This window comes from Ursus americanus, chromosome 4 (assembly GCF_024610735.1).
Source record: "Ursus americanus isolate L20-20 chromosome 4, mUrsAme1.1.p, whole genome shotgun sequence".
In the NCBI taxonomy this organism is placed as follows: Eukaryota; Metazoa; Chordata; class Mammalia; order Carnivora; family Ursidae; genus Ursus; species Ursus americanus.
Genome location: NC_142130.1, coordinates 56,144,441 through 56,216,529, shown reverse-complemented (window position 1 = coordinate 56,216,529; position 72,089 = coordinate 56,144,441). Strand labels below are relative to the sequence as shown.

General features: G+C 37.4%; 3 protein-coding genes and 2 pseudogenes across 4 annotated transcripts; all 5 read left to right on the top strand.

The window, feature by feature from the left end:
* The first annotated feature begins 5,992 nt into the window (after positions 1-5,992).
* LOC123784324 (olfactory receptor 5H2-like) lies at positions 5,993-6,921 on the top strand (annotated as a pseudogene).
* Positions 6,922-19,393: 12,472 nt separating this feature from the next.
* Positions 19,394-20,332, top strand: LOC123784270 (olfactory receptor 5H2-like; annotated as a pseudogene).
* Positions 20,333-27,962: 7,630 nt separating this feature from the next.
* LOC123784269 (olfactory receptor 5H2-like) lies at positions 27,963-28,976 on the top strand. Its single transcript, XM_045785616.2, has one exon. It carries the CDS (start codon positions 27,971-27,973, stop codon positions 28,907-28,909), a length of 939 nt encoding a protein of 312 aa, XP_045641572.2. The 5' UTR covers positions 27,963-27,970; the 3' UTR covers positions 28,910-28,976.
* Positions 28,977-43,561: 14,585 nt separating this feature from the next.
* Positions 43,562-46,911, top strand: LOC123784323 (olfactory receptor 5H2-like). 2 transcript variants are annotated; one of them, XM_087861301.1, is made up of 2 exons: positions 43,565-44,475; positions 46,893-46,911. In XM_087861301.1, exons 1-2 carry the CDS (start codon positions 43,565-43,567, stop codon positions 46,909-46,911), a joined length of 930 nt encoding a protein of 309 aa, XP_087717427.1. The 2 variants fall into 2 exon arrangements, with proteins under 2 accessions (XP_045641610.2, XP_087717427.1); XM_045785654.2 differs by lacking the exon at positions 46,893-46,911 and having other exon boundaries at positions 43,562-44,494.
* Positions 46,912-59,854: 12,943 nt separating this feature from the next.
* On the top strand, positions 59,855-60,802 carry LOC123784268 (olfactory receptor 5H2-like). The gene has a single exon (XM_045785615.2). The coding sequence runs from the start codon at positions 59,855-59,857 to the stop codon at positions 60,800-60,802; it is 948 nt and encodes a 315-aa protein (XP_045641571.2).
* Positions 60,803-72,089: the final 11,287 nt, after the last annotated feature.

Here is a 72,089-nt window from a genome sequence, read left to right as displayed (position 1 = left end):
TAAAGTGGTATCTCAGTGTGGTTTTGATTTGAATTTCCCTGATGGCTAATGATTTTGAACATTTTTTCATGTATCTGTCAGCCATTTGTATGTCTTCATTGGAAAAGTGTCTGTTCATATATTCTGCCCATTTTTGATTTGATTATTTGTTTCCCGTGTATTGAGTTTGAGAAGTTCTTTGTAGATTTTGGATACCAGTCTTTTATCTGTAGTGTCATTTGCAAATAACTTCTCCCATTCCGTGGGCTGCCTCTTAGTTTTTTGGACTGTTTCCTTGGCTGTGCAGAAGATTTTTATCTTGATGAAGTTCCACAAGTTCATTTTATCATTTGTTTCTCTTGTCTTTGGAGATGTGTCATGAAAAATGTTGTTGTAGCCGATGTCAAGGAGGTTGCTGCCTATGTTCTCCTCTAGGATTTTGATGGATTCCTTTCTCACATCGAGGTCTTTCATCCATTTGGAGTTTATCTTGTGTATGGTGTGAAAGAGTGGTCAAGTTTCATTCCTTTGCATGTAGGTGTCCAATTTTCCCAGCACCATTTATTGAAGAGACTGTCTTTTTTCCACTGGATGTTTTTTCCTGCTTTGTCAAAGATTAGTTGCCCAAAGAGCCGAGGGTCCATTTCTGGGTTCTCTATTCTGTTCCATTGGTGTATGTGTATGTTTTTGTGCCAGTACCATGCTGTCTTTGTGATCACAGCTTTGTAGTATAGCTTGAAATCCGGCAATGTGATGCCCCCAGCTTTGTTTTTCCTTTTCAACAATTCCTTGGCGATTCGGGGCCTTTTCTGGTTCCACACAAATTTAAGGGATGTTTGTTCCAGTTCTTTGAAAAATGTCATTGGTATTTTGATCGGGATAGCATTGAAAGTGAAGATTGCTTTGGGTAGCATGCACATTTTAAGTATGTTAATTCTTCCGAACCATGAGCATGGGATATTTTTCCATCTTTTTGTGTCTTCTTCAATGTCTTTCAAGAGTGATTTGTAGTTTCTAGAATATAGATCCTTTACGTCTCTGATTAAGTTAATTCCAAGATAACGTATGATTTTTGGTGCTGTTGTAAATGGAATGGATTCCCTAATTTGTCTTTCTTCGGTCTCATTGTTCGTGTAGAGAAATGCAACTGATTTCTGAGCATTGATTTTGTATCCCTCCACATTACTGAATTGCTCTATAACTTCTAGTAGTTTGGGGGTGGATTCTTTTGGGTTTTTCATATAGAGTATCATGTCATCTGTGAAGAGACTTTGGCTTCTTCTTTTCCGATTTGGATACCTTTTATCCTTTTTTGTTTTCTGATTTCTGTTTCAAGGACTTCTAGTACTATGTTGAATAATAGTGGCGAGAGTGGGCATCCTTGTCGTGTTCCTGATTTTAAGGGAAAGGCTTCCAGCTTTTCCCCATTGAGAATGATATTTGCTGTAGGCTATTCATAGATGGTTTGTATGAGATTGAGGAATGTACCCTCTATACCTACACTCTGAAGTGTTTTAATCAGGAAAGAGTGCTGTATTTTGCATCTAGGATTTTGAAAAAAATGCTTTTTCTGCATCAGTTGAGAGGCTCATATGGTTCTTGACTCTTTTCTTGTTGATATGATCTATCACACTGATAGATTTGCGAATGTTGAACCACCCTTGCATCACAGAGATGAATCCCACTTGGTTATGATGGATAATCCTTTTAATGTACTGTGGGATCCTATTAGCTAGGATCTTGTTGAGAATTTTTGTGTGCATATTCATCAGGGAAATCAGTCTGTAATTCTCCTTTTTATGGGGTCTTTAACTGGTTTGGGGATCAAGGTAATAGTGGCCTCATAGAATGAGTTTTGTAGTTTTCCTTCTGTTTCAATTTTTTGAAAGAGCTTCAGGAGAATAGGTATTATTTCTTCTTTGAATGTTTGGTAGAATTCCCTGGGGAATCTGTCAGGTCCTGGACTCTTGTTTTTTAAATAGACTAATTATGAAGAGATTGAAGCACTGTTCAAAAACTTCCCAAAAAACAGGATCTGCATTTTAACAAGATCTCTCTCTAGGATATTCAAAGGCATTAACATGTGAGAAGCACTGAGCTTGGCCACTCTCCCTGTGGTGCTTAGTCTTTGTTTCCCTTTGCACCTTTCCTGACCTTTGCCTACTAAGATTTTGAATCAGATTTCAGCTTCAAGTGTGGACTCACGTCTACGTGTGCAAAAGAAGCTGCAGTTTGCATGAGGGAGGAGAACAGCTTTTCTTGGGGTTGGTTCCTGAAAGGAATCTAGAACTCTGGCCTCAATAAAATCATGTATGATTAGCTCAGACAAGAACATATTTATCAAAGCTCTCAGAGCAACACCTATTTCATAGATAAACTGATTCGCATAAAATGCCAGAATTGTCATTTGTGATGGAAAACAGCAACATATGGTGCAATTGCAAGTGTTGCAAGTAGAACCGTATACACGACATGATGTTTATGATCTCGCAGGCTGTAATGCCCGATGGGACTCCTGGACTTCTCACACAGATTCAAAGCTGCAATGCCCAGAAGAACATCTTTTTTTGTTCTGAAGGGAACCCTTGGGTGCTGTTAGGGGAATTTTAGCTCTTCCTTCCTTCCTCTTCTGGCAAAAGCACACAGATGTACAGTTGGTTGGCTCTTGCATTCACAGCAGATTTATACAAACAATGTTTTGCTGAGTTTGGTAAATGAAGCCTCCAAAATGAATCAGTGTGCAAGGAGCTGCTGCCTGTGCTACTGTCATGCTGGTGCAACTCTATTTTTTTCCACTTGAGAAAGCCTAACCCTGAAAATATCTCCACAGTGTCTAACAGATATTGGTAAGAGATTGATTTATGTAATGCTCATTATTTTTTATAGGAAGGTAAAAATACTGTTACGTTCATAAATAATTTCAAATTGGTTTATAAGATGACCAAAAGGCAGGTTGAAAGTGGAAAACGACTAGCATTATTCTCTATGTTAACCAACTAGAATTTAAATAAACAGTTGAAATGAACAAGAAAAGAAAACACATAGTGAATAATCTAATACTGTTTTGATATTGTGAGTAAAATTTGGGTAAGCAAAATGGCTCTAAGACTAAGTTGCACCCTTTAATCATATTTAATTATCTGGCTGGCAAAATTATAATGACTCGATAGGATAACTTTGTGAACTTTAAAAATGGGTTTAAGGATTTAGGTCATAATGTTTCCTATGTAAGAAATCTTTCTGAGGATTCTGTTAAAAATGTTTATCCCATTTCATTAACCACATTCTCTGATTAAGCTTTTAAGTTAAATCACTAAACTCTTCACCTGTATATCCTTTCACCCACTTCTGATAATAATGTCATTGAGTATTTTATACATATACACAGGAGGGGAAATGTAGAAAATGTCCTGCCAGTTCTTTAAATTTTCTGACTTAATAAATACCCACTGATGGAACTTGAATTTTCAATTATTTCAAAGTTTGGGATCAGAAAGAAACCCATTCCAAATAAATATACATTTACAAATTGCAATTATTAGCAAAGGTTATTTATATTGCCTGGACTAGATTCTAATCTTTGGCTCAATGTTATTCTGCTAAAACTTGGTGGGGAGGAAAGGGCTCTCAAGTAAAATGGGAATAGCCAGAGAAACTCAGTTCTAACTACTGTAAAAACAAAGAAAAAGCAACTCTTAAATACCAAAAGAACTTTCAGCAGTGCTAGTATATTTGTGAACAACACAGAGTTTCTAGCCTAAAACTAAAATGACAGTCTCTATTTCATACACATTTTCCATAGAAAAATAAGGTTGGAATTTGGAATGAAAGTAAAAGAAATGATACCCAGTTTTGACAACTTTTAATGAACACCAGAATGAAGACAAACATTTACCTCCAATCTCTGAGCTTTTCCTCCTGTTTCATCTTCAGACTTTCTCTGATACATCCTCTCTCTCTCTTCAGGTCCTGGACTTTCCTATCCCTATGCATCTATGAATACACTATGGATACTCAGAGGGCAGCAGATGATCGCTGTCTGACCCCACATTCCTCAGAGCACCCTATTTCAATCTCTTCCCTGTAGTGCCCCTTATGTCCCATTCACCTCTTATTACTCTCTTACCTCAACTCTATCAGAAAATGGAAACTGCTCTCATGAAAGCTACTATGAATCTCTTCATTCTCACACTTAACCATCGCTGATCACTCCTTATTCCACCAGAGCACTTAATTCACTTTTGGCACTGTATTTCACTTTGTCCTTCTTGAGTGTTTTTCTCTAATTTTGCTACACTAAGCATTCTAATACCTCCATGCTCTCTGATCACTCTGCTCAGTGTCCTTCTGGTCTTTCCTTTTCAGCTTTTGTGTAAGCCAGAGATCTTGGTTGCAAGAGGAGATGGGTTAATTGAATGGAAATTTTCTTTAATGTAGAAATGCTAGGCGAGTTGGAGAAACCCAGTGGAGAAATGGGCAGGAGCACAAGGCAAGAAAGCCAGCATGTCAAACAGCCAAAATCATATCCTTAGTCTATCTAGCTGGATAAGAGCTGCTGTCCTTGCTACTAGATGCAGAATGCAACAGCTCACGCTGATAATGCCTGCACCATTTGGGTGTAGGATACATTTCCTAGGCTCTTGATGTTCCTCCCTTGATTGATTTTGCAACCAAAATTCTGTTTTTTTCCCTGACCCTTTTCTCCTTCTCCCCATATTCCAAATCCAATGTACGTGAGTTTGACTGGCAAACCTAATCAAGTCCCTTCTTCTAGGTGCAAGGGGATAGGAAACTCAGTTTCTAGAACTTTTGGCTTCTAGACTGGATGACAGCTTTTGTCTGCCACCAAGACGCATGTGGTAGAACAGAGGATCAGATATTATCCAAAGAATACATGATGTATATCAATTTTGTAATCTCTTTACTATAACTTCTTCGAGTTTCTTTCTTTGTCCTACTTTTTACCTTATGAACACTCTTCAATGATGAATCCTATATAACTATGCTTTTAGTCACCCTAATGGCTCCCAAGTCATCATTTGTATTAAGCTCTTATAGAATCATACTGCTGAATACATTTCACCCAGATGTTCCTAGAATGCTCCTTGCAAAAACTGGCCACCACACCTGTGCCTTCAATCTCAACTTTTCATGACCATCTATCCAGGAACCAAGTGTCCTCTTTTTCCTTCACTGACTACCTCCCTTCATATCTAATATGTCACAGAGTCCTAGTCACGGTACATTCTGGTTTACTTTGAGCTACCTCTATGTCCCCCTCATTACTCCCAATGTCATATTACACACAGGCTAAGAACTTCACATGCTGTTTAATCAATGCATTTATTAAATGCATATCATTACAACCAATTCATGACCTACCAAATCAATTTCTATAGTAATATCACAAAATCTGTATTTTGTACAACTCTCCTTGACAATCTTGGTGTATAATTTGGTTTGGGAATCATTGGACAACAATAACAGCTTCCTGATTGGTGTCCTTTCCTCTAGTTTCTCTGCCCCCCTTCAGCCTATTTGCTACAACCAAACATTTAATTTAAGAAATATGTGAGGATGCCACTCCCTTTCTTAAAGCTTTCCATCCCAGCCTATTGTTTGAAGGATAAAATTGAAGATTTCACTTGGCATTGTCTCACTTTATAATTCAGGCTCTTCTGCCATCTTACTCTTGATGCTGCATCAATGTCCTGCACACAGAATTTGTCTACCTCATACAGTAGTTACCCCAAAGATTTGCTCATGTTCAGAATGTTTTTCTTGTCTTCTTAATCTGTTTATTCTGCACATATTTTGAACTTAAGTAGTTGTATTTTTCCAATATAACAATTCCCCCAAATAGTTGCCATTTAGAGTAAATAAATTTAAAGTTCCTTCCCGCTAGTGTATGAATTTATTTCAGTTACTGTCACCGAATTGTCTTCTATAAATGTTTAATGAATGTTCTTTTTACATTAACCACATTTAATTTCAGAGTTCATCTATTAAGAATATGGAAACTAAAAATACAACAGAGCTGGAAGCCTTTGTTCTCTCGGGACTCACATATCAACCAGAGTGGCAAATTCCCTTGTTCCTGGTGTTCTTGGTTATGTATCTCATCACCATGGTGGGGAACCTTGGTCTCATTGCTCTCATCTGCAATGACCCTCACCTCCACATCCCCATGTACTTATTCCTTGGGAGTCTGGCATTTGTGGATGCTTGGTTATCATCCACGGTATCCCCCAAGATGTTGGTCAACTTCTTTGCCAAGAGCAAGATGATCTCTTTCTCTGAATGCATGATACAATTTTTTTCCTTTGCAATCTGTGCGACCACAGAATGTTTTCTGTTGGCAACAATGGCATATGATCGGATGTAGCCATATGCAAACCATTACTTTATCCAGTCATTATGTCCAAAACACTGTGCATCCGTCTGTTAGTTTTGTCATTTTTAGGTGGCCTTCTTCATGCCATAATTCATGGTTCTTTATTATTCAGATTAACCTTCTGCAATTCCGTCATAGTACATCACTTTTACTGTGACATGATACCACTGTTTAGGATTTCTTGTACTGACCCTTCTATTAACATTCTGATACTATTTATTTTCTCTGGGTCAATACAAGTATTTACCATTTTGACTGTTCTTGTCTCTTACACACTAGTTCTCTTTACAATCTTAAAAAAGAAGTCTCTACAAGGCATAAGGAAAGCCTTCTCCACCTGTGGAGCCCATCTCTTATCTGTCTCTCTGTACTATGGTTCCCTTCTCTTCATGTATGTGCGCCCTGGCTCTGCACAGGCAGATGATCAAGATACGATGGACTCTCTATTTTACACTGTCATAATTCCTTTCTTAAATCCAATGATCTACAGCCTGAGAAATGAGAAAGTTATAGATTCACTGAGAAAAATGTTAAAGAGAAATGTTTAGATTTCATACTAGTATCTATTCCCCATTCACTAAAATGACAAAATTGTGCAGAATAATGTTGCTATGTTTTGAGTAGTAATCAAAAATTTTTTGCAGTTATAATTGCCCTAGTCTTTCAATGACTAAGATGGAGAACCCAATAATCTTAAAATAATTGTTATTATTAATCAAATCACACAAGAAATTTTAGTATTTTAAAAAAGTTTTTATTTATTTACTTTAGAGAGAGATACAGCAGAGAGGGAACACAAGCAGGGGGAGTGGGAGAGGGAGAATCAGGTTTCCCACCAAGCAGGGAGTCTGATGTGGGGCTCAATCCCAGGACCCTGGGATCAGGACCTGAGCTGAAGGCAGACGCTTAGTGAGTGAGCCACCCAGGCGCTCACACACAATTTTAATCGTTTTCATATCAAACTTCAATAATTAAAGCAGAAAAAAAATGAAAACAGTTTAGAGGCTTGTCTGTTCTCTGGTGTGAGTTTATAAATGCATTAAGTACTAAAACAGCATAGTGCCTCTGAACAGAATTTGATTATGATGACTGATATATATACAGCTGTATAGCCCAGACCCATGTTACATTGAAGTGGATAGTGGAGGCAGATTCGTGTTTGAGTGAACAGAGGCAAATTCCAGATATTCTGTTAGCCATTTAAAGGTTTTTCTTTCTACTTTATTTGGGTCATGGTGAATTTTACCTCTTGTGGGGATTCAACTCTGATATCACAGAGGGAAATAAACAGAAATGGGAGCAATGAGGGAAGAAAGACAATGTCATTTAAGACAGTGAAGAAAGGGTCAAGCTGAACGAGATGCTCTTAGACTAGTGTGCTTCTTGGAGAAAGGCAGAGGCAAGTTGCTTCTAACTATGATGACTTCTATAGCACTTTTTAAGGTGTGTTTGTGTGTTGTTCGGCAATCTGGAAAACTTCACTGATAAAGAAAGCAAACGGATTCAACTGAGGACTTAAGTTGGGGTGGACATGGACAAAAGTGACTGAATAGGAAGGAAATGGTCTCAGTAGTCCTAGAATTAAGAAAAATTAAGCTAGAAAGATTAAGAAATCAATAATACGTAGTTTATTGGAATGTGCTCTTGACAAGGAGGGCTTTTAAATGCATGTTACCAAAGTCTAGTAATGCTAAGATGATATAATGTCATAGTGGGTACCTCACAGAGATATGAAAACCAACAAGAATTAGGACGCTTTGTGCCTCAAAGCCCATGAATGTTAGTTTTTATCCCATTCTATTTGCAAATTATAATGAGTGATCCGTCTTCGGTCCACCCCTACCCTTTCTCTCTACCACTGATTCCATGCACAGTCCTAGCGACAACACCGAGGTTGTCATTCTGCTAACTAGCCACTTCTGGGATTTGCAAAACACTCATTACTTATCTGCTCCTTCTTACTGATTCTCTCTTACCTCTGCAACTTTGCAAACATAACTCAGATTCATATCCCTTTTCAATAACATTTAATAGATTATCTTTGCTACTAGGTTATGTAGGATCGTATATGGTATATATATCTAGGTCTGTATACACACAGATACGTATATTTGTCTGCTCGTGTCTAAGTCCAGATTATATATGTATAGACCCACTTATAACTACACTCATTTCTATGTCCATATATCTATCAGTGTGTTCTTCACCTGCATTTGTTCACCCTGCTGTTACTTGAGGTTTTATTCTTAAATAAACCTTGGTTTAAAGCTGAAGTCCTATCCCTCCAATTCTCCCAACAGACCATGTTTTATAGCCATATAGAGTCCTGGGATCAAGTCCAGCATTAGGCTCCCTGCTCAGCGGAGAGCCTGTTTCTCCCTCTGCCTCTCCCCCTCACCCCCTGCTGGTGCACACTCTCTCTCCCTCTCAAATAAATCAATGAAATATTTCAAAAAGTAAATAAAAATTTAAAAAAGACAAATATCGTTATTATGTATTTCTGAAGGTGTAGATCACAAGATGAGACCAGGTCATCTGTTCTCTCTTTGTTTTCCTCACAGATACCCCCAAGTCCCAGCATAGAACTGAATGGCTCACAGTCCAGCTGCTTTTACTCTTTAAACCCAGGGTATTCATGTTATTGCATATGTCTGTAGTTGATTGATTCTTTGCTGTGTAATATTCCTATCATTCTGATTTTTTCCTCTTAGGTATCTGGATTTTTCTTGTTCATTGATTGTAATGACCCCAAAACAAAAATACTAATGTAAACTACTATCGTGTATTTCCTCATTCTGAGAAAGGCTGTTTTCCTCATCAGCTTCTTCTTTGAATGAGAAGTTTGATATCCACCTGCGAGTCTGAGCATAATGCATTACCTGTCAAGTGTTACTTTAGGCTGGGTGAGTATGGGGCAGACAGCTGGGTGTCTCTCAGAAGCTCAAATTTCCTCTGCAGCCTCCTCTTGTGTATTTGAGGTCTATAGATTCCTTTGCTCTGGTTTGAACTTCGGTAAAATACTAACTGCTTTATTCCTTACAGAAAGTCACCCAAATCCCTTCTGCACTGATGTAATCCCATTCTCATTTCTGTTTCAAGTCTATTCATTTTGTACATTATATTTGTCTTCTAAGTAGCGTGTTGGGAAAGAGGCAAAATACAGATCTGTGCAAAGCCCATATTTTAGAGAAGATACTCTACTGATTCCTTTAAAAAGAAACTATGAAATGACATATGTATTATTTAATAGATCCTTAGATGTGAAGGGTGATATCACACTGCTAAGTTTGTGTATTTGTCTGGAAGAACTGCTGCTGATGTGGGATTAAGGCATCCCTTGGACATACAAATAACGTACTTTGAATACTTTTTATTATGAAGGTGTGTTCATTTTCTTAACCCGAAGATTTAAAAGAAACCATAGTTCCTATGAAACTCTTCTGCCCGGCAAAGGAAACTAGCAACAAACAAAAAGTCACCCTACTGAAAGGGAGAAGATATTCCCAAATGATGTATCTGATAAGCAGTTAATAGTCAAAACATATAGAGAATTTATACAACTAACATCAAGGAAACTGAAATAATCTGATAAAAATGGGCAGAGGAACTAAATAGACTTTTCTCCGAAGAAGGTATAGATGACCAGTAGACGCATGAACGGGTGGATGATCACATCACTAATCATCAGGAAAATGCAAATGAAAACAATGATATCACCTTACGTCTGTCACAATACTTAAAATCAAACCATAAAAAATAGCAATTGTTGGTGAACATGTGTAGGGAAAGGAGCCTTCATGCACTTGGTGAGAACACAAATTGGAGTAACCACTGTAAAAAACAGTATGGAGGTTCCTAAAACTCTAAAAAATAGAATTACTATATGATACAGTAATTCACCTACTGAGTATTTACCCAAATAAAATGAAAACCTAATTAAAGAAGATAATGCAACCCAATTTTTTTGCAATGTTATTTTTACAGTAACCAAGTTGTGGGAACAGCCCAAGTGTACACTGGTTGATGAATAAAGTAGAAGTTGGGTGTGTGTGTTTGTATGTGTGTGTGTGTTTGTATATATATAATGGAATATTATTCAGCCATGAAAAGAATGACATCCTGCCATTTGCAACAACATGGAGGGACCTAGAGAGTACAATGCTAAGTGAAATAAGTCAGTCAGAGAAAAACAAATACCATATGATTTCACTCATATGCGGATCTTAAGAAACAAAACAAATAAACAAAACAAAAAAGAGACAAACAAACATAAAAAGCAGACTTAAATACAAAGAACAATCTGTCAGATGGGAGGTGAGTGGGGGATGGGTGAAGTAGATAAAGGAGATTATGAGTACACTTATCCTGATGAACATTGAGAAACGTAGAGCATTGTAGAATCACTATATTGTCCACCTGAAACTACTATAATACTGTACATTAATTTTCTTCAGTAAAATTTTTAAAATAAAATAATTCATAGTTCTTATCTCTTTAAATGTAAATAAATGTAGTATATATACACTTTGCTCATCACTTTATATTACTTTCTACTCTTCAGAAGATTGCCAACAAAATTATCTTAGATGGTATTCAAAGAAACAAGAGAATCAGGTTAAGACAAGCACCAATCAACACTAGAACAGTATTCCTCAATGTCTGCATTGGAGACCAGCTATGGCAAAATATTATCGAGTATGTGTTTTCAGTATATGTCAAAATCTCTCTGGTATAGCCAGTCATGGTGCTCTTTTACAAGGGTGGTTCCTAAACTGTAGTGGGCATGAAGATCATGTGGAGAACTTGTGAAAACATATTGATAGGCTTCAGCATTAGTATTTCTATTTAGCAAAGTTAATGCTGTTGGTTTGAAACCATACTAAGGAGCCACTGTTTTAAATTAAATAGTGAAGCAAAGTTTTTATAATAACAAAATATTTAGTGACCAGTCAAAATGGAGTTTCTACACATCCTCTATCTCCCACTTAACCACAATATGCAAATGTTCTAAAGGTTGCTACCCTCTGGTTTGTACTTTCCTCTCTGCTTTGGGAGGGTTAGTCCAGATTTCAATGGGGCTTTTGTTATTAAGGGTGAAGAATTGTGGACCATTTAATAGCTTTGATTTGGAAACCATGATTGAAAGTGATGATAGCCTATCAAAACTTCATTGCCTCATTTAAATAATGTTAACGGATGGGAACTTACATCATGAAAAAAATTGCAATTTTAAGTAGAATCAACTTTTGGATCACCGTTCTCAATGCAATTTCATATACAATATGTTCTAGGGGCATCTGGGTGGCTCAGTCTCATAAGCGTCTGCCTTTGGTTCAGGTCGTGATCTCAGGGTCCTGGGTTCCAGCCCTTTATCAGGCTTCCTGCTCCGTGGGGAGTCTGCTTCTCCCTCTCCCTTTCCCAAACCCTTGGGCTTGCTCTGGCGCTAGCTCTCTCTCTCTCTCTCTCACTCTCAGAAATACAATAAAATCTTAAAAAAATGTTCCACATGCTGCAATAAAGTGACGTTTACTTCTCCTGAGAAGATACCTTCCAAATGAGACTTATCTGTGGGCAACAGCTAACAGGAACATCATGACATTTTCCTTTATTTTCATCATAAAACGAGAACTTCACTAAATTAAAGGAGTTGTTATATTAGTATGGAATTTTTCAGTGTAACAGAACCAATATCATTAGATAGATATAGATGTTCAATGGGAAAAGTTTAATTATAACTATTATATTAAGATTTTTATTATATGATTTTGGCACATGCAATTATGGAGTATGAAAATCTGCTGTTTGCAAGCAGGAGACACAGGAGAGCCTGTGTTGTAATTTAAAGGCCAGAGACAGGAGAACCATGGTAGACATTCTGTCCAAGTACGAATCCTCAAACTAGGTTCCCCAAGGGCAGGAGAAGATCAATGTCAACCAGTCAAGCAGAGATACATTCAACCATCCTTAGCCTTTTTTTTTATTAAAGATTTTATTTATTTATTTGACAGAGATAGAGACAGCCAGCAAGAGAGGGAACACAAGCAAGGGGAGTGGGAGAGGAAGAAGCAGGCTTCCATCAGAGGAGCCTGATGTGGGGCTCGATCCCAGAATGCCGGGATCACGCCCTTAGCTGAAGGCAGACGCTTAACGACTGAGCCACCCAGGCACCCCATCCTTAGCCTTTTTAAAAAAGTTCAGTTGAGGCCCTCAAGACAATGGGGAGAGCCAACTGCTTTAGTTAGTCCATCAATTTAATACTAATACCTTCTGGAAACACCCTATGGACACAACCAGAAAGAATGTTTAATAAGAAATCTGGACATCCTGCAGCCTAGTCAAGTTGACACATAAAACGATCCATCACAAGTCCACCCATTGTCACTTGGCACACATTCACAATTCCTTCAACCATATTTAATTTCTATATAAAGAGAACAGGAAGGTCATAATTCGGCCTCACATGATACAACTATGCTGTGCACACTGAAAATGAGCTAAACCCTTCCCTAGAGGACGAGGGGAATTCCTTGAGTAATATTTACTCTTTTTCTTGAAATCTGGTAACTTAAAAAATATGATGTTAAATTAACAATGCTTAATTACTGTGAGATAGAGTCAATGCATCTTATGTTACATGGATAATGGAACAATAGTGGAAAGACAACAAAGATATTTGTTACACAAACACACACACACAAATGTACTTATATAAAACTAAGGAGGAAACAATCATGGCAATTGCTGTCCTCGTTTCTGTAACTAATCATGTGTTTATAGCCAACATTTATAAGCACAGTCTTCCACTACCCATTCCATATTCCCTCTGCCTTCAGCAAAGACCTCAGCTAGTCACTGTTCTCTAACTGATGGGGTAACTCAAATTTTTACTCCTAAAGGGTCTAGGCCATTAGAAGTCCTGCCTGGATTAGTTTGTTAAAGTTTTCCATTGATCATAATCACAGGGAATGGTATACTAAGAGACACCCTAAGTGATCTGTAGTCCAGACACATTTATTCTTTCTTCCATTGTGGACTATTTCCTATTTCCCCGAGGTAGTCAACATCAATCACCCTAGCCAGCACAGCAACTCCCTTTTTTGTCTGATCACTCAAAGGAATGTATATCCCAGAGAAACTATGGCAGTCTTAATCTCCAATAAAATGATCACTGTTGTGTGTCCTGATGACAGCATTCCTCCTTCTGGCTCCAAGAACTCTAGGCCACCAGAACATAAGATCAACACAACGTGACGTAAAAATTATGCTGGTGGGACCAAAAAAGCATGCTAGTGGGTTCCTAGGGGTAAGAGTGAGAGGTACCACTGAACCAGTCCCATACAGTGAATGCCGACTCAGAAAATATACAGCCTTTTGGAGATATTCTAATGCTGTCAGGTATCACCATCTAGTTATGCTATAAATGAGTCTCCAGAGTGGCTATTTCACCATTCTATCAAACAAGTTCCTTCAGAATGGTAGTGAATAGGAAAAGACCAGTGAATTTTATGATCATGGGCCCATTGTGGTACTTATTTGGCAGTGCAGTAAATGCCTTGGTCAGAAGCAATGTTGTGCGAAATACTATGATCTTGGACAATGGATAAGGAATTCTGTTAATTTCAAGATGATGGTTTTGGTAGAATCAATGAATGCAAGTAAGGTAAATCTATATACAGAATGGGTGGCTATTCCAGTAGGAGAAAAAAACCACTTCACTTTTTACAATGGAAACATTCCAATGTAGTCAACCTGCCACCAGGTAGCAAGCTGATCATTCCAATAAATGATGATATGTAAGAGACTCAATGTTATCTCAGTTCCTGGCTGACTGAGCACTTAGCAATGGCTGTATCCAAGGTGGCCTTAGTAAATGAAGTCCATGATGTGAACACATGCATGACTTCCTTCCCGGACACTCCATCATTTTGTTCATGAACCCACTGGATAATGACAGAAATGTCTGAAGAAAGAAGCTGACGATTGTCCAAAAATAGCTCATTCCATCAACTTGATTTTTTCAATCCTTCTCTGCTGAGGTCACCCTTTGATGACAGTTCTTATGAGACACAAATATCTTCATGATTTTTGCCCATTTGGAGAGATGTTTACATACCTCTTCCACAAATTTCCTTGTCTTCAATTTCCTAGTAATATGCCTTCAATGTCCCTGATCACCCAGCAAACCATAAGTCATAGCTCCCGCACTAGAATATAATCACACATCTGGCCATTTCTCCTTCCAAAGTGAACAACCAGGTGCACTGCTCCAAGTTCTGCCACTTGGAAGATTTCCAGTCACCTCTGAGGTACAGGAATATCACAGAGAGTGGTTGTGGTGCTGCAGCTGTCCACGTTTGGATGATGTTTGCATTTTGTGCAGAACCATCTATACACCAGGACCTCATTTTTATTCCCCTCTGTCAACTGCTCATAAAGAATTCCCCATGAGACTATAGGTGCAGGCTGGGAGAGAGAGGCCAGTGTAGCAGGAATAGGGACCATGACCATTTAGGCCACTTCCTCATGCAAATGCTTGTGCCTTCAGAGCCTGCTCTGGCTCCTACATTCATAGAGCAGTTTCATTTCATTTCACGGTGGAGTGCTCCCGTGAATGCCCAACTTAATGTCTTGGTGGATCAAACAACGTCCAGCTTGTAAGGGCAGCTTTGGTTGCATGCTCAGTTAGTGGCCCAAGGTTAAGCAGTCAGTCTGAACTAAGAGCCTGTAGGAGGCCAATGGCTGTTTCTTAAAACTAGAGTAGTTATCCACTGAGGATGGCAGGGCGGTGCTCCAGAATTCCAACGGCCTGCACTATGGCTCCCGTATAGAGACCTGCCAAAGGCTCCAAAGCCTCCCTACTGGATCTGCTGCTCAAGCGCCATTGGCTCTGCTGAATCACGTGCAATTGGCGGAACACCACGCACAGCAATTTATACTTGTTTGACAGCCTTTTCCTGTCCTGAGCCCACTCAAAACTAGCGGTTTATCTTGTCACTTGGCAAATGGGCCTGTGTAATACACCCAAATGAGAATGATTCTGTGTCTAGAATCTACCGGAACTCACTAGGTGTTGTGGCTCTTTTTTGTTTGCAGGAGGGGCCAGAAGCAACAATGTATCCTCACCTCACAAGGGAAATGTAGACATGCCCTATATCACTGAGCTATGGCCCCTCTCCCTGTGGAGCTTTATCTTTGTTTCCCTTTGCACCTCCCCTGACCTTTGCCTACTAAGATTTTGCATCAGATTTCAGCTTCAAGTGTGGCCTCACGTCTACGTGTGGAATGGGAGCTGCAGTTTGCATGAGGGAGGAGAACAACTTTTCTTGGGGTTGGTTCCTGAAAGGAATCTAGAACTCTGGCCTCAATAAAATCGTATGATTAGCTGAGACAAGAACTTATTAATCAAAGCTCTCAGAGCAACACCTATTTTATAGATAAACGGATTTGCAGAAACATGCCAGAAGTGTCACTGTGGTCAAAGCAGTGACATAAAGCGCAACCTAAGAGTTGCACCTAGAACCGTATACACGACATGATGTTTATGATCTCGCAGGTGTAATGCCCGATGGGACTCCTGGACTTCTCACACAGGTTCAAAGCCGCAATGCCCAGAAGAACAGCTTAGTTTTGTCCTAAAGGGAATCTTTTGGTTCTGTTAGGGAAATTTTAGCTCTTCACACCTTCTTCTTCTGGCAAAAGCACACAGTTTTACAATTGGTTGAATCGTGTTCACAGCAGATTTATACAAACAATATTTTGCTGAGTTTGGTAAATGAAGCCTCCAAAATGAATCAGTGTGCAAGGAGCTGCTGCCTGTGCTACTGTCATGCTGGTGCAACTCTATTTTTTTCCACTTGAGAAAGCCTAACCCTGAAAATATCTCCACAGTGTCTAACAGATATTGGTAAGAGATTGATTTATGTAATGCTCATTATTTTTTATAGGAAGGTAAAAATACTGTTACGTTCATAAATAATTTCGATTTGGTTTATGAGATGACCAAATAGCAGGTTGAAAGTGGAAAATGACTAGTATTATTCTCTATGTTAACTAACTAGAATTTAAATAAACAGTTGAAACGAACAAGGAAAGAAAACACATAGTGAATAATCTAATACTGTTTTGCTATTGTGAGTAAAGTTGGGTAAGCAAAATGGCTCTAAGACTAAGTTGCACCCTTTTATCATATGTAAGTATTTGGCTGGCAAAATGATAACGACTCGATAGGATAAGTTTGGTGAACTAGAACATTAGGCAATTTAAAAATGGGGTTAAAGGTTTATGTTGTAATGTATCCTATATAAGAAATCTTTCTGATGATTCTGTTAAAACTGTTTATCCCATTTAATTAACCACATTCTCTGTTTAAGCTATAAATATACATAGGAGGGAAAATGCAGAAAATGTCCCTCTAGTTTTCTTTATGGTTTCTGACTTAAATGCCCACAGACTGAACTTGAGCATTTTCAATGATTTAGCAGTTTGTGATTGCGTGGAAGGAAACCCATTCCAAATAAATATACATTTATAATTGTAATTAATGGCAAAGTTTATTTATATTGTCTGGATTAGGTTCCAGTCTTTGACTTAATGTTATTCTGCTAAAAACCTGGTGGGGAGGAAAGGGCTCTCAAGTAAAATGGGAATAGCTAGAGAAACTCAGTTCTAATTACTGCAAAAACAAGATAAAGCGACTTTTAATATGGAAAAAATTTTCAGCACTGCTAGTATATTTGTGAACAATACAAAGTTTCTAGCCTAAAACTAAAAGAACAGTCTCTATTTCATACACATTTTCCATAGAAAAATAAAGTTGGAATTTGGAGTGAAAATAAAAGAAATGACACCCAGTACTGACAACTTTTAGTGAACACCAGAATGAAGACAAACATTTACCCCCAATCTCTGAGCTTTCCCTCCTGTTTCATCTTCAGCCTTTCTCTGGTACGTCCTCTCTCTCTCATCACGGCCAGGCCTTCCCTATCCGTATGCATCTATGAATACACTATGGATCCTCAGAGGGCAGCAGATGATCACCGTCTGACCCCACACTCCTCAGAGCACCCTATTTCATCTCTTCACTGTAGTGCCCCTTGTGTCCCATTCACCTCTCCTTACTCTCTGACCTCAACTCTATCAGAACATGGAAACTGCTCTCATGAAAGCCACTGTGAATCTCTTCATTCCCACACTTACCATCGCTGATCACTCCTTATTCCACCAGAGCTCTTAGTTCATTTTGACACTGTACTTCTCTTCGTCCTTCTGGAGTGTTGTTTCTTTTTTCCTCTCTCTTTAATTCCGCAACACTAAGCTTTCCAACTCCTTCATGCTTCTCTGATCACTCTGCTCAGTGTTCTTATTGGTTTTTCCTTCTCAGCTTTTGTGTAAGCCAGAGCTCTTGGTTGCAAGAGAAGATGGGTCAATTGAATGGAAATTGGCTTTAACATAGAAATGCTAGGGGAGTTGGAAAAACCCACTGGAGAAATCGGCAGGAACACAACGTAGGAAAGCCAGTGTGTCAAACAGCCAAAATCATGTCCCTAGTCTATCTAGCTGGAGAAGAGCTGCTGTCTTTGCTGCTGGATGCAGAATGTAAGAGCTCACACTGATAATGCCATTATTTTGGGTATAAGATACATTTTCTATTGTCTGTTTTCAACCAAAATTCTCTTTTTTCCCCCTGACACTTTGTCTCCTTCTCTTCATATTTCAAACCCAGTGTAGGTAAGGTTGACTGGCAAACCTAAATCAAGTCCCCTCATTCTAGGTGCAAGGGGATGGGAAAGTCACTTTCTAGAACTTTTGGCTTCTGAATGGATGACAACTTCTTTCTGCCACAAAGACTGATGTGGTAGAATAGAGGATCAGATTTATCCAACAAATATATGGTGTATATGCATTTTCTAAAGTCTCTAAAATAGCTTCCTTAATTTTCTTTCCATGTCCTCCTTCTTTTTATCTTATGCACACTCTTCAATAGATGGATTATAGAAAACTAAACCTTTAGTAACCACAATAACTCCCAAGTCATCATTTGTATTAAGCTCTTATAGAACTATACTGCTGAGCACATTTCCCCTGGATGTTCTCAGAATGCTGCTTGTAAAAACTGGCCACCACACCTGTGTCCTCAATCTCAGTTTTTGATGACCATCTACTGAGGAACCAAGTGTCTTCTTTTTCCTTAACTGACCACCCCTGTCACATTAAATATGTCACCGAGTCCTAGTCACTGTACATTCTGGGTTACCTTGAGCTACCTCGTTGTCTTCCTCATTACTCCCAATGTCATATCACTCACAGACTAAGAACATCGCATGCTGTTTTATCAACTAGAGAGCATTTATAAAATACCTGTTATTACAACCAATTCATGACCTACCAAATCAACTTCTATTGTAATATCTCCAAATCTGTATTTTGTACAAAAACTCTCCTAGATAATTTTAATATATAATTTGGTTGAGGAATCACTGGACTTCAATAACAGCTTCTTGACTGGTGTACTTTCCTCTAGTTTCCCCACCCCCTTCAGGCTATTTTCTACAACCAAACATTTAATTTAATAAATATCTGAGTTTGCCACTCCCTTCTTAAAAGCTTTCCATCCCAGCCTATTGTTTGAAGGAAAAAATTGAAGATGTTTCACTTGGCATTGTCTCACTTTACAATTCCGGCCCTTCTACCATCTTTACTTTTGATGCCGCATCAATGTCTTTCACACAGAATTTGTCTACCTCATTCAGTAGTTACCCCCGAAACATGCTCATGTTCAGAATGTTTTTCTTGTCTTCTAAATCTCTTTATTCTGCACATATTTTGAATGTAAGAAGTTGTATTTTTCCAATAGAACAATTCCCCAAAATGGTTGCCATGTTAGAGTAAATAAAATTAAAGTTCCTTCAGACTAGTGTATGGTTTTATTTCAGTTACCTTCATCGAATTGTCTTTTATATATTTAATGAATGTTCTTTTTACATTTGCCATATTTAATTTCAGAGGCCTTCTATTAAGAATATGAAAACTAAAAATATAACAGAGCTGTAAGCCTTTGTTCTCTCGGGACTCACATACCAACCGGAGTGGCAAATTCCCTTGTTCCTGGTGTTCTTGGTTATGTATCTCATCACCGTGGTGGGGAACCTTGGTCTGATTGCTCTCATCTGCAATGACCCTCACCTCCACATCCCCATGTACTTATTTCTTGGGAGTCTGGCATTTGTGGATGCTTGGTTATCATCCACAGTATCCCCCAAGATGTTGGTCAACTTCTTTGCCAAGAGCAAGATGATCTCTGTCTCTGAATGCATGATACAGTTTTTTTCTTTTGCAGTCAGTGCGACCACAGAATGTTTTCTGTTGGCAACAATGGCATATGATCGGTATGTGGCCATATGCAAACCATTACTTTACCCAGTCATTATGTCCAATACACTGTGCATCCGGCTGATACTTTTGTCATTTTTAGGTGGCTTTCTTCATGCCGTAATTCATAGTTCTTTTTTATTCAGATTAGCCTTCTGCAATTCCATCATAGTACATCACTTTTACTGTGACATTATACCACTGTTAAAGATTTCTTGTACTGACCCTTCTATTAACATTCTGATGCTATTTATTTTCTCAGGGTCAATACAAGTATTTACCATTTTGACTGTTCTTGTCTCTTATACACTAGTTCTCTTTACAATCTTAAAAAAGAAGTCTCTACAAGGCATAAGGAAAGCCTTCTCCACCTGTGGAGCCCATCTCTTATCGGTGTCTTTATACTATGGCCCCCTTCTCTTCATGTATGTGCGCCCTGGCTCTGCACAGGCAGATGATCAAGATATGATGGACTCTCTATTTTACACTGTCATAATTCCTTTCTTAAATCCAATGATCTACAGCCTGAGAAATAAGAAAGTCATAGATGCACTGAGAAAAATAGTAAAGAGAAATGCTTCGATCTCGTAGTAGTAGCTATTCTCCATTCATTAAAATGACAAAATCGTGCAGATTAGAAATTGCTGTCTGTTGACTAATATTGAGAATGCTTTTGCAGATATAATTGCCCTAATCTTTTAATGACTTAAGGGAGGAGAACCCAGTAATCTTCTTAAAATATTTGTGTATATTATTAAAAAAATGCAACAAGAATTTAATCAAGTGTTCATATCATACTTAAATAATTAAAACAGAAACAAAAATAAAAATAAAAACATTTCTCAAGCTTGTCTCCTTTTTTGTGTGACTTAATACTTGCTTTAAGTACTCAAATAGCATAGTGCCTCTGAACAGAACTTGGTTGTGTTATCTTTGATACTTGTACAGGTTTAGAGGCAAGACCATATTACATTTAACTGGATAGTGGAGGCAGATTTGTGCTTGAGAGACTAGAGGAAAATCCAGATATTCTGCTAGCCATCAAAAGGTTTTTCCTTCTACTTTATTTGGGGCATGGCAAATTCTACCTCTTGGGGATTCAACTCTGCTATCACAGAGAGAGATAAAAAGAAATGGGAGCAATGAGGGAAGAAAACAAAAATGTTTTAAGACGATGAAGACAGGGCCAAACTGTAAGAGATGCTCTTAGCTTGGTGTGCTTCTAGGAGGAAGGCAGAGGCAAGTTGCCTCTCACTGTCTATGATGCCTTGTATAGGCCTTTTCTAGCATGTTTGTGTGTTGCTGGGCAATCTGGAAAACTTCACTATTAAAGAAAGCTAACAGATTCAACTGAGGACATTAGTTGGGGTGGACATAGACAGTGTGACTGCAAAGGAAGGAAGTAGTCTTCCTTCCTTCCACAATATTGTTAGAAGTAAAAACAACTAAGCCTAAAAGATTAAGAAATCAATAATATGTAGCTTATTGAAATGTGCTGTTGACATGCGGGAGTCTAAATTCATGTTACCAAAGTCCAGTGATGTCCGGATGATATAATGTCATAGCAAGTGCTATGACAGAGACATGAAAATCAACAAGAGTTAGGATGTTTTGTGCCTCAAAGTCATAAATGTTAGCTTTAATCACAGTCTAGTAGCAAATATAATGAGTGATCCACCTCCAATGCACCCCTACCCTTTCTCTCTACCACTGATTGCATACACAGTGCCATGATACCACTGAGGTTGTCATCCCCGTAACTACCCACTTCTGGGATTTGCAACCTCTAATTACTTATCCCCACCTTCTTGCTGAGTTTCTCTTACTTCTGAAACTGTAAATTTAGCTCTGATTAAATCATATCCCTTTTCAATAACATTTAATAGATTGTCAGTAGATTGCTAGTAGCTTATGCAGTATCATATATGGTATATATATCTAGTTCTGTGTACATACAAATGCATATATCTGTCTGCTTGTGCGTAAGTCCAGATTATCTGATATAGAACTACTTATAGCTACACTTATATCTATATCCACATATCTATCAGTATCTTCTTTACCCTGCATTTGTTCGCCCTGATGTTAGTTGAATTTTTTTAAATAAACTTTGATTTAACACCGACGTCCTTTCCCCCTACTTCTCCTAGTGGACCTTGTGTTGAACCCATACACATAGTTACTGAAAGCGTTCTAGACACACTCACTCTCTCAGTTCAGTCTTTTCCGATATGGGTCTCTCCAAAGAGAATAAAATCCTCCATCCTACGCCACAACTGCCCATCTTTATTTGTAATTGAAATGAAGTCTTTTCTTCAAGGTGTAGCAGCTTAAATGTTACAGCTACCTTGATGCATTTCCAGATTACTTCAAAGATGATAGGAAGGCATACTCATTTGAAGCATTTTAGTTTATTTATTCTTCTTAGATCACATTTAGCCTTGTATAGTATTTATTTTTAGTTAACCCACTCTTTTAGATTTTAACTTAGAAAGTTGGAACAGCCACTTTGGAAAACAGTGTGGAGGTCCCTCAAAAAGTTAGAAATAGAGCTACCCTATGACCCAGCAATTGCACTACTGGGTATTTACCCCAAAGATACAGCTGTAGTGAAGAGAATGATCATATGCACCCCAATGTTCATAACAGCATTGTCCACAATAGCTAAATTGTTTAAGGAGCCGAGATGCCCTTCAACAGACGAATGGATAAGGATTTGGTCCTTATATACAATGGAATATTACTCAGCCATCAGAAAGAACGATTATACAACATTTGCAGCAACATGGACAGAACTGGAGGAGATTATGCTAAGTGAAATAAGCCAAGCAGAGAAAGACAATTATCATATGGTTTCACTCATTTATGGAACATAAGAAATAGGAAGATCTGTAGGACAAGGAAGGGAAGAATGAAGGGGGGTAAACAGAAGGGGGAATGAACCATGAGAGACTGTGGACTCTGAGAAACAAACTGAGGGCTTCAGAGGGGAGGGGGTGGGGGATTGGGCTAGGCCGGTGATGGGTATTAAGCAGGGCACGTATTACATGGTGCACTGGGTGTTAAATGCAACTAATGAATCATCTAACTTTACATCAGAAACCAGGGATGTACTATATGGTGACATAATAGAATAAAAAAATTAAAATAAAAAAAAGAAAAAAAAAGAAAAAAAACTCTATTGCCTAATTTGGGAAAGGTTAATAGATGGGACTTAAGTTTGTTAAAAAAAAAATTAATCTTTTTTTAATGTGTCAAATTTCTTTATTTTTTCAAGTTATATTCAGTTAAAAAATATTTTTTAAGTAGAATCAAATTTTGGATCATCATTCTTAATGAAATTCCATATACAAGATGTTCTAGGGACACCAGTGTGGCTCAGTATGTTAAGCATCTGCCTTTGGCCTAGGTCACGATCTCAGGGTCCTGGGATTCAGACCTGTAACAGGTTGCCTGCTCAGCGGGGTATTTGCTTCTCCCTCCAGCTGAATGGATCACTGTTGATTGTCCTGATGACAGCATGCCTCCCTCTGGCTCCAAGACCTCTAAGCCACCAGAGCATAAGATCAAGAGAACATGAGCAAAAAATATGCAAGTGGTCAAAAAAAAAAAAAAAAAAAAAAAAAAAGAAGGAAAGAAAGAAAGAAAAAGAAAAAAGCAAAAAAGAAAAGGATTCCTAGAGGTAACAGTGAGTGGTATCACTGAACCAGCTCCATACATTGAACGCTGACTCAGAAAATATAGAACATTTTGAAGATACTCTACAGCTGTCAGGTAGCATCATCAGTTAGCTATAAATGAGTCTCCAAAAAGGCTATTTCACCATTCTATCAAACAAGTTGCTTCAGATGGTGGCGAATAGGCTAAGACTCGTGAATTTTATGATCATGGGCCCATTGCTGCACTTCTGTGGCAGTGAATTAAATGCCTTGGTCAGAAGCACCGTTGTGTGTAATACTATGATCTTGGAGAACAGATAAGGAATTCCGTTAAGTCCAAGATGATGATTTTGGTAGAATCAATGAATGCAGGTACGGTAAATCTATATACAGAACGGGTGGCTTTATTTCAGTAGGAGAAAAAACCACTTCCCTTTTACAATGGAAACATTCCAATGTAGTCAACCTGCCACCAGGTAGCAAGCTGATCATTCTAATAAATGGTGATACGTAAGAGGCTCAATGTTATCTCAGTTCCTGGACAACTGAGCACTCAGCAATGGCTGTAGGCAAGTTGACCTTAGTAAATGAAGTCCATGACATGAACACTAGGTGTTGTGGTTCTTTTTTGTTTGCAGGAGGGGCCAGAAGCAACAATGTATCCTTCATCTCAGAAGGGAAATGTAGACATGCCCTATATCACTGAGCTATGGCCCCTCTCACTGTGGAGCTTTATCTTTGTTTCTCTTTGCATCTCCCCTGACCTTTGCCTACTAAGATTTTGCATCAGATTTCAGCTTCAAGTGTGGACTCACGTCTATGTGTGGAATGGGAGCTGCAGTTTGCATGAGGGAGGAGAACAACTTTTCTTGGGGTTGGTTCCTGAAAGGAATCTAGAACTCTGGCCTCAATAAAATCGTATGATTAGCTGAGACAAGAACTTATTAATCAAAGCTCTCAGAGCAACACCTATTTTATAGATAAATGGATTTGCAGAAACATGCCAGAAGTGTCACTGTGGTCAAAGCAGTGACATAAAGCGCAACCTAAGAGTTGCACCTAGAACCGTATACACGACATGATGTTTATGATCTCGCAGGTGTAATGCCCGATGGGACTCCTGGACTTCTCACACAGGTTCAAAGCTGCAATGCCCAGAAGAACAGCTTAGTTTTGTCCTAAAGGGAATCTTTCGGTTCTGTTAGGGAAATTTTAGCTCTTCACACCTTCTTCTTCTGGCAAAAGCACACAGTTTTACAATTGGTTGACTCTTGTGTTCACAGCAGATTTATACAAACAACATTTTGCTGAGTTTGGTAAATGAAGCCTCCAAAATGAATCAGTGTGCAAGGAGCTGCTGCCTGTGCTACTGTCATGCTGGTGCAACTCTATTTTTTTTCCACTTGAGAAAACCTAACCATGAAAGGATCTCCACAGTGTCTTAACAGATATTGGTAAGAGATTGATTTATGTAATGCTCATTATTTTTTATAGGAAGGTAAAAATACTGTTACGTTCATAAATAATTTCGATTTGGTTTGTAAGATGACCAAATAGCAGGTTGAAAGTGGAAAACGACTAGCATTATTCTCTATGTTAACTAACTAGAATTTAAATAAACAGTTGAAACGAACAAGGAAAGAAAACACATAGTGAATAATCTAATACTGTTTTGCTATTGTGAGTAAAGTTGGGTAAGCAAAATGGCTCTAAGACTAAGTTGCACCCTTTTATCATATGTAAGTATCCGGAATGCAAAATGATAACGACTCGATAGGATAAGTTTGGTGAACTAGAACATTAGACAATGTAAAAATGGGGTTAAGGATTTACGTCGTAATGTATCCTACATAAGAAATCTTTCTGATGATTCTTTTAAAAATATTTATCCCATTTAATTAACCACATTCTCTGTTTAAGCTATAAATATACATAGGAGGGAAAATGCAGAAAATGTCCCTCTAGTTTTCTTTATGGTTTCTGACTTAAATGCCCACAGACTGAACTTGAGCATTTTCAATGATTTAGCAGTTTGTGATTGCGTGGAAGGAAACCCATTCCAAATAAATATACATTTATATTGTAATTAATGGCAAAGTTTATTTATATTGTCTGGATTAGGTTCCAGTCTTTGGCTCAATGTTATTCTGCTAAAAACCTGGTGGGGAGGAAAGCGCTCTCAAGTAAAACGGGAATAGCTAGAGAAACTCAGTTCTAATTACTGCAAAAACAAAGATAAAGCAACTTTTAATATGGAAAGAATTTTCAGCACTGCTAGTATATTTGTGAACAATACAAAGTTTCTAGCCTAAAACTAAAAGAACAGTCTCTATTTCATACATATTTTCCATAGAAAAATAAGGTTGGAATTTGGAGTGAAAGTAAAAGAAATGACACCCAGTTTTGACAACTTTTAGTGAACACCAGAATGAAGACAAACATTTACCCCCAATCTCTGAGCTTTCCCCCCTGTTTCATCTTCAGCCTTTCTCTGGTATGCCCTCTCTCTCTCTTCACGGCCAGGCCTTCCCTATCCCTATGCATCTATGAATACACTATGGATCCTCAGAGGGCAGCAGATGATCACCGTCTGACCCCACACTCCTCAGAGCACCCTATTTCATCTCTTCACTGTAGTGCCCCTTGTGTCCCATCCACCTCTCCTTACTCTCTGACCTCAACTCTATGGGAACATGGAAACTGCTCTCATGAAAGCCACTGTGAATCTCTTCATTCCCACACTTACCATCGCTGATCACTCCTTATTCCACCAGAGCTCTTAGTTCATTTTGACACTGTACTTCTCTTCGTCCTTCTGGAGTGTTGTTTCTTTTTTTCTCTCTCTTTAATTCCGCAACACTAAGCTTTCCAACTCCTTCATGCTTCTCTGATCACTCTGCTCAGTGTTCTTATTGGTTTTTCCTTCTCAGCTTTTGTGTAAGCCAGAGCTCTTGGTTGCAAGAGAAGATGGGTCAATTGAATGGAAATTGGCTTTAACATAGAAATGCTAGGGGAGTTGGAGAAACCCACTGGAGAAATCGGCAGGAACACAACGCAGGAAAGCCCGTGTGTCAGACAGCCAAAATCTTGTCCCTAGTCTATCTAGCTGGAGAAGAGCTGCTGTCTTTGCTGCTGGATGCAGAATGTAAGAGCTCACACTGATAATGCCATTATTTTGGGTATAAGATACATTTTCTATTGTCTGTTTTCAACCAAAATTCTCTTTTTTCCCCCGACACTTTGTCTTCTTCTCTTTATATTTCAAACCCAGTGTAGGTAAGGTTGACTGGCAAACCTAAATCGAGTCCCCTCATTCTAGGTGCAAGGGGATGGGAAAGTCACTTTCTAGAACTTTTGGCTTCTGAATGGATGACAACTTCTTTCTGCCACAAAGACTGATGTGGTAGAATAGAGGATCAGATTTATCCAACAAATATATGGTGTATATGCATTTTGTAATGTCTCTAAAATAGCTTCCTTAATTTTCTTTCCATGTCCTCCTTCTTTTTATCTTATGCACACTCTTCAATAGATGGATTATAGAAAACTAAACCTTTAGTAACCACAATAACTCCCAAGTCATCATTTGTATTAAGCTCTTATAGAACTATACTGCTGAGCACATTTCCCCTGGATGTTCTCAGAATGCTGCTTGTAAAAACTGGCCACCACACCCGTGTCCTCAATCTCAGTTTTTGATGACCATCTACCGAGGAACCAAGTGTCTTCTTTTTCCTTAACTGACCACCCCTGTCACATTAAATATGTCACCGAGTCCTAGTCACTGTACATTCTGGGTTACCTTGAGCTACCTTGTTGTCCTCCTCATTACTCCCAATGTCATATCACTCACAGACTAAGAACATCGCATGCTGTTTTATCAACTAGGGAGCATTTATAAAATGCCTGTTTTTACAACCAATTCATGACCTACTGAATCAACTTCTATTGTAATATCTCCAAATCTGTATTTTGTACAAAAACTCTCCTAGATAAATTTAATGTATAATTTGGTTGGGGAATCACTGGACTTCAATAATAGCTTCCTGATTGGTGTCCTTTCCTCTAGTTTCCCCACCCCATTCAGGCTATTTTCTACAAACAAACATTTAATTTAATAAATATCTGAGGTTGACACTACCTTTCTTAAAAATTTTCCATCCCAGCCTATTGATTGAAGGATAAAATTGAAGATGTTTCACTTGGCATTGTCTCACTTTATAATTCAGTCCCTCCTACCATCTTTACTTTTGATGCTGCATCAATATCGTGCACACAGAATTTGTCTACCTCATACAGTAGTTACCCCCGAAACATGCTCATGTTCAGAATGTTTTTCTTGTCTTCTAAAACTTTTTATTCTGCACATATTTTGAACATAAGTAGTTGTATTTTTCCAATAGAACAATTCCCCCAAATAGTTGCCATGTTAGAGTAAATAAAATTAAAGTTCCTTCAGTCTAGTGTATGGTTTTATTTCAGTTACCTTCACCGAATTGTCTTTTATATATTTAATGAATGTTCTTTTTACATTTGCCACATTTAATTTCAGAGGCCATCTATTAAGAATATGGAAACTAAAAATACAACAGAGCTGGAAGACTTTGTTCTCATGGGACTCACATATCAACTGGAGTGGCAAATTCCCTTGTTCCTGGTGTTCTTGGTTATGTATCTCATCACCGTGGTGGGGAACCTTGGTCTGATTGCTCTCGTCTGCAATGACCCTCACCTCCACATCCCCATGTACTTATTTCTTGGGAGTCTGGCATTTGTGGATGCTTGGTTATCATCCACAGTATCCCCCAAGATGTTGGTCAACTTCTTTGCCAAGAGCAAGATGATCTCTGTCTCTGAATGCATGATACAATTTTTTTCTTTTGTAGTCAGTGCGACCACAGAATGTTTTCTGTTGGCATCAATGGCATATGATCGGTATGTGGCCATATGCAAACCATTACTTTACCCAGTCATTATGTCCAATATACTGTGCATTCGGCTAATAGTTTTGTCACTTTTTGGTGGCCTTCTTCATGCCATAATTCATACTTCTTTTTTATTCAGATTAACCTTCTGTAATACTAACATAATACATCACTTTTACTGTGACATCATGCCATTATTTAAAATTTCTTGCACTGATCCTTCTATTAATATCCTCATGGTATTTATTTTTTCTGGGTCAATTCAGATGCTCACCATTCTGACTGTTGTCATTTCTTACACATTAGTTCTTTTTACAGTCTTAAAAAAGAAGTCTCTACAAGGCATAAGGAAAGCCTTCTCCACCTGTGGAGCCCATCTCTTATCGGTGTCTTTATACTATGGTCCCCTTCTCTTCATGTATGTGCGCCCTGGCTCTGCACAGGCAGATGATCAAGATATGATGGACTCTCTATTTTACACTGTCATAATTCCTTTCTTAAATCCAATGATCTACAGCCTGAGAAATAAGAAAGTCATAGATTCACTGAGAAAAATAGTAAAGAGAAATGCTTCAATCTCGTAGTAGTAGCTATTCTCCATTCATTAAAATGACAAAATCGTGCAGATTAGAAATTGCTGTCTGTTGACTAATATTGAGAATGCTTTTGCAGATATAATTGCCCTAGTCTTTTAATGACTTAAGGGAGGAGAACCCAGTAATCTTCTTAAAATATTTGTGTATATTATTAAAAAAATGCAACAAGAATTTAATCAAGTGTTCATATCATACTTAAATAATTAAAACAGAAACAAAAATAAAAATAAAAACATTTCTCAAGCTTGTCTCCTTTTTTGTGTGACTTAATACTTGCTTTAAGTACTCAAATAGCATAGTGCCTCTGAACAGAACTTGGTTGTGTTATCTTTGATACTTGTACAGGTTTAGAGGCAAGACCATATTACATTTAACTGGATAGTGGAGGCAGATTTGTGCTTGAGAGACTAGAGGAAAATCCAGATATTCTGCTAGCCATCAAAAGGTTTTTCCTTCTACTTTATTTGGGGCATGGCAAATTCTACCTCTTGGGGATTCAACTCCGCTATCACAGAGAGAGATAAAAAGAAATGGGAGCAATGAGGGAAGAAAACAAAAATGTTTAAGACGATGAAGACAGGGCCAAACTGTAAGAGATGCTCTTAGCTTGGTGTGCTTCTAGGAGGAAGGCAGAAGCAAGTTGCCTCTCACTGTCTATGATGCCTTGTATAGGCCTTTTCTAGCATGTTTGTGTGTTGCTGGGCAATCTGGAAAACTTCACTATTAAAGAAAGCTAACAGATTCAACTGAGGACATTAGTTGGGGTGGACATAGACAGTGTGACTGCAAAGGAAGGAAGTAGTCTTCCTTCCTTCCACAATATTGTTAGAAGTAAAAACAACTAAGCCTAAAAGATTAAGAAATCAATAATATGTAGCTTATTGAAATGTGCTGTTGACATGAGGGAGTCTAAATTCATGTTACCAAAGTCCAGTGATGTCCGGATGATATAATGTCATAGCAAGTGCTATGACAGAGTCATGAAAATCAACAAGAGTTAGGATGTTTTGTGCCTCAAAGTCCATAAATGTTAGCTTTAATCACAGTCTAGTAGCAAATATAATGAGTGATCCACCTCCAATGCACCCCTACCCTTTCTCTCTACCACTGATTGCATACACAGTGCCATGATACCACTGAGGTTGTCATCCCCGTAACTACCCACTTCTGGGATTTGCAACCTCTAATTACTTATCCCCACCTTCTTGCTGAGTTTCTCTTACTTCTGAAACTGTAAATTTAGCTCTGATTAAATCATATCCCTTTTCAATAACATTTAATAGATTGTCAGTAGATTGCTAGTAGCTTATGCAGTATCATATATGGTATATATATCTAGTTCTGTGTACATACAAATGCATATATCTGTCTGCTTGTGCGTAAGTCCAGATTATCTGATATAGAACTACTTATAGCTACACTTATATCTATATCCACATATCTATCAGTATCTTCTTTACCCTGCATTTGTTCGCCCTGATGTTAGTTGAATTTTTTTAAATAAACTTTGATTTAACACCGATGTCCTTTCCCCCTACTTCTCCTAGTGGACCTTGTGTTAAACCCATACACATAGTTACTGAAAGCATTCTAGACACACTCACTCTCTCAGTTCAGTCTTTTCCGATATGGGTCTCTCCAAAGAGAATAAAATCCTCCATCCTACGCCACAACTGCCCATCTTTATTTGTAATTGAAATGAAGTCTTTTCTTCAAGGTGTAGCAGCTTAAATGTTACAGCTACCTTGATGCATTTCCAGATTACTTCAAAGATGATAGGAAGGCATACTCATTTGAAGAATTTTAGTTTATGTATTCTTCTTAGATCACATTTAGCCTTGTATAGTACTTATTTTTGGTTCATACAGTCTTTTAGATTATAGCTTAGAAGTCCTAGTACTCCTGTACTTGTGCTGTGCAGAACAGTGACTTACACTTGAGGTTCTAAGTGAGTATTTGTGAACTTCTTGTGAAATTTTAAGAATGTGACAGCATGAATACATAAAATGCAGTAGACTGTATCACTGTTTTCAGTATAGTAATGACTCCAGCGAAATTACTATGTTCGGGATGTTTCCTTGAACACAGCTCCCCTTCCAGTTTCTCTCATGACAAGCTTGAGCATCATAAACCTGAAGTGAATTCTAATTCTTATAACTAGAATTAGTTCTTAGGATGGAGTATGAGAAAATCTTAAAGTAAATCCCTTTAATTAATTAGTTAAAGATATAACACATAGAAGTATTTAAGACAAATGTCATTATTTTAAAAAAGGAAAATATCATTATTATGTATTTCTGGAGGTATAGATCACAAGATTACACCAGGTCATCTGTTCCCTTTTTGTTTTCCTGACAGATACCCCCAAGTCCCAGCATAAAACTGAATGGCTCACAGTCCAGCTGCTTTTACTCTTTGAACCCAGGGTATTCATGTTATTGCATATGTCTGTAGTTTATTGATTCTTTGCTGTATAATAATCCTATAATTCTGGTTTTTCTTCTTAGGTATCTAGATTTTTCTTGTTCCTTGATTGTTATGACCCCAAAACAAATGCTAAGCGAAATAAGTCAAGCAGAGAAAGACAATTATCATATGGTTTCACTCATTTATGGAACATAAGAAGTAGGAAGATTGGTAGGAGAAGAAAGGGAAGAAGAAAGGGGGGTAAACAGAAGGGGGAATGAACAATGAGAGACTATGGACTCTGGGAAACAAACTGAGGGCTTCAGAGTGGAGGGGGTGGGGGATGGGGACAGGCTGGTGATGGGTATTAAAGAGGGCACGTATTGTATGGTGCACTGGGTGTTATACACAAATAATGAATAAAGAAACTTTCAACAAAACAAAAAGGAACCCTACTGAAAGGGAGAAGATATTCTCAAATGATATATCTGATAAGCAGTTAATAGTCAAAATATATAAAGAACTTATACAATTGAACACAGGGAACCCCAAATAATCTGATAAAAATTCGGAGAGGACCTAAATAGACTTTTCTCCAAAGAAGTCTTACAGATGACCAACAGACACATGAACAGATGGATGGTCAACATCACTAATCATCAGGGAAATGCAAATCAAAACAATGATATCACCTTACATCTGTCACAATACTTAAAATCAAACCACAACAAACAACAAATGTTGGCTAACATGCATAGAGAAAGGAACCCTCGTGCACTTGGTGATAATACAAATTGCTGTAGCCACTTTAAAGAGCAGTATGAAGGTTCCTTAAAAAATTAAAAATAGAATTACATATAATACATTAATTCCACTACTGAGTATTTATCAAAAGATATATAATTCAAAAAAATATATGCAACCCGATTTTATTGCAAAATTAATTACATTAGCCAAGATATAGGAGCCACCGAAGTGTTCATTGAATGGATAACCTAGAAGTCGGGTGTGTTTGTGTGTGTGCGCGCGCGCGCGCGTGTGTGTGTGTGTGTGTGTGTGTGTGTATGTATACACACATACATATATATATAATGGAATATTAGTCAGCCATAAAAAAAGAATGACATCTTGCCATTTGAAATGACATGGAAGGAACTAGATAGTACAACGATAAGTGAAATCAGTTAGAGCAAAACAAATACCATATGATTTCACTCATATGTAGAATTTAAGAAAAAAATGAACAAAATGACAATAAAAAAGATAAACATAAAAAGTAGACTTAAATATAGAGAACAAACTGATAGACAGGAGGTGAGTGGGGGGTGGGTAAAATAGATAAAGGAGATTAATAGTATACTTATCTTGATGAGCACCGAGAAATGTAGAGCGTTATGAAATCACTATACTGTGCACCTGAAACTAATATAATACTCTATGTTAATTATCATGAATAAAAGTTTTAAAATAAAATAACTCATACTTCCTATCTCTTTAAATATAAATGAATGTAGGATCTATATACTTTTCTCATCACTTTACAGTACCTTCTACTGTTCAGAAGATTGCTAACAGAATTATCTTAAATTGTATTCAAGGAAACAACAGAATTAGGTTAAGACAAATGCCAATCAACATTAGAACAGTATTTCTCAGTGTCTGCATTGTAGACCACCTATGGCAAGATCTTATTGAGTACGTGTATTCAGTATATGTCAAAATGTCTCTAGTATAGACAGTCATGCTGTTCTTTTACAAGGGTGGTTCTTAAACTGTAGTGGTCATGAAGATCATGTGGGGAACTTGTGAAAACATACTGATAAGCTTCATCATTAATATTTCTGACTAAGCAAAGTTAATGTTATTGGTTTGAAACTATACTAAGGAACCACTGTTTTAAAATTATTAAGGAAGAAAAGTTTTTGTAAGAAAATATTTAGAGACCCGTCAAAATGGAGTTTCTATACATCCTCTATCTCCTACTTAGCAATAATATGGGAATATTCTAAAGGTTTCTACTCTCTGGTTTGTACTTTCCTCTCCGCTTTGGGAGGGGGAATCCAAATTTCAATGGGCCTTTTGATTCAAGGGATGAAGAATAGTAGACCATTTATTAGCTTTGTCTTGGAAACCATGATTGAAAGTGATGATAGCCTATCTAAACTCCATTGCCTCATTTAAAGAATGTAAACAGATGGGACCTTACGTCATTAAAAAAAATGAAATTTTAAGTAGAATCAACTTTTGGATCATCATTCTCGATGTAATTTCATATACAAGATGTTCCAGGGGCACCTGGGTGGCTCAGTCTCATAAGCGTCTGCCTCTGGTTCAGGTCATGATCTCAGGGTCCTGGGTTTCAGCCCTTTATCAGGCTTCCTTCTCCGTGGGGAGTCTGCTTCTTCCTCTCCCTCTACCAAACCCTTGGGCTCTCTCTGGTTATCTCTCTCTCTCTAACAAAAATACAAATAAAATCTTTAAAAAAATGTTCCACATGCTGCAATAAAGTGATGTTTACTTCTCCTGAGAAGATACCTTCCAAATGAGACTCATCTGTGGGCAACAGCTAACAGGAACATCATGACATTTTCCTTTATTTTCAAATAAAGCAAAAAATTCACTAAATTAAAGGAGTTATATTAGTTATGTTAGTATGGAATTTTTCAGTGTAACAGAACCAATATCGTTATATAGATATAGATCTACAACAGGAAAACCTTACCTATAACTATTATATAAAGATTGCTATTATATGATATTGGTTCTTGTATCAGAATCTGCTGTTTGCAAGCTGGAGACACAGGAGAGCCTGTGTTGTAGTTTAAAGGCCGGAGCTGGAGAACCATGGTAGAGATTCCAGTCCAAGTCTGAGTCCTCAAACCAGGTTCCCCAAGGGCAGGAGAAGATCAATGTCAACCAGTCAAGCCCAGATACATTCAATCATCCTTAGCCTTTTTAAAAAAGTTCAGTTGAGGCCCTCACCACAATGGGGAGAGCCATCTACTTTACTTAGTCCACAAATTCAATACTAATACCTTCTGGAAATACCCTATGGACACAACCAGAAAGAATGTTTAATAAGAAATCTGGACATCCTGCAGCCTAGTCAAGTTGACACATAAAATGAACCATCACAAGTCCACCCATTGTCACTTGGCACACATTCACAATTCCTTCAACCATATTTAATTTCCATATAAAGACAATAGGAAGGTCATAATTCTGCCCCCACATGATACAACTATGCTGTGTACACTGAAAATGAACTAAACCCTTCCCCAGAGGAAGAGGGGAATTCCTTGAGTAATATTTACTCTTTTTCTTGAGATCTAGTAACTTAAATACTATGATGTTAAATTAACAAAGCTTAATTACCGTGAGAGTCAATGCATCTTATGTTACATGAATAATGGAACAAAGGTGGAAAGAAACTAATAGTTTCTGTAACTAATCATGTGTTTATAACTAGCATTTATAAGTAGTCTTCCACTACCCATTCCATATTCCCTCTGCCTTCAGCAAGACCTCAGCCGGTCGTTGTTCTTTCACTGATGGGGTAACTCAAACTTTTATTCCTAAAGGGTCTGGGCCATTAGAAGTCCTACCTGGATTAATTCATTAGTTCATTGAAGTTTTCTATTGACCATAATCACAGGGAATGGTATACTAAGAGACATCCTAAGTGATCTGTAGTCCAGACACATTTATCCTTTCTTCCGGTGTGGACTACTTCAATTTCCCCTTGGTTGTCAGCATCAATCACCCTAGCCAGCACAGCAACTCCACTCAAAGGAAAGTAGAACCCAGAGAAACCATGGCAGTCTTAACCTCCAGCTAAATGGATCACTGATGTGTGTCCTGATGACAGCATTCCTCCCTCTGGCTCCAAGACTTCTAGGCCTCCAGAGCATAAGATCAAGGGAACATGAAGCTAAAATTATGTTGCTGGCCCAATAAAAAATATCCTGGTGTGTTCCTAGGGGTAACAGTGAGTGGTGCCACTGAACCAGTCCCATACAGTGAATGCTGACTCAGAAAATATACAGTCTTTTGGAGATACTCAAACTCTCAGGTATCACCATCTAGTTATGCTATAAAGGAATCTCCAAAAAGGTGATCTCACCATTCAATCAAACAAGTTGCTTTCAGAATGGTAGTGAATAGAATAAGACCAGTGAATTTTATGATCATGGGCCCATTGTTGTACTTCTTTGGCAGTGAAGTAAATGCCTTGGTCAGAAGCAATGTTGTGTGAAATACTATGATCTTGGACAATGGATAAGGAATTCTGTTAATTCCAAGATGATGGTTTTGGTAGAATCAATGAATGCAAGTAAGGTAAATCTATATACAGAATGGGTGGCTATTCCAGTAGGAGAAAAAAACCACTTCCCTTTTATGATGGAAACTTTCCAATGTAGTCAACCTGCCACCAGCTAGAAAGCTGATCATTCCAATAAATGATGATACGTAAGAGACTCAATGTTATCTCGGTTCCTGGCTGACTGAGCACTCAGCAATGGCTGAGGAGACAAGGTGGCCTTAGTAAATGAAGTCCATGATGTGAACACATGCATGACTTCCTTCCCGGACACTCCATCATTTTGTTCATGAACCCGCTGGATGATGACAGAAATGGTTGAAGAAAGAGGCTGATTTTTTGTCCAAAAATAGCTCATTTCATCTACTTGATTTTTTAAATCCTTCTTTGCTGAGATCACCCTTTGATGATAGTTCTTATGAGACACAAATATCTTCATGATTTTTGCCCATTTGGAGAGATGTTTACATACCTCTTCCACAAATTTCCTTGTCTTCAATTTCCTAGTAATATGCCTTCAATGTCCCTGATCACCCAGCAAACCATAAGTCATAGCTCCCGCACTAGAATATAATCACACATCTGGCCATTTCTCCTTCCAAAGTGAACAACCAGGTGCACTGCTCCAAGTTCTGCCACTTGGAAGATTTCCAGTCACCTCTGAGGTACAGGAATATCACAGAGAGTGGTCGTAGTGCTGCAGCTGTCCACGTTTGGATGATGTTTGCATTTTGTGCAGAACCATCTATACACCAGGACCCCATTTTTATTCCCCTCTGTCAACTGCTCATAAAGAATTCCCCATGAGACTATAGGTGCAGGCTGGGAGAGAGAGGCCAGTGTAGCAGGAATAGGGACCATGATCTTTTAGGCCACTTCCTTGAGAGCCTGCTCTGGCTCCTACATGCATAGAGCAGTTTCATTTCGTTTCATGGTGGAGTGCTCCCGTGAATGCCCAATTTAATGTCTTGGTGGATCAAACAACGTCCAGCTTGTATGGTTGCATGTTCAGTTAGTGGCCCAAGGTTAAGCAGTCAGTCTGAACTAAGAGCCTGTAGGAGGCCAATGGCTGTTTCTTAAAACTAGAGTAGTTATCCACTGAGGATGGCAGGGCTGTGCTCCAAAATTCCAACGGCCTGAATTGTGGCTCCCTATAGAGACCTGCCAAAGGCTTCAAAGCCTCCCTAGTGGATCTGCTGCTCAAGCGCCATTGGTTCTGCTGAATCACGTGCAATTGGCGGAACACCACGCACAGCAATTTATACTTGTTTGACAGCCTTTTCCTGTCCTGAGCCCACTCAAAACTAGTGGTTTATCTGGTCACTTGGAAAATGGGCCAGTGTAATACACCCAAACGAGGATGATTCTTTTTCCAGAATCTACCAGAACACACTAGGTTTTGTGGTTCTTTTTTGTTTGAGGGATGGGCCGGCTGCAACAACGTATACTTCTCCTCAGTAGGGAAATGTCCACATGCATTATATCATTGCCCTCCTAGCAATTTCACTCAAGTATAAGGCTTCTTAATTTTTTTTATGTAGGTGCCACACCTGGTGTGGGGTTAGAACTCACAACCCTGAGATCGAGAGATCCATGTTGTACAGACTGAGCCAGCCAGGTGCTCCGAATATTGTTGGATTTATTTCTCACCCTCTCTCATGCACATTTCTTACCAAGAAGCATAGAAGAGTTGCTACTTCTTGCTCACTGGTATCAAACATCATAATGCCATGTGTGTAATGGGCCAGTTTATTATCTTCATGAGAAAGAAAGGCAATAAGATTCCTGAGAAAGATTTGCACAGCATACATCTGGTAATGACTTGTACTTGTATATATGTAGAATTCACAAAACTCACTAAATGAAAAATAATTAACTCAAAAAAATTAACTCAGTTAAAAAATTGGCCAGGATTTGAACACACAGGTCACCAAACAAGATATAAAGATATCAAAACAGGACACAAGAAGTTGCTTTATGCAATGTGTCATCAGGGGAACATATGTTAATACCACAATGAAATACCACAGCACACTGTATAAATGACCAAGGTTGAGAAGACAACTCTCACTGGAAGCAGCATCATAGACATTTTGTGCTCACAGATAGGCAACGAAATGCATTAAGAGATAATCATACAAAATTGAAGAAGTCGGTGAATTTGTTGTTTGTGTGTGTTGAAGCCAGCTCTGCACATCATCCTGCTTAATTCACCCTTCCTCTGAGTTTTCAGAATGACATTAATTTTATCAGTGCTCTTTTCCCTCCTCGATTTTGTCTTCCACAAGCAAAATGTACGGAAGCAAGATAATTGATAAATCAGTCTGCCAAAAAAGATGCTGTTTGCTTTCCCCTAGCCGCCAATCAAGTCCCATGTGAAGGTTGAACACTTTTTCTACTCTTCAAATATGAAATGTCACAAATGAGTAAATTTTTATTTTTCTGAAGGAAAGTTCATTGACAACTTACTTTGCCAATGCACAAAACGGAAACCTGAACTTTACCACCATGTTCACAATCCCTCGTTTCCTTTAAGTTGGGGTAAAAAACAAAGTCTCTGAACTAGCCTCCAAGAGCGTGTGTAATCACACCCATTCTGGCTTCCCTGGCCCCATCTGGTTACTCCTAGTTTCTCCCTTTGTAATTTATCACATTATGCTTCTCGCATGACCTGGGCTCTCTGAGGATCTCGGCCCTCCAATGGCAAAGGCCTTGTGCGTGACACACGTCCAGAGGCAGCAATCACCATGTTAGAAATGGGGATCCTGAGGCCCCCTTTAACAAGCTCTCTCTAGGAGCTTCACAGGCATTATATTTTGAGAAGCACTGAGCTATGGCCCCTCTCACTGTGGTGCTTTGTCTTTGTTTCCCTTTGCACCTACCCTGACCTTTGCCTACTAAGATCTTGCATCAGATTTCAGCTTCAAGTGTGGAGTCATGTCTATGTCTGGAATGTGAGCTGCAGTTTGCATGAGGGAGGAGAACAACTTTTTGGGGGGTTCTTCCTGAAAGGAATCTAGAACTCTGGCCTCAGTAAAATCATGTATGATTAGCTGAGGCAAGAACATATTAATCAAAGCACCCAGAGCAACACCTATTTTATAGACAAACTGATTTGCATAAACATGCCAGAAGTATCAATTGTAGTGGAAAGCAGTGGCATAAGGTGCAATTTCAAGAGTTGCAACTAGAAATGTATACATGACATGATGTTTATGATCTGCAGGCTTAATGCCCGATGGGACTCCTGGACTTCTCACACAGATTCAAACCTGCAATGCCCAGAAGAACAGCTTAGTTTTGTCCTAAAGGAAACCCTTGGGTGCTATTAGAGGAATTTTAGTTTTTCACTCCTTTCTTTTTTTGGCAAAAGCACATTTTTGATGATTGGTTGACTCTTGAGTTCAAAGCAAATTTATATAAATATTTTCCTGAGTTTGGTAAATGAAACCTTCAAAATGAATCAGTGTGGAAACAGTTGCTGCCTATGTTATGGTCATTCCAGTGCTACCGTATTTTTTTCTACTTTTGAAAGCCTAACACTTTGAAGGAATTTCCTCAGGTTTCTTATAAGATGTGGGTAAGACAGAAATGATTTCTATAATATTCATTATACTTTATATATAAAGTTGAAATACAGTTATGTTTATAATAATTTCAAATTAGAATTACAGATGCCAAAAAAAAACAGGTGAATAATGTAAAGCAAGTACTGAATAAGATATTTATTTTATGTTGCTAGTCATAATCTGGATAAACAAAATAGCTCTGAGACTGAATTACTCTCTTTAACAATGTTTTATTATCCCCTAACATAACTATGACTTTACAAGTGTAATGAACGAAAATGTAAAACATTTACAATTTATACTGCATTTAAGTATCAGGTCTTGATTCCTACATAAGAAATCTTCCTGGTTATTCTGATTAAAAGGTCTATTTTGTTTAACCGATCACACTTTCTGATTAAAACTTTTAGGGTAAGTTACTTGTATGTTAACTCTATCCTTTATCCCACTTTTTTTTGGACTATTTTATATGTATGTAGGAAGAAATAGGCAGTAAGTGTTCCCTCATAGCTCCAGCATTTATGGCTTGATAAGTACCACACACAAATTGAACTTCAGAATTTTCAATTATTTAGTGATTTGAGATTGCATGGAAAGAAATCCTTTCCAAATAAATATTTCTTTAATAACTAGAATTACTGGCTTTGGTTCTCTATGTCACTTATATTTCACTCTGGTTTTTGGCTTAATTTTATTCTGCTAAAAAAACTGATGGAGAAAAAGTACTCTCAAATAAAACCAGCAGGATTTCTACAAAAAGGCAGTTCTAATCATTGTAATAAAAAATATAAAGCAAATTTCTAAAAAAAGATTTTATTTATTCATTTGAGAGAGAGAGAGAGGAGAAAGCACACAAGCAGGGGGAGAGGCAGAGGGTGAAGGAGAAGTAAAGTCCCTGCTGAGCTGGGAGCCCGATGTGGGGCTCAATCCTAGGACCTGGAGATCAAGACCAGAGCCGAAGACAGATACTTAACCATCTAAGCCACCCCTATAAAGGAATTTCTAGATATGAGTGGAACTTTCAGGTAGTACTAGTATATATATGAACAGCACAAAGTTTATAAAGTTAAACTGAAAAACTCTTGCATACACATATTCTATAGATAAATAAACTTGGAAATTTGAAGAAGAGAAAAAGAAAAGATTCCAATGTTGACAACTTAAAATGAAAAGCAAAGTTAAGTTAAACATTTACCCCCAAACTCTCTGGGCTTTTCCCTTTTTGTTGTTCATAGCCTTTCTCTGATGTCCTTCCTCCTTTTTCTCTGTCGTGTTTCTCACACTTATCCATCCATGTGTCTGTTTTTCTCTGCCTATTTCTCTTCCTCCACTTGCTAATCTTTTTTAAAAAATTTTTTTATCACTATGTTCAGTTAGCCAGCATACAGTACATCATTAGTTTTGGATGGGTTCCATGATTCATTAGTTGTGTATAACACCCAGTGCTCATCACCACATGTGCCCTCCTTAATACCCATCACCCAGTTACTCCATCCCCCAACCCCCCTCCTTTCTGTAACCCTCAGTTTGGTTCCTGCAGTCCAGGCTCTCATGGTTTGTCTCCCTCTCTGATTTCTTCCCATTCAGTTTTCCCTCCCTTTCCCTGTGGTCCTCCATGTTATTCTTTAAGTTCCACGTATGAGTGAAACCATGTCGTAAATGTCTTTCTCTGCTTGATTTATTTTACTTAGCATAATCCCCTCCAGTTCCATCCACACTTAACCAACTGAGCTACTCAGACGCCCTCTCCTGATCTTTTCACAACCAAAATTTTTCCTTCTTCTTGTCTTGTCTCCTGTCTCTTCTTGATGCCTTCCTCTCCATTTCTCTCTTTTGAAAATGTTATTAAAACAATATTAGGGAAAAAATGTTCTATTTGTCCACCCACAGCAGACATTTAACAACTATCCTCCACATTCTTGGAGTATTTGATACCTTTTCCCTGCTCACTGTTGTACAATTTGTTCCCATTCACTGCTCCTTATTCTCTGACCTCAACTGCATCATGTGATGGAAACTGCTCACACTAAAACCACTAAAAATCTCTTAGTTTCCACGCTCAATCACACCTGTTCACTCCTTGTCCTCCTAGAGCATTTATTTTAAAGTGATTGCACCATAACTTTGTTTTTCTTGACTATCTTCCTCTCTTTATGTTCATGACACTCATCTGTCCTATTTCCCTTCTCTTCTTCATCATTCTGCTCTGTATCCTTTCCTAGTCTCTGTCTTTATTCTCTGCAAGTCAGAACTATTAGCTTCAACAAGAAATTATTTTTTGGAATGGAGTCTAGCATAGACATGCTAGGAGATTAAGGGAATCAGCTGGGGAAAAAAATGGACAGCAACAGAAGGAAGCAAGGCAGTCTGTCGACAGCAAAAATCATGTCCCAACATTGGTTCCATGAGGGCCACTGTCACTGCTGCTGTGTGGGAATGTCACTGTTCACACTGGCAGGGTCACTGGTGTGGGTGCAGGGTACATTTGCTGGAAACTTCATATTGTGCTTTGGCTGCCTTAGCAACTCAAATTCTCTTTTGTCCTTGTCCCTTTTCTCCATCACTCCAAATTCTAGATCCAGTGTGGATGGGTTTTGGTTGCCAAACTTACATTGCAAGTCCCCCACTCTAGTTGTTAGGGGGATAGGAAAGACAGTTGTAGCTCTTTTGGCTCCGAGAGTGGGTGGTAGACATTGCTTGGCTCCGTGACTCTGTGGTAGAAATAGGTCATACATAAGTATGCCTTGAGCTACTCCAATGACTTCCAAGTCATTATATGTAGTAGAATTATACTACAAAGTATATACCACCTGGAGGTTCAGAAGACACCCTCCCTACAAACTGGCATTGCATCCTAATTTCAACGATTTTTTAAAAATTTGAGTATAGTTGACCTACAATGTTACATTCGTTTCAGGTGTACAACTTAGTGATTTGACAAGTTTATAACTCATACTATGTTCACCACAAGTACAGCTACCATCTGTCACCATACATTACTATTACAATATTGTTGACTATATTCCTTACGCTGTGACTTTTATTCTGTGACTTATTCATTCCATACTGGAAGACTATATCTCCCACTCTCCTTCACTCATTTTGCCCATCCCTCCACCTCTACTTCTCTGGCAAATAAGTTGTTCTCTTTATTTATAGGTCTGATTCTGCTCTTTGTTTATTCATTTCTTTAGACTCCACATATGAGTGAAATCATACGGTATTTGTCTTTCTCATTCCAACTTATTTCATTTAATGTAATAGCCTGTTGTGTCAAATGCCATGATTTTATCCTTTTTTATAGCTGGGTAATATTATACACACACACACACACACACACACACACGGAGACACAAATGGACCACATCTTGCTTATTCTTTTGTGTACAGATGGACACTTAGGTTGCTTCTGTATCTTGGCCATTCTAAATAGAATGCAGTAAATGTAGGGGTGCATGTATCTTTCAAATTAGTGTTTTTGTTCTCTTTGGGTAAATGAAAATCTACCTAGTCATCAAGTGTCTCCTCTATTCTTCACCGACCTCCCCTTCACCTCTGATGTGTCACAGAAGTGATGTCTCTACGTTATGAACTCTCTTCCATCTCTCTTTCCATCTTCCCCATCAATCTCAATGTCATTTCACCATGGACAAGCCATGTGACACATATTTGAATTACTTGGGAAGCAAGTGTAAAATACAGATTATTAGATTTCATTCTCTACTCACTAAATCTAATTCTAAAGAAAGCCTCACAGTCTATATTTTGTACAAATATTCCTCAGAGAATTCCAGGGTATAATCTGGTTTGAGAACCAGTGGACAGTAGTTACATCTTCCTGACTAGTATTCATGACCCCAGGTTCACCTCCCTGCAGCCTATTTTCTACACTACCTCGTATTCATTTTAAAAAATCTTATAGTGCCACTCCCTTTTTTTCAGTGAATGCTTCTTCCCTGATGAACAATATTCAAGATCCTTCACCTGCTATTCAACTCCTTTTATTGCCCAGGTTCTTCAAGTTTCTTTCTCCTTCACCCTCTATCCATGTCCTAGACACAGATTTTCCCTTTCATACTCAATTCTATCCCATAAATTTAGCATTTACATACAATGTCCTTAATTTTTCCAATTCTGTTCATTGTGGCACATTTTAAAAACTGAAATAATTGCATTTATTTCCAACCGTCCAAAACGATTCCATCTATTACAGAGGTAATACACAAAATTGAGAGGATATTTCTGAGGTGCATAATTTTATTTCGACTCTCCTCCCTATATTTCATGTTACAAATTGATTTTTTTGTCATTTGTTCAATTTCATTTCAGGCAACACCCAGTGAGGACATGGAAAAGCATAATACAACATTGCTGACAGAATTGATTCTCACAGGACTCACATATGAACCACAGTGGCAAATCCCCCTGTTCCTGTTATTCTTGGTTATATATCTTCTCACCATTGTGGGGAACCTTGGTCTGATTGCTCTCATATGGAATGAAACACAGCTTCACATCCCCATGTACTTATTCCTTGGGAGTCTGGCATTTGTGGATGCTTGGTTATCATCCACAGTATCCCCCAAGATGCTGGTCAACTTCTTTGCCAAGAGCAAGATGATCTCTCTCTCTGAATGCATGATACAATTTTTTTCCTTTGCAATCAGTGTAACCACAGAATGTTTTCTTCTGGCAACAATGGCATATGATCGGTATGTGGCCATATGCAAACCATTACTTTATCCAGTCATTATGTCCAATACCCTGTGCATCCGGCTGATACATTTGTCATTTTTAGGTGGCCTTCTTCATGCCATAATTCATACTTCTTTTTTATTCAGATTAACCTTCTGTAATTCCATCACAGTACACCACTTTTACTGTGACATTATACCACTGTTTAAGATTTCTTGTACTGACCCTTCTATTAATTATCTGATAGTATTTATTTTCTCTGGGTCAATACAAGTATTTACCATTTTGACTGTTCTTGTCTCTTACACACTGGTTCTCTTTACAATCTTAAAAAAGAAGTCTCTACAAGGCATAAGGAAAGCCTTCTCCACCTGTGGAGCCCATCTCTTATCTGTGTCGTTATACTATGGCCCCCTTCTCTTCATGTATGTGCGCCCTAGATCTGCACAGGCAGATGATCAAGATATGATGGACTCTCTATTTTACACTGTCATAATTCCTGTGTTAAACCCAATGATCTATAGCCTGAGAAATAAGAAAGTCATAGATGCACTGAGAAAAATGTTAAAGGAGACTTCCTAGTACTCATAGAACATCTGTTCTTCTTCCATTAGAATAACACAAAAATTTTGCGGATTAGATGTTCCTATGCATTGATTAGTATTCAAAGGTTTTGGAAGTTATAATTGCCCTAGTGTTCAAATGACTTAAGGTGGGACTACAAATAACCATTTTAAATATGTGTGTATATTATTGAATATTATTCAAGTTTTCATGTCATACTAAAATAATTAAGAAAAATATTTTACATGTTTTAATGTTTTCAACATGGCTTCATAAATGCATTAAGCACTGTAATAGTATAAATCCTCTGAAAAGAATTTGAGTATGAGTCTTTTACAGCCATATAGTTGTGCACCTTGAAGACTCACATTGCATTTCCCTCCACATAGGGGTCAGGTTTGTGTTTGAGTGAACAGAGGCAAAAAAGTATAACAAGTGATCCAATTTCAGTCTACCCCTGCCCTTCCTCTCTCACCACTGTTTCCATATACAGCCCTAATGATACTGCTAAGAGTCACACACTAAAATACTCACATCAGTCATTTGTTATAGACTGGTTACTTCTGCATCCTGTTGATATTCTTTTATTTCCCAAACACTGCTGTCAGACTATTCTTCATAAACAGATGTCTAAGTAATATCCCTCTTGAATAGCTTTACAAGGATTGTCATATCTACCAGATTATGTGTTTATATAGCATACATATCTAGAACTCTATATATGCCTACGTATATATTTAATGTTCACGTATATGAATGGATTACATAAATATATCTACATCTATCTATCATCTATCTATCTGTATCTATTATCTATCATCTATCTATCTATCTATCACCTATCTATCATCTATCTATCTATCTATCTATCTATCTATCTATCTATCTATCTATCTATCATCTATCATCATCATCTATCTATCATCTATCTATCTCATATATCATCTTATATCATCTATCTATCATCTATCTATCTATCTATCTATCTATCTAATCTATCTAATCTATCTTTCTATCTTTCTATCTTTCTATCTTTCTATCTTTCTATCTATCTAATCTATATTACCCAGCATTTGTGACCCTGGCAGTATTTGAGGTACTTCCCAATAAAAATCTTGATTTGACTCTGAAGTCTCTTTCCTCACAATTCTTCTGTGGGACACTGTGTTTTACCCCAGATAACTTACTGAAAGCCTTCTGGATGCCTTCTTTTGGTAAATGTTGTTGTTCATGTGGTTTCTCCACACAGAATGCTTCCTCAAACATACTTATCCTCATGTACAACTGAAATGGTGTCCTTACTTCAAGTTCATTCTTAAATGTTCTAGCTTCCTTGATGCATTTCCAGATTATGTTGAAGAAGATAAAAATACTCACTCACTTGAAACATTGCATATTTTATTTATGCCTTGAGGCCACTAATGGCCATATGTCATACTGAGTTTTCTTTTTTTTCTTTTCTTTTTTTAAGATTTTTTTTAAATAATACTTTTTTATTATGTTATGTTAGTCACCATATGGTATATCCTTAGTTTTTGATGTAGTGTTCCATGATTCATTATTTGCATATAACACCCAGTGCACCATGCAATATACGCCCTCCTTAATACCCATCACCAGCCTATTCCATTCCCCCACTCCCCTCCCCTCTGAAGCCCTCAGTTTGTTTCCCAGAGTCCATAGTCTCTCATGGTTCATTCCCCCTTCTGTTTGCCTGCCCCCTTCATTCTTCCCTTCCTTCTCCTACCTATCTTCCTGCTATTTCCTATGTTCCATAAATGAGTGAGACCATATGATAATTGTCTTTCTCTGCTTGGCTTATTTCACTTAGCATAATCTCCTCCAGTCCCATCCATGTTGCTGCAAATGTTGGGTAATCATTCTTTCTGATGGCTGAGTAATATTCCATTGTATATATGGACCACATCTTCTTTATCCATTTGTCTGTTGGTGGGCATCTTGGCTCCTTCCACAATTTAGCTATTGTGGACAATGCTGCTATGAATATTGGGGTGCATATGGCCCTTCTCTTCACTATGTCTGTATTGTTGAGGTAAATACCCAGTAGCGCAATGGCTGGATCATAGGGTAGCTCAATTTTTAACTTTTTAAGAGACCTCCACACTGTTTTCCAAAGTGGCTGTACCAACTTGCATTCCCACCAACAATGTAAGAGGGATCCCCTTTCTCCACATCTTCTCTAGCATTTGTTATTTCCTGCCTTGTCCATTTTTGCCATTCTAACTGGTGTAAGGTGGTATCTCAATGTGGTTTTGATTTGAATTTCCCTGATGGCTAATGATTTTGAACATGTTCTCATGTGTCTGTTAGCCATTTGTATGTCTTCATTGGAAAAGTGTCAGTTCATATCTTCTGCCCATTTTTTGATTTGATTATTTGTTTCTCATGTATTGAGTTTGAGACGTTCTTTGTAGATCTTGGATACCAGTCTTTTATCTGTAGTGTCATTTGCATATATCTTCTGTCATTCCGTGGGCTGCCTCTTAGTTTTTACTACAAAGCTGTGCTCACAAAGACAGCATGGTACTGGCACAAAAGCAGACACATAGACCAATGGAACAGAATAGAGAACCCAGAAATGGACCCTCAGCTCTTTGGTCAACTAAGCTTTGACAAAGCAGGAAAAAACATCCAGTGGAAAAAAGACAGTCTCTTCAATAAAGGGTGCTGGGAAAATTGGACAGCTATATGCAAAAGAATGAAACTTTGCATCAAAACCAGGGATGTACTGTATGGTGACTAACATAATATAAAAAGAAAAAAAGAAGAAGAAGCAGCATTAAACAGATCCCCAGGTAACATGTGCACATGAAGGACTGGGAAGCATTGAGTTAGAGAAGGGCACAGCTGGGACATTGGCACTGCTCCCTGCTCATTAGACTAATAGAAGTTTCTTCTGCTTAACTAAAAAAAATAAAGTTAAATTAAAACTTTAAATAATAAAACAAATGGTGCTACAGCAATTAGACATTCACATGCAAAAAAAATAATAATAACTTCAGTCTAAACCTCACACCTTATATAAAAACTCAGAATAGGGGCACCTGGCTGGCCCAGTTGGTAAAGCATCACTCTTGATCTCAGGGTTATGAGTTAGAGCCCCATGTTGGGTGTAGAGATTACCTAAAAATAAAATCTTTAGCAGGAAGATCGGTATGAGAAGGAAAGGAAGAATGAAGGGGGGTAAACAGAAGGGGGAATGAACCATGAGAGACTATGGACTCTGGGAAACAAACTGAGGGCTTCAGAGGGGAGAGAGGGTGGGGGACTGGGATAGGCCAGTGATGGGTATTAAGGAGGGCACATATTTCATGGTGCACTGGGTGTTATAAGCAAATAATGGATCATGGAACACTACATCAAAAATTAAGGATATACTGTATGGTGACTAACATAACATAATAAAAAATTATTATAAAAAAATTCAAAATAAAAATAGAAAAGTTAAAAATAATAATAATAAAATCTTAAAAAAAAACTCCAAATAGACCATAGATGTAAATGTAAAACTATAAAACTTTAAAACATAGGAGAAACTCTTTAGGATCTAGAGCTAAGCAGAGTTCTTGACACCAAAAGCATTCATAAAAATAAAAATTGATAAATTGGGCTTCATCAAAGTTAAAAAAAAAACACTTTGCTCTGCTAGAGGGAAACAAACCATAACAGACGTTAATGATAGAGAACAAACTGAGGGTTAATGGAGGGAGATGGATGGGGGATGGGCTAGATGGGCGATGGGTATTAAGGAGGGCACTTGTTATAATGAGTTCTGGCTGTTGTAGGTAGGTGATGAATCACTGAATTCTACTCCTAAAACCAATATTGCACTGTATATTAACTGGAATTTAAATAAAAATTTGAAAAACAAAAATAAAAAGATAATATAATGCTAAAAAAAGAAAAGAATGAAACTTGACCACTCTCTCACACCATACACAAAGATAAACTCCAAATGGATGAAAGATCTCTATGTGAGACAGGAATCCATCAAAATCATAGAGAACATAGGCTGCAACCTCTTTGACATCAGCCACAGCAACTTTTTTCGTGACACATCTCCAAAGGCAAGAGAAACAAAAGAAAAAATGAACTTGTGGGACTTCATCAAGATAAAAATCTGTACAGCCAAGAAAACAGTCATACTGAGTTTTCATCTATAAACTTTTTCGTTTTTCATTTCTGTTTATTTTTACTCTTTCAAAGTTTTTATTTTAATCACCCCATGCTTATCTTTAGTATACTCCTTAATCCCCACCACTTATCTTACCTGCCCCCCCCCCCAACCACCTCCCCTCTGGTAACCATGAGTTTGTTCTCAGTAGTTAACAGTCTGTTTCTTGGTTTGTCTCTCTTACTCTTTTCCCCCTCCACCCTATTTGGTTTGTTTCTTAAATGTTACATATGAGTGAAATCATATGGTATTTGTCTTTCTCTGACTTATTCCTCTTAGCATTATACTTTCTAGCTCCATCCGTATCCTTGAAATGGCAAGATTTCATTCTTTTTGATGTTTGAATAATATTCCACTGTATATATATATATATATATCACAAGTTCTTTATCCATTCATGGATTGATGGACACTTGGGCTATTTCCATATCTTGGCTATTGTAATTAATGCCCCTATGAACATAGGGGTGCCTGTATCCCTTTGAATTAGTGGTTTGTTTTCTTTGGGTAAATTCCTAGTAGTACACTTGCTGGATCATATGGTATTTCTATTTTTAACTTTTTGAGGAACTTCCATACTCTCTTCCACTGTACTGCACCAGTTTGCAGCCCTCTCCCCAACAGTGTAAGAGGGTTCCTTTTTCTCCTCATATTCACCAATACTTGTTGTTTTTTATTTTAGCCATTCTGACAGGTCATATCTCATTGTGGTTTTGTTTTGCATTTTGCTGATGAGTGATGAGAGCCTTTTCACATGTCTGTTGGCTATCTGTATGTCTTTTTTGAAAAATGGCTGTTCATGTCTTCTGCCCATTTTTCAATTGGATTGTTTGTTTTTGGGTGTTGAGCTGTATAAGTTCTTTATATATTTTGGAGACTAACTCTGTATTGAATGTGTCATTTCCAAAATCTTCTCCCATTCTGTAGGCTGCTTTTTAGTTACGTTGATTCCTACCTCCTACCTCCCCTCATCAACCCTCAATTTCTTCTCCATAGTCTCTTAAGGCTTATTTCTTTCTCTCCCTTTTTCTCCTTCTCCCATATATTCATGTGTTTTGTTTCTTAAATTTCACATACTTTTGGGATCATATGGTATTTTTATTTCTCTGACTTATTTAACTTAGCATAATACACTTTCTCCATCCATGGCATTGCACATGGCAAGATTTCATTCTTTTTAATGGCTGAGTAATATTCTATTGTGTGTATATAGCACTTCTTCCTTATCGATTCATCAGTTGTTGGGTATATGGGCTCTCTCCATAGTTTGGCTATTATTAAAAATGCTGCTATAAACATTGGGGTGCATGTATCCCTTCAAATCTGTAGTTTTGAATTCTTTGGATAAATACCTAGTAATGCAATTATTTGGTTATAGGGTAGTTCTATTTTTAAGTTTTTGAGGAAACTTTAAACTGTTTTCTAGTGTCTATACCAATTTGTATTCCCACTAACAATGCAAGAGGGTTCCCCTTTCTCCACATCCTTCGCCAACACCTGTTGTTTCTTATGTTAATTTTGGCCTTTGTGACTAATGTGTAAGGTGATATCTCATCATGGTTTTGATTTTTATTTCCCTGATGATGAGTGATGTTAAGCACCTTTTCATGTGTCTCTGCCATCTGGATGTCTTCTTTGGATAATTGTCTATTAATTCTTCTGTTTATTTCTTAATTGGATTATTTGGTTTTTGGGTGTTGAGTTTAATAAGTTCTTTATAGATTTTGGATACTAATCCCTTATCAGATATGTCATTTGAAAATATCTTCTTCCATTCTGTAGGCTACCTTTTAGTTTTGTTGATTGTTTCTTTCACTGTGCCCAAGATTTTCTCTTGATGAAGTCCCAGTAGTTCATTATGCTTTTGTTTCCCTTGTCTCCAGTGACTAATAAGAAGTTGCTACAGCCAAGGCCAAAGAGGTTTCTGCCTGCTTTCTCCTCTAGGATTTTGATGGTTTTCTATCTCACATTTAGGTCTTTCATCCGCTTCAAATATGTTTTTGTATATTGTGTAAGAAATTGGTCCAGTTTCATTCTTCTGCATGTTGTTGTCCAGTTTTCCCAACACCATTTGTTGAAGAGATTGTTTTTTTTCTATAGGATATTCTTTCCTGCTTTGTCTAAGATTAGTTTACTATATAGTTGTGAGTCCATTTCTGGGTTCTCTCTTCTCTTCCATTGATCTGTGTGTCTGCTTTTGTGCCAGTACCATACTGTCTTGAACACTGTAGCTCTGTAATATAGCTTGAAATCTGCAATCATCATGCCTCCAGTTTTGTTTTCTTTTTCAGGATTGCTTTGACTATTTGGGGTCATTTGTGGTTTCATAAAGATTTTAGAGTTTTTTTTTTTGTTTTTTTTTTTGTTTTTTTTTTTTTTTAGCTTGTGAAAAATGCTGTGGTATTTTGATAGGGATTGCATTGAATGTGTAGATAACTTCAGGTAGTATAGACATTTTAGCAATGTTCTTTCAACCCATGAGCATAGATTGCTTCTCCATTTGTCTGTGTCCTCTTCAATTTCTTTCATAAGCGATCTATAATTTTTAGAGTACAAATCTTTTACCTCTTTAGTTGGGTTTACTCCTAGGTATAATAATGTTTTTGGTGCAATTGCGAATGGGATTGATTCCTTGATTTCTTTTTTCTGCTGCTTAATTATTGGTGTATAGAAATGCAAAAGATTTATGCACATTGATTTTCTATCCTGTAACTTTGCTGAATTCATCTATAAGTTCTAGTAATTTTTTTTAGTGGAGTCTTTAGGGTTTTCTACTAGGACGATCATCTCATTGCAAAGAGTGAAAGTTTGACTTCCCTATCAGTTAGGATCCATTTTATTTCTTTTTGTTGTGTGATTGCTGAGGCGAAGACTTCCAGTACTATGTTAAATAGTAATGGTGAGAGTGGACATCCTTCTCTTTTCCTGACATAGGGGAAAGGCTCTAAGTTTTTCCCCATTGAGAATGATATTAGCTATGTGTCTTCATATATGACCTATATGACGTTGAAGTATGTTCCATCTATCCCTACTTTGTTGAAAGCTTTTTATAAGAAAGTTTGCTATATTTTGTCAAATGCTGATTCTGCATCTATTCACAGGATCATATGGTTCTTATCCTTTCTTTTACTAATATGGTGTATCACATTGATTGATTTGTGAATTTTGAACCAACCCTGCAGCCCGGGAATAAATCCCCCTTGATTGTAGTGAATAATTCTTTAATGTACTGTTGAATTTGATTTGCTAATATATTATTGAATATTGAATCCATGTTCATCAAGGATATTTGCCCATAATTCCTCTTTTAGTGGGGTCTTTGGTTTTGGAATCAAGGTAATGCTGGCTATATAGAATGAGTTTGGAAGTTGTCTTTCCATTTCTATTTTTTGGAACAGTTTGAGAAGAATAGGTATAAACTCTTCTTTAAAGGTCTGGTGGAATTCCTCTTTGAAGCATCTGGCTTATGTCTTTTGTTTGATTTTGGATTTTGGATTACCGACTCAATTTCTTTGCTGGTGAGGAGTCTGTTCAAATTTTCTATTTCTTCCTTCTTCAGTTTTGACAGTTTGTATGTTTCGAGGAACTTGTTCATTTCTCCCAGGTTACCAGTTTTGGTTTTGTTTTTTAAGATTTTATTTATTTGAGAGAGAGAGAGAGAGAGATAAGATGAGTGGGAGGAGGGGCAGAGGGAGAAGGAGAATCAGAGACTCTGCTGAGCATGGAGCCCAACATGGGGCTCAATCCCAGGATCCTGAGATCACGACCTTAGCCAAAGTCACATGCTTAACTGACTGAGCCACCCAGGTACTCCTGTCCAGTCTGTGAGCAGACAATTTTTCATAGTATTCTCTTATACTTGTTTGTATTTCTGTAGTGTTGGTTCTGATCTCTCCTCTTTCATTTGTGATTTTATCTGTATAAGTCTTTTTTCTTTTTGATAAGTCTTGCTAGGGCTTTATCAATTTTATTAATTCTTTTGAAGAACTAGCTCATAATTTCGTTAATCTGTTCTGTTTTGTTTGTTTGTTTCTATATCATTTATTTCTGCTCTAATCTTTATAATTTCACTTCTGCTGCTGCCTTTAGGCTTTATTTGTGTTTCCTTTTCTAGCTCTTTTAAGTGTAAGGTTAGGTTTTGTATTTGAGACTTTTCTAAACAGAAAATCAACAAGGAAACAATGGCTTTGATTGATACACTGGACCAGATAGACTTAACAGATATATTCAGAACATTACATTGGAAAGCAGCAGAATACACATTCTTTTGGAGTGCACATGGAACATTCTCCAGATTAGATCATATATTAGGTCACAAATCAGCCCTCAACAGGTACAAAAAGATTGAGAGCATACCATGCATATTTTCAGACTCTAATTCTATGAAACTTGAAGTCAAACACAAGACAAGTAATTGGAAAGACCACAAGTATATGGCGGTTAAAGAACATCCTACTAAAGAATGAATGGGGTAACCAGGAAATTAAAGAAGAAATAAAAAAAATATATGGAAGCAAATGAAAAAGAAAAAAGACAGTTCAATACCTTTGGGATGCAGCAAAGCAGTCCTAAGAGGGAAGTACATTGCAATACAATTCTACCTCAAGAAGCAAGAAAAGTCTTGATTTTGTATCCTGCAACTTTACTGAACTGATTTGTCAGTTCTAGCAGTTTTTTGGTGGAGTCTCTTTTGGGTTTTCTATATAGAGAATCATGTCATCTGCAAATAGTGAAAGTTTTACTTCTTCCTCACTGATTTGGATACTTTTTATTTCTTTTTGTTGTCTGATTGCTGTGGATAGGACTTCCAGTACTACGTTGAATAAAAGTGGTGAAAGTGGACATCCTTGTCTTGTTCCTGACCACAGAGGAGAAGCTTCAGTTTTTCCTCATTGAGGATGATGTTAGCTGTGGGCTTTTCATAGATGGTGTTTACTTTGTAGCAGCATGTTCCCTCTAAACTTACTTTGTTCAGTATTTTTATCATGAATGGATGTAGTATTTTGTCAAATTCTTTTTCTGTGTCTATTGAAATGATCATATGATTCTTATCCTTTCTCTTACAGATGTGATATATCACATTGATTGATTTGCAAAGATTGAACCATTCTTCCAAACCAGGAATAAATCCCACTTGATCATGATGAATGACTTTGTTAATGCAATGTTGGGTTCAGTTTGCTAGTATTTTGCTGAGAATTTTTACGTCTATGTTCATCAGAGATACTGGCCTGAAGTTGTCTTTTTTTGTTGTTGTGTATTTATCTGGTTTTGGTAGCAAGGTAATGCTGCTCATAGAATGACTTTGGAAAATTTTCTTCCTTTTCTATTTTTTGGAATAGTTTGAGAAGAATAGGTATTAACTCTTCTTTAAATGTCTGGTAGGATTTGCCTGTGAAGCCCTGTGGTCCTCAACTTTTGTTTGTCAGGAGTTTTTTGACAACTGATTCAATTTCTTAGCTGGTATTTGGTTTGTTCAACTTTCCCACTTCTTCCTATTTCAGTATTTGTAGATTATATGTTCTCAGGAACTTATCCATTTCTTCTAGGCTGTCCAATATTTGGCATATAATTTTTCATAATATTCTAATCCTTTGTATTTCTGTGACGTTGTTTGTTATTTCTCCTCTCATTTGTGATTTTAATTATTTGGGTTCTTCTGGTTTTTTCTTGATAAATCTGGCTAGAGACATCAATTTTATTGCTCTTTCAAAGAAACAGCTCCTGGTTTCATTGGTCTGTTCTAGTGTTTTTTTTTTTTTTTTAATGTTCTATATCACTTATTTCCACTCTGATCTTTATTATTTCCTTCCTTTTGCTGGCTTTATGTTTTGTTTGTTGCTCTTTTTCTAACTCCTTTCGTTGTAAGGTTAGGTTATTTTAGGTTTTTCTTGAGGTAGGCTCTATTGCTATAAACTTCTTTCTTAAAAATTTTTTTGTTGCATCCCAAAGGGTTTGAACCATTGTGTTTTCATTTTCATTTTTTTCCGTGTACTTTCTAACTTCTTTTTTTATTTCCTGGTTAACCCGATCATCTTTAGTAGCATATTATTTAACTTCTATGTTATTGTGGTCTATTTTTTAAAAATTATTATTAGGTTAGTCACCATACAGTACATCATTAGTTTTTGATGTAATGTTCAATGATTCACTAGTTGCATATAACACCCAATGCTCATCACAACATGTGTCCTCCTTAATATCCATCAGCTGGCTACCCCATCCCCCACCTTCTCCCCTCTGAAACCCTTAATTTGTTTCCTGAAGTCCATAGTCTCTCATGTTTTGTCTCCCTTTCTCATTTCTTCCCCTTTACTTTTCCCTCCCTTCCCCTATGGTCCTCTGTGGTATCCCTTATGTTCCACATATGAGTGAAACTGTATAACTGTCTTTCTCTGCTTGACTTATTCCATTTAGCATAATCTCCTCCAGTCTCATCCATGTCAATGCAAATGTTGGGTAATAATCATTTCTGATGGCTAAGTAATATTCCATTGTATATATGGACCACATCTTCTTTATCCATTCATCTGTTGAACAACATCTCAACTTTTTCATCAGTTTGAATATTGTGAACATTGCTGCTATGAATATTGGGGTGCATATGCCCTTTCTTTTCACTACATCTGTATCTTTGGGGTAAATACCTAGTAGTGCAATTGCTGTGTCGTAGGGCAGCTCTATTTTTAACTTTTTGAGGAACTGCCATACTGTTTTCCAAAGTGGCAGTACCAACTTTCATTCCCACCAACAGTGTAAGAGGGATCCCCTTTCTCTACATCCTTGCCAACATTTGTTGTTTCCTGCCTTGTTAATTTTTGCTATTCTAACTGGTGTAACGTGGTATCTTATTGTGGTTTTGATTTGAATTTCCCTGATGGCTAGTGATGTTGAAAGTTTTTTCATGTGTCTGTTACCATTTACTCTTATAAATGAAAATTTCTGATCACCTAGAGCACTGATGCTTATATCAATTGGCAGTGTCTTCTTTTACACTGAATATTAATGTTCTTCCTAATAGTATTGGTAAATGGTTCAGTGGATGACTGACTGGTTCAGTATGGTGACTAACATAATAAAAAATTATTATAAAAAATAAAATCATGTATGATTAGCTCAGATAAGATCATACTCTTCAGAGCACTCAGAACATCAAAATTTATACATTGAAATTTGCATAAATATGTCAGAGGTGTCATTAATAGTGGAAAATAGGGACATAATATACAATATCTGTGATGACTTGATGTTTATGATTTCAGAGTCTCTAATGCCATATGAGATACCTAGACTTCTCATACAAGTTCAAATCTACAATGCCCAGAAGAATAATTTAGTTTTGTCCTAAGGAGAAGCCTTGGGTGCTACTGGGAGAATTTAATTCTTCATTTCTTCCTCTTCTGGCAAAAAGCCCACAGTTGTACAACTGGTTGACTCTTGTGCTTGAAAGAAATTGATATAAATAACACTTTCCTGAGCTTGTTAAATGAAGCCTCCAAAGTGAATCAGTGTGCAAGGAGTTGCTACCCATGCTATGGTCATTTCAGGACTACTGTGTTTCTTATCTACTTCAGAAAGCCTAACACTTCAAATGAATTTCCTCAATTTCTTATAAGATATGGGTAAGAGAGAAATGATTACTCTTAAAGTCATTATTCTTTATATATAAAGTTGATATACTATTACATTTATAATAATTTTAGATTGGGTTTACAAGCGCCAAAAAGCCAGGTGATTAATAGAAAACAAATAGTGAATAATTTACATATTAAATTTTAATGACTGTCTCTAGTAAAGCAAAATAGCTGCAAGACTGAATTAATTCCTTTAACAATGTTTTATTATTGATTAACATACCTATAACGACTTTATAAGTATTCAGGAGCTAGAGTCTTAAATAATTTAAAGTACATTTAAAAATCATTTCATAATGATTCCTATGTAAGAAACCGTTCTGCTTATTCTGATTAAAAGCTCCAGTACGTTTAAGTGGTCACATTTTCTGTTTTAATCTTTTAAGGTAAGTCACTTGCATGTTAACACTATCCTATCTCCCACTTCTGACAAGTGTTTCATTGACTATATACATGTAGCAGGAAATAGGCAGTACGTGCTCCCTCTTTGCTCTATTCAGGATTTATAGCTTAATACGTACCTACATAAACTGAATTTGAGATTTTTTAATTATTTAGTGATTAAGAATTGCCTAGAAAAGAGACTTTTCCAAATAAAAATACATTTACCAAGTGAAATTATTGGCTTTGTTATTTATATCACCTGTATTCCACTCCATTTTGGCTCAATCTTATTCTGCTAAAACACTGGTAGAAGAAAGGTGCTCTCAAGTAAAACCATAAGGATTTCTAGAAAAAGTCAGTTCTAATCACTGTAATAACACATGTAAGGAAACTTTTAAATATGAAAAACTTTTCAGTCAGTGCTAATATATTTTTGAACAAAGTTTTGAAATAAAATCTGACCTAAAAATCTCTTGCACACACATATCGATAGAAAAATAAATTTGGAAATTTGAATTAAAAACAAAAAAGAATGAACAGATTCCCAATGTTGACAACTTCAAATGACAACCAGGGTTAAAGTAAACATTTATCCCCAAACTCTGGGCCTTTCCTTTTTTGTTATCCTTAGTCTTTTCTGATACATTCTTTTTTTCTTTTAAGGATTCACTTATTTATTTTAGAGAATTAGAGAGAGAGTGTGCAATTGGTGGGAGGGACAGAGGGAGAGAGCAAATCCTCAAGCAGACTCCCCACTGAGTGCAGAGTCCAATGTGTAACTCAATCCCAGGACTCTGAGGTCATGACCTTAGCTGAAATCAAAAGTCATGTCTTAACCCGCTGAGCTACCAGGTACCACTGATGTATTCTTTTTTTTTTATTTTAAAGATTTTATTTATTTATTTGACAGAGATAGAGACAGCCAGTGAGAGAGGGAACAGCAGGGGGAGTGGGAGAGGAAGAAGCAGGCTCATAGCAGAGGAGCCTGACGTGGGGCTCGATCCCATAATGCCGGGATCACGCCCTGAGCTGAAGGCAGATGCTTAACTACTGTGCCACCCAGGCGCCCCACCCCTGATATATTCTTAATCTTTCTTCTTTGCTTGTCTTTTCTGCACTTATCCATCCACGTGTCTATTATTCTCTGCCTATTTCTGTTCATGCATCTTGTGATCTTCACCCACCCAAACTTCTTCTGCTGACTTCTTTCTCTTTTTCATGGCTTCCTCTCTATTTCTCTTTTGAGAACTCTTATTAAAACAATATCAAGGAAAAATGTTCTATTTGTCCACCTGCAGTAGACATATAACACCTGTCGTCTACATTCTTGGAGTAGTTAATGTCACTTTCCTGCTCACTGTGGTGCAACTTTGTTACCCATTCACTGCTCATTATTCTCCGGCCTCCACTGCATCACATAACAGAAATTGCTCTTGTTAAAGACACTAAACACCTCTTAGCTTCCATGCTCAATCACACCTGTTCACTCCTTGTCTTAGTAGAGCATTTATTTTAGTGATTGTCACCATAATTTTTTTTGTCCTTCTTGAGTATCTTCCTCTTTTTGTTTTCATGATGCTCATCTGTCCTGCTTTCCTTCTGTTCTTGATCATTCTGCTTTGTATCCTTTCCTGGTCTATCCCTGTGTTTATTCATTGCCAGTCAGAACTATTAGTTTCAACAAGAAATTATTTTTTGCAATGAAATCTAACATAGAAATACTGGGATTAAAGAAATCAGCTGGAAAAAAATGAGCTTTGCCTGGCACAAAGATTATGTGTTAGAAAAGAGGATCAGGTTGGCTGTCTAAAAGTGACATCTTCACTCCCCTTTAATATACTTTGTCAGTTTAGTTACTCACCATTTTCTTCACTTTATGTATTCTCCAATAGATAGGTATACATAAGTATGCCTTCAGTCTACCCCAATGACTTCCAATTCATGGTTTGTAGTAGACTAAAACTACAAAGTACACATGCACTGGATGTCCACAAACTGGCACTGAATCTAAGTTCTCAAATTTTGACAAGAAAAATACCAGTTGCCAAGTGACTCCTCCATTCTACACTGACTAACTCTTTACCTGCAATGTGTCAGAGAGGCATTGCATCTACCTTCGGAACTCCTTTCCATCTGTCTCTTCATCTTCCCATCAATCTCAAATCCATTTAACACATGGATTATCCATGTCACATGTGTTTGAGTCACCTAGAGATCAAGTAGAATACAGATTATTAGCCTTAATAATTGATTCACTAAACTAATATCTACAATAAATCCTCAAATCTATATTTTGCATAAGAGTTTCCCCAGATAATTCCAATGTGTAATCTGGGGAACCTTTTATGCAAAGTATAGATTTGAGGTTTTACTCTAGGTTCTAGTTTGAGAACACTAAAGAGAAATAGTCACTTCTTCTTGACTAGTATTCCTTATTTCTTTTTTTTTTTTTTTAAGATTTCATTGATTTATTTGACAGAGAGAGACAGCCAGCGAGAGAGGGAACACAAGCAGGGTAAGTGGGAGAGGAAGAAGCAGGCTCCCATGGAGCAGGGCACCCAATGTGGGGCTTGATCCCAGGACCCTGGGATCACGCCCTGAGCTGAAGGCAGATGCTTAATGACTGAGCCACCCAGGCACCCCCTTGACTAGTATTCCTGACCCTAATTTCACCCTATCTGTAGCCTATTTTCTACACCACCACATATTCATTTAAAAAATAATCTACCAGTATTGCTCCCTTCTCTTAAGTTTCAGTGCATGCTTATTCCCTGATGAATAATGTTCATGATCCTTCACATGCTATTTACCTCATTTTATTACTGAGGCCCTTCAAGCTGCTTTTCCCTTCACCCTACATCCACATCCCAAACATAAAATTTCTGTATCACACCCATCCTATTGCATAAATTTAGGACATATTACAATGTCTTTCATTTCCACAATTCTGTTCATTGCTGCAAATTTTAAAAATTGAGATAATCACACTTATTTTCAAGCCCTCAAAATAGATTCCAAGCAATACAGAGGCAATAGACGTAATCAAGAGAGTATTATGATGTGCATAATTTTATTTCAACTCTCCTCCCCATGTTTTTATGTTATAAATCGAGTGACTTTTTCCCCATTTACTAAATTTCATTTCAGGCAACACCCAGTGAGGATATGGAAAAGGAACATGGAAAAGGACATGGAAATGCAACATTGCTCACAGATTTGATTCTCACAGGACTCACATATGAGCCACAGTGGCAAATCCCCCTGTTCCTGGTGTTCTTGGTTATCTATCTTCTCACCATGGTGGGGAACCTTGGTCTGATTGCTCTCATATGGAATGACCCTCAGCTTCACATCCCCATGTACTTATTCCTTGGGAGTCTGGCATTTGTGGATGCTTGGATATCATCCACAGTATCCCCCAAGATGCTGGTCAACTTTTTTGCCAAGAGCAGAATGATATCTCTTTCAGAATGCATGATACAATTTTTTTCCTTTGCAATAAGTATAACAGTGGAATGCTTTCTGTTGGCAACAATGGCATATGATCGCTATGTGGCCATATGCAAACCATTACTTTATCCAGTCATTATGTCCAATACACTCTGCATCCGTCTGTTAGTTTTGTCACTTTTAGGTGGCCTTCTTCATGCCATAATTCATACTTCCTTTTTATTCAGATTAACCTTCTGCAATTCCATCATAGTACATCACTTTTACTGTGACATTATACCATTGCTTAAGATTTCTTGTACTGACCCTTCTATCAATTATCTGATAGTGTTTATTTTTGCTGGGTCAATACAGATGTTCACCATTCTGATAGTTCTCGTCTCCTACACACTAGTTCTCTTTACAATCTTAAAAAAGAAGTCTCTACAAGGTATAAGGAAAGCCTTCTCCACGTGTGGAGCCCATCTCTTATCTGTCTCTTTATACTATGGTGCTCTTGTCTTCATGTATGTGCGCCCCGTATCTACACAATCAGAAGATCAAGATATGATGGACTCTGTATTTTACACTGTCATAATTCCTGTGTTAAATCCAATTATCTACAGCTTAAGAAATAAGAAAGTCATAGATTCATTGAGAAAGATATTAAAGAGAAATTCTTAGAACTCACATTAATATCTGTTCTCTTTTCATTAAAATGACAAAACTGTACAGATTACATATTTACTATGTGTCAATTTCTGTTCAGTTTTTGCAGTTATAATTCTCCTAATGTTTAAATGACTTAAGGTAAGAGTACAAATAAATATATGTATATGTAGTCAAAACATAGAGGGAATTTTAATCATGTTCATGACATAAAAATAATTTAAAAGGAAACAAAATTTTTACCTGTTTGCATGTTTCAATGTGGCTTCATAAATGCATTAAACCTTGTAATAGGATAATTTCTCTAAAAAGAATTTGAATATGATATATTTGACAGCCATACAACTATGCGGCCTGAAGACTCACATTGCATTTATTCCATATTGGAGTCAGGGTTGTGTTTGAGTGAACAGAGACTAAAAAGTATAATGAATGATCAGATTTCAGGTTCACCTCTGCCCTTCCTCTCTCACCGTTGATTACCTACACCCTTCAACTGTTATCACTGAGGTCCTCACATTAAAACTACTCACTTCTGTCATTTGCTGTAATATTGTTACTTTTTCTACATCCTGTTGATATTCTCTTACTTCCAAAACATTGACTAAATAATATCCTACTTCAGCAACTTTTCATGGATTGTCATATCTATGAGATTATTATATATGGTATAATATCTAGAATGCTATATATGCATATGCATATGTTTATTCATATATGTATATGTACAAAATAAATGCTATACAAAGATATCTACATACATATTATATAGATTGTATATTTCCCTGGCAGATTATTTATTTGCTATGTGTTGATTAGTTTGTTGTTGTTGATATAAATATTTTTTAAAACTATTATTTATTGATATGAGAGAGAAAGCTAGAGAGCATGCAAGAGCAGGGGAGAGGGGCAGAGGGAGAAGCAGACTTCCCACTGAGCAGGGAGCCCAACACGGGGCTACATCCAGGACCCTGGGATCATGACCTGAGCCAATGGGCTTAACCATCTGAGCCACATAGGTGCCCCTGTTGTTGTTCTTTGTTGTTGTTTAAAGTAGGCTCTATGCCTAGTGTGGGGCCCAACATAGGGCCTGATCTCACAACCCTGAGATCAAGACCCCAGCTAAGATCAAGAGTGAGATACCCAACTGACTGAATCACCCAGGTGCCCCTCTGTTGATTAGTTTTAAACATTTTTTGCAGTTATAATTGCCCTCATGCTAATGACTTTAAGTGAGAGTACAAATAAACATCTTTAATATATGTGTATGTGTGTACACACATACACTTGTTCTCCCTGGCATTATTTGAGGTTCATGCCCCCCAAACCTTGATTTAACGCTGAAGCCTCCTAAAAATTCTCCTAATGGATTCTGTGTTATTGATGAAATGAGTTTCATTTCTGGACTCTTTCCTCTTAGGTACACACTTTTGTTCATACAGGTCTTCCTACATAGAATTCTTCCTCAATTACACTCACCTTCACTTACAATTGAAATGGGTTGTTTCTTCAAGATCTATCTTAAATGTTATAACTTCCTTGATGTATTTCCAGATTATCTCAAAGAGGATAGGAATGCTCACTTGTTTGAGGCATTGCATATTTCGTTTATTTTTTTAGGCCACAAATGGCCTTGTGTAATACTTATTTTTAGCTTATAAACTTCTTTAGATTACAATCTTTAGCAGTGTTTATCACGGTGGCTCAAACCCATGAGTTCCTAAATAAGTATTTATAAAATATATGTAAATTTAAAATGAAAATAACAGCACAAATACTTCAAATAAATAAATTTATTTAAAGAGAATGTGTCACTCATTTTCATATTATAATGAGTCTTGGGCGATTACTAGGCCTGGAGTGTCTGCCGCAGGCAAGCTCATGTTCCTAACTTTCTTTCAAGACAATCATGAGTATCACACACCTAAAGTGAATTATTCTTATTCTTCTTATCATTAGGATTAGCTCCTGGGACAGAGTACAGCACAACTTCAGGGAGTTCTTTATTAAGTGTTTCTTTAAAGATACAAAACAGGAAAGTATTTAAAACAAATATTACCATGTAGTTCTGGAGTTTCAGATCACAAAATTATACCAGGTCATCTGCCATGTTTTTGTTTCCCTGAGGGATACCCCCAAGTCCAAGGAAATGGAGTGACTATATCAGAGTCCAGACATTGTTATTATTTTTCACTAAAGAATCCATGCTATGGCATAGGTCTTAGTTTAATTCTTGTTGCTATATAACATTCCCATTGTGCTCATTTTTTCTGTAAATTATCTGCATTTTTGCTTGCTCATGTAACATGATGACCCAAGACTGTATTGGTAATAAAAGCAACTGGTGTGTATTTCTTTTGTAACCATAAAAATCTGTTTCCTTAATTGGCCATTTCTTTGAATGAAAAGGTTGACATCAATCTATGAGTATGTGAGGCTGGTGTATGCAATATCTGGTCCTGTGTTAGGTTGGGTGGGTGTGGAATAGTCTTTGGGGGTCTCAGAAACTCAGACTTCCTGTGTAGGCTTCTCATGTCTCATCTATAGATTCCTACTGCCCTGTGTGTCTTTTGTTAAACTTCCAATGACTTTATGCCTTCCAGAAATTCACTGAAACCTTTTGTTCACTGATGTGCTCCCATTCTTTTTTCTGTTACAGAATTTCTCATCTTTGTACATCATTTTTATCAATTCAATCTCATGTTGGGAAAGACCTAAAATATACATCTCTGCAAAGCCCACATTTTAGACAAGATAGTCCACAAACTTTTTAAAAGTACACTATGAAGTTACATATGTATTACTTAATGAATGTTTAGATGTGAAGGATGATATCACAATGCTAAGTTTATCCAGTTGTCTGGACTAATGTTGAAAGTGGATTAAACTGCCCTTTTAAAATTAATAATAGTAATAATAATATAATAACACCCTTTCTTATGAGCATATTGATTTTCTTTCCTGGAGATTTAAAAGAATTCATTGTTCCTCTTTCCATACATATATATATATATATATATATATATATATATACATATATATATATATATATATATATATATATATATATATACACATTTTTTCCTCATCATTTTATAATACCTGTTGAGAATTTGCTGTCAACATTATCCTACTGTGCTCAAAGAATCAACACATTTAGGATGTAGGTAAAAACAAACACCAATTTGAGGACAGCTAAGATGGTGGAGTTATAGGAGGGCCCTAGGCTTGCTTTGACCCTGAAACATCACTAGATAAATATCAAATCATTGTAAATAACCAAGAAATCGATCTGAGGATTGACAGAACATACTGCACACAACTAGAGGAAGAAAAGAGGCCATTATCATGGAAGGTTGGAGGTGCAGAGCTGTGGTTTGCGGGAGATATGGATCAGAGTTGCTGTGGAGGGGAGGAAGTCTGGGCCATAGAGAAAGGTGAGAGAAAGACAGAGAGATAGAGAGAGAGAGAGAGAATGAGAGAAAGAGAAAGGAGTACACAGTGGATTGCACAAAGAAAACACTTTGCCAAAGCCATTGACTGGAAAAAAGAAAGAGGTTGCTTTGTGTGAGTTTTTACAACCAGTGGGGCTCAAAGACTGGAGTTTTAGAGGTCTGTGGTGTGCCTGGTGTGGAGCCTTGGGGGCACTGCAGTGCTCCTGTGGAGAAGGTGGGCAGATAGCCCAGGGTGCAGATGGCATGACCTGAGGATCCCCTGGGACACAATCAGAGAGATGATTCTTCCTTCTTGGCATGATCTGGGAAAGGGGGCATTGCCTCTCCATGGACAAAAGAGCCTGGGGACAATTTCCTAACCCCCAGCCCTCAGCACAGGTGCAGAGAGACCTACTGATGGTATTTAACTTGGACACTGTCTCTTTGCTGTGCTTTACCCCAAAACCCATGCTTCTGTGCTTTGATGCTATCGCCACTCTGGGTCAAACTGCAGCAGTCCCAGCATGGCAAGACCATCCCCCAGAGAACCAGTGGGGGTCCACACCATGCCAGGTCGCTAACATTTGGAGTTTTAAAAGTCAGTGGGCCTGCGTGGAATAGAGCCCAAGGTGTACTGCACTGCCTGTTGGGCAGATGGCCCAGACACAAGCAGAGTGAAGACAGTGATCTGAGGGACACCTGAGACACATGCGGGGAGACTGTTTGCTCTTCTGTGAGCAAACAGAAGTGGGTGTGAACTCCCCTCTCTGGTTGCAAGGGAGCTGGCTGGTGCCATTTCCCTCCCCCACTGCTCCGCATATACTAACTTCAGTGAATAGTACAGTGTCAACACTAGTGGCCTAAACTGCCTCCGCCTGTGCTCTGCTTTCAGGCAAGTGTGCCTGAGACCCATAACAACAGAGCCCTCTCCAAAACACCAGCACAAACCCCTGCACATACCACATTTACTGACCAGAGAGTCCTGCAAAGCTTCAGCTCTAGTGGAAAAAGCATCAAGTCTCTTTCAACAAGCAAACCAGAGCACATCTAGTTAAAACTCACCATACTCTGGCCAAGGTCCAGACACTCCCCACTACAAGCAAGGAGAAACTGCAGAAGACTGACCTGAGGGAAAGAGCAGCTAAAACATAGCAGCAGAGTGCACACAGCATACACCAGAGACACTTCCTGAAGTGCCAGGTCCTGGACATCATATGACTACTTCTTCATAAAGCCATTACTCTCAGGAGTAGGTAACATCACAGGCTTTCCAAACATACAGAAGAACACAGATACCTAAACAAAATGCCAAGATGGAGGAATTCATTGCAAGAAATAACAAGGAAAGGTCACAGCCAGGGATCAAATTGAGAAAGTTATAGTATATCTTATGCAGAACTTAAGGAAATCATAATAAGGATACTAACTGTGCTTGAGAAAAGCTTAGAAGACATCAGGGAGTCACTTACCTCAGAGATAAAAGAGTTAAAAACTAATCAGGCCAAAAAAAAAAAAAAATGGAATAAACTAGTTTTGAAACTGATTGGATCTAATGACCACAAGGATAGAAGAAGCAGAGGAAGAATAAGTGATCTAGAAGATAAAATTATGGAAAATAATGAAGCTTCACAAATGAAGGAAAGAAACATCTTGGATCACAAAAGTAAATGTAGGGAATTCGGAGATGCCATAAAGCATAATAACGTTATATCACAGGAGTTTCAGAAGAAAAAGAGATGGGAAAGGGGGCAGAAGGGTATTTGAGAAAATTGTACCTGAAAGCTTCCCAAATCTGGGGAAGGAAACTGAAATTCAAATCCAGGAGGCACATAGAACTTCCACCAAAATCAACAAAAGCAGGTCAACACCAAACATACTACTTAAATTTGGAAAATGTAGAGATAAAGAAAAAATCCTAAAAGCAGCAGGACAAAAGAAGTCTCTAACTTACAAGGGAAGAAAAATAAGTTTAGCAGCAGATCTCTCCACAGAAACTTGACAAGCCAGAAGAGAGTGGTATAATATATTCAATGTACTGAATGGGAAAAAAGTGCAGCCAAGAATATTCTATCTAGCAAGTCTATCATTCAGAACTGAAGGAGACAAACAAAAATTAAAGGCTCTCATGAGCACTAAACCAGCCCTGCAAGAAATATAAATGGGGACTCTGAGTGGAACAGAAAAACCAAAGCAACAAAGACTAGTAAGAAAAAGAGAAATCTTCAGAAACAATGACAAAAAAGTAATGAAGTGGCATAAAATTTATATCTATCAATAATTACTCTGAATGTAAATGTACTACATGTTCCAATTAAAAGACATAGGTTTTGTTTCTTAAATTCCACATGTTTGCTGGAGTGGAGGTGGGGGGGATGGGGTGGCTGGGTGATGGACATTGGGGAGGGTATGTGCTATGGTGAGTGCTGTGAATTGTGTAAGACTGATGAACCACAGTCCTGTACCCCTGAATCAAATAATACATTATATGTTAATAAAAAAATTCCACATGAATGAAATCATACTTTGTCTTTCTCTGACTGATTTTCTTTGCTTAGCATAATACACTCTAATTCCAGCATAGGGGAATGGAAGGAAAAATAAAATAAGAAAGAAATAGAGAGGGAGACAGACCATAAGAGACTCTTAGCTACAGAGAACAAACAGAGTTGCTGGGGGATGGGTGGGTGGAGTAATGGGTGGTGGGCATTAAGGAGGGCCCTTGATGTAATGAGCACTGGGTGTTATATGCAACTGATGAATCACTAAATTTTACCCCCAAATTAATAATACATGACATGTTAACTAACTTAAATTTAAACAAAAAAAGTAGACATAAGGTTTCAAAATGGATTTAAAAAAACCATCTATATGTTGCCTACAAGAGATTCATTTTAGACCTAAAGACACCTGCAGATTCACAGTGAGGGGATGGAGAAATATTTACAATGCAAATGGATGTCAAAAGAAAATATCCGGCAAACCAGATTAAAACAAAGGATGAAGAAGGCTACTACATCATAATAAAGGAATCTATCCAACAAGAAGATCTAACAAATGTAAATTTTTATGCCCCAAACCTGGTATATACAACAACTAATAACAAAACAAAGGAACTCATTGGTACTAGTAATACTAGAAGAATTTAACACCCCAATTACAGCAATGGACAGGTCATCTAAGCTGAAAATCAAGAACAAAACAATGACATTGAATGAAACACTGGACCAGATGGACTTAACAGATATATTCAGAACATTTCATTCTAAAACAGAAGAATACAGGTTCTTTTCAAGTGCACATGGGGCATTCCCCAGAATAGATCACATACTAGGTCCCAAATCAGGCCTCAACAAGTACAAAAAGATAGCAAACATACTATGCCTATTTTCAGACCAAAATGCTATGAAACTTGAAGTCAATCTCAAGGAAAAAATTCGAAAGACCACAAATAGATGGAAGTTAAAGAACATCCTACTAAAGAACAATGGGTCAACCGGGAAATTAAAGAAGAAATTAAAAAGTACATGGAAGCAAAAGAATATGAAAACATGATGATCCAAAACCTTTGGGAAGCAGGAAAAATTGTCATAAGGGGAAGTGTATAGCAATACAGGCCTACGTCAAGAAGCAAGAAAAATCTCATACACACAGCATTACCTTACACCTAAAGGAGCTAGAAAAAGAACAACGAATGAAGCCTAAACCCAGAAGAAGAAAGGAAATAATAAAGATTTGAGAAGAAATAAATAATATAAAAACAAAACAACCCTGTAGAACAGATCAATGAAACCAGGTGTTGGTTCCTCGAAAAAAATAAAATTGAAAAACCTTTAGCCAGACTTATCAAAAAGAAAAGAAAAAGAACCCAAATAAATAAAAACACTAATGAGAGAGGAGAAATCAAAACCAAAATTACAGAAAGACAAAAAATTATAAGAGAATATTATGAAAAATTATATGCCAACAAATTGGGCAATCTTGAAGAAATGGATAAATCTCTAGAAACATATAAATACCAAAACTGAAACAGGAAGAAGTAGAAAACTTGAGTAGACCGATAACCAGCAAAGAAATTGAATCAAAAACCAAAATCTCCCAACACACAAAAGTCCAGGGGAAGATGTCTTTACAGGGGAATTCTACCAAGCACTTAAAAGAGAGTTAATACCTATTCCTCTCATGCTATTCCAAAAAGTAGAAATGGAAGGAAGACTTCCAAACTCATTCTACAAGGCCAGCATTACCTTGATCCCAAAGCCAGACAAAGACACCACTAAAAAGGAGAATTACAGGTCAATAGCCCTGACGAACATGGATGCAAAAAATTCTCCACAATATAATAGAAAAATCAAATCCAACACTTCATTAAAAGAATCATTCACCATGATCAAATGGGATTTATTTCTGGGTTACAGTGGTGGTTCAATATTCATGAATCAATCAACATGATACACTACATTAATAAAAGACAGGACAAGAACCATATGATCCTCCCAATAGATGCAGAAAAAGCATTCAACAAAGTACAACATCCTTTCTTGATAAAAGTCTTCAACAAAGTAAGGACAGAGGGAATATGCCTCAACATCATAAAGGCCATATAGGAAAAACCCAAGCTAATATCATCCTTAATGGGGAAAAACTGAAAACTTTTCCTCTAAGGTCAAGAACAAGATAGGGATGTCCCTCTACCACTGTTATTTAACAGATTACTGGAAGTCCTAGCCTCAGCAGTCAGACAACAAAAGGAAATAAAAGGCGTCCAAATCAGCAGGGAAGAATGCAAACTTTCACTCTGCAGACGACATGATACTCTGTGTAGAAAACCCATAAGACTCCACCAAAAAATTGTGAGACCTGATACAAAAATTCAGCAAAGTCACAGAAAACGAAATCAACATACAGAAATCTGTTTCATTTCTACAAACCAATAATGAAGGAGCAGGAAGATAAGTCAAGGAATCAATACCACTTATAAGTGTATCAAAACCCACAGGATAACTAGGAGTAAACCTAACCAAAGAGGTAAAATCTCTGTACTCTGAAAACTATAGAATACTTATGAATGAAATTGAAGATAACAAAAAGAAATGAAAAAACATTCCATGCTCATGGATTGGAAAAACAAATATTAGTGTCTTTACTACCCAAAGCAAAGTCAGAGAAGGACAAATACCATATGATTTCACTCATATGTGGAATTTAAGAAACAAAATGAAGAGGAGAGGAAAAAAGAGAGAGGCAAACCATAAAAGAGACTCCTAACTATGGAGAACAAACTGAGGCTTGCTGGAGGGGAGATGGGCAGGGGATGGGCTAAATGGGTGATGGGCATTAAGGAGGCACTTGTTGTGATGAGCACTGGGTGTTGTATGGAAGTGATGACTCACTAAACACTACACCTGAAACTAATATTACACTGTATGTTAACTGGAATTTAAATCAAAACTTTAAACTACAAAAAAAAAAAAACTAATAAAATAAAAATAAAACATACCCCCCAAAACAACATAAAAAAACAACATAATAAAATAAAATAAGGTAAAGAAGCTTATTTTTAAAATTAAAAAAATACCAATCAAATCTAGAACGGTTTTTCACAGTCTGGGTTATAGACTAGTAGAGTACAATCATATATATATATATATATATATATATATATATATATAGTCAATTAAAAGCCCATGGCCTCAAAGGTTAATGTCAAGGACATCTGTTCATTGGAAAATTTAATGTCATGCTGCATCAACTTTTGAACCACCTTTCTCGAATTGATTTTATATACAAGATAATATACATGTTGTAACATGTAATACTACGTCTTCATAAAAGTTACCTTTGAAGACAAAGTTTTTTCAGGTCAATAGCTAACAATTGCATCATATTTCCCTCTTTCTCAGATTAAGAAAAAGTCATTAAATGTACAGGTAGTGTTTGTATTACTCAAGGTTGTCCTGAATACAGAACCATTAAGATATACCAATCTGTAAGTGAAATATATATATATATATATATATATATATATATATATATATATGTAAAGACATTTATTATAAGATATTGGCTCATATGAACATGGAGCCTGAGAAGTCCCCTGATCTGCTGTCTGCAAGGTTTGAGACCCAGGAAAGATGATGCAGTAGTTCTAAAATGTGAGACTAGGAGAGCCAATGAGTGGTATAAATCCCACCCACCAAGTCTGGAGGTCTGATGAAAAGAGCACCAAGGGTGAGCGAGTAACAATGTCACAGATCCACCAGTCAGGCAGAGTGAAGTCAACCTTCCTTTGCCTTTTTGTTCCGTTCAGGCTCTCAATGGATTAGATGATGCCCACCAGCATCACGGAGGGCCATCTACCTTACTCAGTCTACTGATGTAATACCAATCCCTTCTGGACACATCCTCACACAAACGACCAGAAATGATATTTAACCAGTTATCTGGAAATCCTGTGGACTAGTCAAGTTGGCATATACAGTGAACCATCACAAGTCCACCCACTATCAGCTTGGCACCCAGACACAATTCCTTAAACCATACTTAAGCTCCAAGGAAGGACAAGAGCAAGATCATGATTCCAGCTAACATGATACAACTATGCTGTGTAAAGCTGCAAATGCACTAACCCCTTCCCCAGAAAATGAGTTAAATTACTTAAGTGACGTTTACTCTTCTCCTTGATATCTGGTAAACACTATGATGTCAAATTAACAATAATTAGTTACCATGACATAAATTCATTACATTTTATTTTACATGATAAGATAATACAAGTGGAAATAAAGCAAAAACATTTGTTATGTATACATGTATTCATATACAAATATGTGGGTATGTATACACGCAAACACACACATGCATGTAAATGTATTCTTACCAAACTGAGGATTAAATGTTTATGGCAATTACACTCCTCATTTCTGAAACTGGTCATCTGGCTGTAGCTGTTAGTCACAATTACCTCTTCCACTACCCATTCCACAATCCCTTATTTTATAGCAAACAAATAACTAGCCATATTTCTCTACCTTCAGTCTTTAAGTGTCTGGCTATTGGAAATCCTGCCTGAAATGGTTTGTTGGAGTTTTCCATTGACCTTAACTAAAGGGAATGGTACTACTAAAGAAAAACTTAAATGATTTGAATTTCAGATATACTTGGCCACGTCTCCGTTGTGGAGAAGTAGTTCAATTTCTCCTTGGTAGTCTCACCAGCTAACAGAGTAACTCCTTTCTTTGCATAATGATACAGAGGAAGGAGGAACACAAAGTGGCCCAGGGCCAGTTTTAACTTCCGGCTGAACAGAATCATTGTTGTGTGTGCTGGTGGAAGCATTCCTCCTTCTGGCTCTAAGACCTTTAGACCAGCAGAACATAAAGGCACAGAAAGACTTGCAAATTTATGCTAGTGTGTCATTAATGAGTGGTAATAGTGAGTGGTACCACTCAGACTTCCACTACCTGATTCCTGGACTGATGAATCCTAGCTATGGAAGAAACTGTACTGTGTATTGGACATTGATTGAGAAAATATACAGGTTTCTGGAGAGCCTTGCTGAGCCATACATGGTAATACCCTCAAAGATGCAGTATCTGAGATTCAAGACAATTCCATTATTCTAGCGAACTATCCGTATCAGGATGGTGGGGAAAATGGTAAGACAAGGTAATTTGTTATCATGGGGGCTTTGCCACACTTTATTTACTGTGAAGTAAATACCTCAACTAGAAGCAATGGGCATGGAATACCATGACCGTGGATAAGGAATTCTGTAAGTCAACAGATAAAGTTTTGGCAAGAGCATTACATGCAGTGCTGAAAAGCTGTATCCAGAGTATGTGTCTATTTTTATAGGAACAAAACACTTC

Bases quoted from the DNA above. Each gene is read 5' to 3' on its own strand.
- LOC123784269 (XM_045785616.2), top strand. From the start codon at position 27,971: ATGGAAACTAAAAATACAACAGAGCTGGAAGACTTTGTTCTCATGGGA.
- LOC123784268 (XM_045785615.2), top strand. From the start codon at position 59,855: ATGGAAAAGGAACATGGAAAAGGACATGGAAATGCAACATTGCTCACA.
- LOC123784323 (XM_087861301.1), top strand. From the start codon at position 43,565: ATGGAAAAGCATAATACAACATTGCTGACAGAATTGATTCTCACAGGA.